Raw genomic sequence first — 70,578 nt, 5'->3', positions numbered from 1 at the left:
AGGATTCTTCGTTGCCTCTCTCCTTCCCGTCGCACCCATATATCCGAGTCCTCCGTCAGCGGAGATCAAGTCCTTCTGGCAACCACTCCCGAGAGAACCACAGATCAGCAGCTTACTGGCTTCCCCGTCCCGTAACTCTGCGCGCATGAAGTAGCGGGAGAGCAGGTGCCTCCGGAACCCTCGTCCGTCTGAGAACCCTGCACGGGTTGAGCGGCGATTAGGTTTTTGGGGAGCGATCCGCGACTGCTCGTCCACGTACATCTTCTTCCCGGTGATTGTCTGTGGAACGTCAAGGCGTCTTCTTCCTGGTGATCCGTTCGTGGGACTGCACTGCGAACATCTTCCTGCATCGACTGTGGTCCGCGACTTCGAGCAACGCACTATGTCGACTAGTACGAATGGAGCCTCCGATGCCCTCGGCATGGGACCCTCCGCTGGGTACAGTCTAATCTCTGTGATTTCTGTACTTTGTGTTTTTACTGTATTCACCAATATGTCATCTCTGCATGCTGTAGTGTTCATAAGAAATATACATATGCACATATACGTTGTCATAAACCTGCTGATGTTATTTTTCTGGATTAAACTGATAATGAAATTGCCTAAATTCCTAACAAATCTGTGATGTTAAGTGATGAATTGACCTGGGAAAGGAAACAAGAGCAGCAAAATTGCCCATGAACAACTTTAACAAACCACGTGGGAAAAAAAGGGGGAAAGATTCTGCTATTTAATCCAGTTATCTGAATACATGTATAAACGCATGAGTACAATTTGTGTTGTATATCATTGTATCTTTGCAATGTTACGTGTGATACAAAAAAGAGAAAATGTAAAAGAAAAACAATGGATATACATATCCGTTGATGCCAAATCCTCCGGCAAATCTTCTGTACCTAGTACTCTATTGATTTTTATTACAACCGGCAATGAATAGTATCAGAATTACACTCACAACAACACAGATGATCCATGAGCCCCCAACCTAGGGATCCAGTTCCTGCCATCTGATGTGTCTGAACACTAGGGTCCCGGCTTATAGATTTGAGAAGGAACTAGGCAGCTTTGGTGCTCCCTCGAAAGCCCATGCCGAGATAAGGTGATGAGCAATGGCGAAGGGTCCTGGGACGAACATTGGAGCAGGCTCACCACTTTCAACTTTAAAGTCATCAGAGAGGCTCTGCCCTTTTTCAGCACCCTTGCAAATCTGATTGACCTTGGCAGCATTTGTTCTCTGAGTTTTCTCGTATTCAGCAAATGTCAACGCTTTCTTGATGTCTTCACGGCTGTGCCATTGGGCATCTACATGCATGGTAAAAGAATGGCATTTGAGATAGATATTGAAACCTTTCTAGTCATCCATTCTCTAAAAAGGATCAGCAAATTAAGCCTCATTTCTAGAGTGTATAACCTGCACACAAGCTCTGTCAAAGGGTTGCAGTATACTCATACATCAGCATACTATGTCGTAGCAGACGAAGAAAACTATAATAGCAAGACTAACCACAACATAGGATAAAGGACAGACCAAACAATTATGTAGGAACAGGAAGAGAAGTTAAAGAAATGCAAGTTGAAATAAAGAAACAACCCTGGATTCCTGATGAAGTGTCAAAAATTACCTTCAAGCTCCTGCTTGTCCACTTTTATCTCCAACGATTTAGCATAAGCAAAGAAGCCCATCATTAGTTGGCAGGGCATAGTATTTGGTCCAACTGATACAATACAAGAAGACAGTTTAAGTGCAGAATACTTAGTTTGCAACTGATAACAAAAGCACTTAAATCACTGTGTAAATACTCCTATATTTTGGACATAAAAATAGTACAGACATGAAAGTACTGTTCCAATCTTCCAGTAGTATTTCCACTACTGTTTTTCCTCAGAAATGACAAGACCATTACCAGGCCATGGTTGAGAACTGTGATAGACGACTTGTCCAACTTCAATGCCAGTTTCCTCCCATGTTTCTCGTCTCACTGCCTCTTCCAGGCTTTCTCTTGGCTACAAACATAACAGATGCAGTATAAGCTTCTAATAATGTTTATACTTTATAAAGAAGACAATGATCTTGTTAGCTATACTACAGACAATACACTAGCTTACATTAAGCATAAGCTTCTGGTGATATTTAACAGGAAAATAAGCTCTCTTTTAGTTTCAGGAGAGGAATCATTGTACATAGGAAAATCACTAAATTCATGGTTACAGAAGGGAAGCTGTTCATTTTCAAAATGAGACCAACCTTTTGAACCCAATACTAGCTACTTAGTTAAAATCAAGTGAAACATTTTTTGTAGGAGAAAAGTTGCATATTTAAAAATCACTCATTATGTGTGGTAGGTCAGACACTCAGTTCTCATGTATGTAGAGTTCAGTTGTTTTATGCCGGAAGGGTTATTGTCCCTTGCAGTTCAAAATTAATATGGCAGTGTAAACTTGTTATGAGCTTATCTAACCAGGACATTCTAGTATGCTGCATTCATTATTTGAACTACTTATCAGTAAATAATTGAATTTTTAAGATGAAAACTGAAATTTACTCTTGATGTTTGTGTCTCCTTCCATCTAACCCCATCCAAAATCAGTTTAAGAAAAAAAAGTGACAATAATAGAGAATTCAATGAAGCACAGAATAATAGCAACGTTAATAAGAACATTAAGCAGTTATGTACACCTCTATGAAACCAGCAAGACAACTCCACATGCGAGGCACAAATCTTGACTGGCGACTTAAGAGCGCCCGATCATTTTCTTTATCAATGACCAACATGATTACAACCTGCAATACCACGTGCAGAAAGAAAAGGGTGAATACCTTATTGTCAGTTTGAGCATCTCTACTTCTCTAGATCTCTACGGAGTACAGGATAAGAAATGGTGGCTGGAAGCACAACGTGTAGCCCCAAAATCCATATACAAATACTGCACAAAAGAGAGGAACTGAGGAAGAGAGGACAAATCATACCGGATCAATTCGAGGGTATATCCTCTTCTTGCAGGACTCGTTGCTGCACTGCTTACGCCTTCCGGCTTCAGTAGGGACAGCCTTTGCTCCACAAGCTCCACAAAATTTTGCCGTGCTGTGCCATTCGAGCAGCGCTCGAGCCTGCTCGAAATTCAGAAATCAGATCGAGCATCTTCTTCGAGTCATCGTTCAAAGATACAGCGCTAAATTACAAGAATGGTTAAACAAGAACCGAAGAAGTAAGAATCCTGCATACATGTCCTGCGATGGCGAGCTCCCCCATGGCATCCTTGTCGCTCCAGTCCGTGGCGACCATGAGCGTCCTCAAGTCCACAAACGCCGACGGCCCATCCCCGTCCGCCGGCCCGCCGACCGTCGCTCCCTCGCCCTCGCTGACGTCGACCGCCCAGTACGCGGCGGCCTCCTTGCCGCCCCCCTCGACGTGTGCGCCCAGGAAGACGAAGGCCCCCGGGGCGAACCCGGGGACGCGGGACGGCGGGAGCCACGCGAGGCACCAGGCCGGCGCTGCGGAGGCGGCGGAGGCGGGAGGAGGGTCCGTGGAGCGCGCGAGCGGGCGGCCCCGGCGGAAAGGTAGGATCTTGGAGAGGTACGGCTGGGGATTGGCGGCGGCGGCGGAGCTGGGGTCGAGGAGGGAGCGGAGGGCCTCGGCGGCCGTGGAGGGCGAGACGGCGGTGGTGGCGGCGGAGACTCCACGCAGCGGGTTGGCCGCGAAGGCGTGGGCGCGGAGGTGGATTGCCATGGCGGTGGCGGGTGCGCAGGGCTTCGGGGTAGCTGCAGCTGCCGGCTCCACTGCCGTTTCCTTCCCGGCAAGGCCGCAGGGGTAGGTGCAGCCGTGAAGGCAAGCCAGTTGGATTTGGATCACTGGACGGAGACGGCGTGTGTCGATGCCATGTGGGGCCAGAACGACAGGTTGTGGGTTGTGGCAACATGCACCCATGGGCCATCATCAACTGTACATGGGCCGACGGAATTAACAGCCCATTTAGATCTGAAACTGGGACAAAAAGGCCGTTTATCGTGCACCCGCTTGTGGGCCCACGATCGACCTCCCGACAGGCCCATTTTGAAATTATTTTTTTTATCTTTTCAAAGAAATTGAACTTCAAAATCTAAATTTAAATTAAATATTTGGGCCACTACGAAATTAAATCCATGGGTTCGATCAGTAAATCACTAGCATTAGTGGTGGTTCCATAATAATATGTTTGAAAATGGTTAAAATACGACGGAAGTTGATACGATGACGATGCCAGCCAATGGCTGCTTGACGTAGAAGTGGCTCTAGCCGACATGTGTGGGATTTGTGATGATGGTTTAGGGTTAAAAAAATGGACTATGGGTTCACAAGAAAAAGTAAGATAATTGAAAAGTTTAATATATATAAGAGAGCCAAGGAACTAAATAATTGGTCAGAGACTTGGTAATAGTTTTATCAAGTAAGGGAGCTCATTAAGAGAAAATTGAAGGGTACCTTGATTTGTCCTCAAAATGTTTTTAAGTAAAAAACAAATTAATGAAAAAAGCTAGGCAACTGAGTTATTTGTGCAGGCAACCTTGCTAGTTCTCTAGGCGAAGGGTTACAATTCATCATTGTGCAGGCAACCTTGCTCGTTCGGCTTACCCCTCGGTTTGTTCGGCTTCTTTTTTCAGCCGGGACAGTGTTTTTCTCTCACAATAATTCAGCCAGAACAGTGTTTTCAGTCAGTTGCAGCCAAAATTCTGCCAACCGAACGGGGCCAAAATGGTCAAATTTGCTGCACCGGAAACGATTTACAGTTGCGCCAATGCTCCTCACTGCTTCTAAGTTTTAATTTCAAACACATGCACGAGCATGCCCCCGAGGCCCCCAACATGCCTTCTTTCCGTCCTGTTCGTTTGGCTTATAAGACGTACTTTTTCAGTCAATGAATAGTATTTTCTCTCACAACAAATCAGCCAACGGTATTTTTAGCCATGGCTTATCAGCCAAGCGAACATGACAGTTCCTTCTTAGTAAATCATGCATCGGATTTTTTTTAGAGTTTTAGGGCCGAGCCTTAAAAAATAAAAAAAAATCAAAAATATCTTTTAGTTAGAACGACCAAAAAACTAAAAATATGTTTACAGCTCAAAAGTTAACCACCAATAACTGAAAGTTACAGTAGGCAACTCAACACTCTGGAAATGAGGCTACACCCACCGAAACTTCTCTCATAACCGAAAAGCTACACCTAACCTACTACAAGTTTATCAGACCACCAAATTTCTCTAGAAATTAGAGAAACACCACCGTAGGTACATTCCTTGAGACTAGAAACTCACGACATTCTTCTAGCACCAGTTATTCCATGCACCTCGCCGTCCAAAGAGATGAAACCCACTTGGCTTGGTGAAGTAATACAATTATGAATCAAAAACCTCTTATTACACAGCCACATACTACCAATAGAACCAAAATCACCCCCTATCTGTACTCTGAGCAGTTTATTTACAAATAATGTACCAAAGTTGTTTTGCCACCACAGTCAAATAAGGTAGATATATACATTCTCGCCGAAAAAAAAAACCCATCTAGGATCTTCTACTTTTCTTTTTTACCTAGATTATATCTCTACTTTTCTTCGTTTGCCTAGATTATCTCTGTATTAGAACTTTATTTTGACAAAGCAACTATAAGAAGTGAATTCTAGGTGGCACATTCAGATTCCACACTACTGGGCCTATGAATTGGAAAGATACTAAAAAAATCACCGCTGCATGGGACAACTGTAGAGAAATCATGGGAGAAAACTCTTCTAACCCCCTAGGGCACCGTTAAGGCGTGTTATATTAAACTTTTCTTTACCTTAATACAAAAACGCGCAAACCTTTTGCGTGATCTAGAAAAAAAAAACTGATTTTCCAGAGAAAGCCGTCTGATTTCTTGATATCGATAACTGGGTTTACCGTCGGCCTCCGGTATATGCTTTACCCACAAGCAATGCAAATCAGGTCAGCACAACATCCTCTCAAAGTGTCATATCCTGACTGTAAAATGTTTACGAATACACGCTTGGCATAAACAAACTGACCGTGCCATGATCCACGCTAGTAAACCACACAGGTTTCAAGACCAGCAAAACATTGAACAATAACACCAACAGAGTATAGATAAGCAAACACTAATTAGATAATTATATATGCTGTTTAACACACAATGCAAGTACATCATCAAGCCGTACAATTCAGCAGTCACTGAATCAACACAACCTCAAAAAAGAGCAAACACACACGTAACAGTTGTTGCGCTTGGGTACTTCTCCACCCTTGCAACCACAGCAGCGGTACTACGCTTGGCAAACAACAATATACTCGTGTACGTAGCAGACTCATCCTTCCTGGATGCCTGACGGTGAGTGTGTGACAGCAGTTGGTTCCATTGCTCGGCCAGCTCGTCACATCTCACGGTCTTGGTATCACCTCGGTCGCCTCTTACTTCCCGGTGCCTACTACACAGCAGAACAATTCCGTTTTTGAGGACGCAGAGCATCAGCAGAGCAGATTAAAAGGTCTCTTCGAAGTGAAAAGATGCATCAACATTTTGAAAGAATAAAATGAAAGATCAAAAAGGCACTTCACCAGGCATCAGGATTGATTGATTAGATAGGTAGCATCTAATAGATTAATCATTGTTGTAAGATTTTAATGTGCTTTTCTAGACTGATCATTGCATGCAAACTTAACTGAAGACGCATATAAAAATGACACAAAATTTGAAATCTTAGTTGTATACTGACGAAGACATATACCTGCCTCCCTTGGTCCATTGCACCTATAGCACTCCATCCTACTAGCAAAGTTGTGCACGTTGCAACCAGGCCTGGCCAAAGTAGAGAAACACAGTATATTAACGTCTGTGTCAAGACAATTTCCAAGCAAACCCATAAGATCAACTTCTATGAACTGCTTTACTCAAAAAAAAAAAAAAAAAACTTCTATGAACTGCTGCTGTTTAATCAGCATTCAGCATAAAACACACATGCATGCCACTGTTTCTTGCCATGCATACGAAGGCATTCCTTCATCTTACTGAAAGGAAGCAGAAATAGTCTGATCACCTTGTGCAGATCCAGTCGCCAGCTTTCCACCCAGCACGAACTGCGGCACTGTCGCGTCCACGAGCAAAGTCACCCTCAGCGCCATCTGCACCTTGTCCTGCTGGGAAGTCCCTGACAATGGTGCCGCACTTGAAGCAGCTGCTGCGGCTGGCAAAGTTGTGGTAACCGCAGCTGCAGTACCAGTCACCTGGGCGGATGTCCAGGGAGGTCAGCACACCACCCGTGCTATAGCCGTCACTGAACTGCAAGTCAGGGCGTGGGTCACGGCAACGCTGACAGTAATCACGGCGGCTGAAGTTGAGGTGCTGGCAGTTCTTGCAGTTCCAGTCTCCAGGCTTCCTCTGGATGTTCATTCGCAGTCAACAGCTAGCCCTGCATACCATGCATGTGTCAACAAGTTGTGGAGTGTAGTTCAGAACATAACAAAACAAATGTATACCAAACCTAAAGGCAACTAGACGTTTCTTCATATATATCTGTATGATATATGAGCAGACATTACAGAAACAACCTTGATGTGTTGCAATATTATCATTATACACAGGAATATACCAGTCACCTATGCAATGATGGTCTAGCTAGATGGGAGCTAGAAGACCGAGAATTTGAGGCCCTATGATCTTTTTGGCCTTTGTTAGATGCTTGTACGACATGCAATCACAAACTAAAAAAGAAAGAATATTTTAAGGGAAGACAACAGACATGGAGAAAGAGATTAAGCAAAAGCTGCCTTAAAATAGGCTTAAGCTTGACCAAAACGGCACCCTAATCAATCATTTGGACATACACTTAAATCGATTATGTTTCCAAGTTAGTGTACCAACTGAAAAGGAAGTAAAAGCCCATGCAAGGGAAAACTAATTATTCCAAGGACATATCTGATGGAAATTAGTAAAGCAATCAATTAAATTGCATATATCATGCATCACAAGGAGCAAATCACACTTGCACATAACTTATTTAAATTGAAAGTAGACTTTTTTAGACAAACTAGCTGTAGATTTAATAGCCATAAAGGACATACTTTATTATGAAGGAGAATGGACAATCAATAGAGTTGTCATAGTGACAGTCTAATACATGGGCATAAGAACGAGGAACAAGAAGTGATGCATACTCTGTGAACTTGCAAAGTCTCTTGTAGTTGTTTGTTCTTGGTACTAGGGTTTCAGTTGCTGTGTTGTCCTTGTCTGCTTGCTTGCTGGCTGGTTGTGTTCATTCCTTGTGGCTGGCTGCCCTTTTATAGTGGAGGGACCTCAATAATTGTGAATCCAGGGTTTGCTGTGGAGGCATGGAGATGCTTTGATCTTAGCCTTTCTAACTGAGCTATCCAAATCGAACAAGAGTATGAGATGAAAGCAGAAACGAGAAAGGAAAATATGCAAGAGGAAAGTGATGCTAAAGAAAGCAGGATTTCACAGTGTTACATATTGTATCTACACCATGGAATATTAATATTACTTCTGAAAACATATTAACAGCTATATAAACTATCACAAAATAAATCAAATAGTACTCTGTTTCCATATACTTGGCCACTTTGACTTTTTTGTTTAAAGTCAAATTTTGACATATGCATACGCAAATTAAAGCATATACTCCCTCCAGTCATTAAAAGAAGATGTTTAAGATAGCCTACATAGACTGCATGTAGTGCAATTTAACTGTCATAAGTCTTTCTTTTGATGACCAGAGGGAGTAATATCTTTAAAGCACCTTTTATCACAATTTTTTTTCCCGATAGCGGAAGATTTATTCAGAATTTCAATAGCGATACATCAGGTTGATACATGGTATGATCACAAATCTATTATCACTATTGTTCTCTCTTTAATTAATTGAACATATACTCAGTCAAAAACTCAAAGTTGGTACAGTAAAAGTTCCCAAGTATTCTGAAACGGAGGGAGTAATTGACCTTAGCAATATGAGATATAGTAAGGAACTATTTGTGATGAGAACATTTGTAGGTGGTTAGACAAAACATAAAGCAGTTAAGTAGTTCATATAACTAGATGATGCCAAACAAATTTTGTATTGGCACGTATAGCCCATTATTATAACATAACTTAGATTTAAATCTTGAGGCAGGGCTACACCTACAACTGAGCGCAGTTGTGAATTTGTGATTGAGCAGGCAGGGCAACACACATGCAATGGCAGCGAAAAGATTTTTGCATGCAAATGGTGCCTAACACACATTGCAGAATGGTCTGCAACCAAACCAGTTAAACCAAAAGAATATTGTCAAATTTATCATCTTTCATACAAATATGTAAGTTGCTTCAACACTTGAAATAAGCACAAACAGAAGTTGACTTCCTGGATATTCCTACATATGAGAGTAACGATTTCCGTTACAAGGTTAATGGAAATGGGGTTACCTCGTGTTGAAAAAAATAAGAGTAACGATTTACATTGATGAAATGATCTGATCAAAGAGAAATGTTTTTTGTTCTCTCTCTCTCTCTATATATATTCTTGCCCTCCTTTCTTCAAATTTTGGCGGAGTAACTATCGTTTAAGCTATCCAAGGACAATATCTTTAATAATTTCCATGCGACATAGGTGCGAGGATCAAGGAACATATTTCTTTATACTTTGATTCTTCCGCCAAATATATACTGGTGGAGGTGCATATCTAGCAATGATGCACACTTCGTGTGGCTAAGAGAAATCCTGATGTTCCCAGTTGTGGCCAAAGTGCTACATCATCTGAGAAATTATAAGAACAAAAGACAAAGTAAATCAAGAAAAGAGGCTAACAAAACACAAATAAGATCGTGATGAATCTATATTCATTCATCTAAAAAATAGAAGTTTTGAACAAGACAACATGCTCCCAGGATTTTTTTTAGCAATTTTAGTTAAATTAACCTTTAGTATTTCTCTTATTATGAATTGAAGATGGTTTGCTTTATACACAACGGGGCTCACTGAAAGACAACATAAAATCATCCAGCTAAATTTCTGGATAGTAAAATTACATTGTTAAACTATCATTTTTCGAATTTTGTTAAGTCATGCAATCTGCTTTGATTATGGAATCTTTCCCAACCTTTGCCCTGTAGTGTGGAAGAACGGAATAAAATAAATTGTTCACCAATGGAGCCAAAGTAGCTAAGTATGAGTAACTTATTGAAACTATCGACAAGATTTTGTGAATTGATGATCAAATTAACAGTTTGATAGTAAGGTTATTACTTGAAGACAAAAAAGGGAAGACAGGTGAAGCTTCTTTTTTCTTCAGTAAATCTTTTGCCCTTTGACTAATATAATCGACGATTTGTGTTGCTTGTCCATTCCAGATGCTAAGCTGCCCCTAAAAGATAGTACTAAAGTTGGCTAGATGTTTAGTTATATGCTGGGGGCAGATGGACATAACAACAGATTGACGGTATTATTGGGGTTAAATATATATAGCCTTTTGAGAATCAATTCCCCACATACGTGCATGATCTTTAGTCATTCACAAAACCTATTCTGATATACATATATTCTCCCAAATCACACTTTTCACAATAATTCAAGAGGTTCCATGTTCAACCCAAGTCAGCCATCCGTACTGTCATTTGCTAGGAAAGCATCTCCTTTCATTATCCTATTCAGAATTTCGATTAGTACTTCTGTTCATCTCCTGCTGTTGTTATTCAGGACAAAAACCAAACTAGTCTTATAACATGAACAACTCTGTTTCTTAGCAACAAAATAAGAGCAGTTGGGGAATATACTATAGAAGTTGAATTACTTTGATTAAATATTGCATTCTCGAAGAGGGAATATGTATGATGGCCATCAAATGATATGGCTCCCACCAAGGCACAAAGCATTTACGGACTTCCTAAAAAGGGTCTAGTTATCAAACTTGCAAGTTCACATGGATTGTCTAATTTAGAATGAATATGCTTGAATCAGCTCTGGTATATATTTCTTTCCACTGCAATTATTCCTACATGTTACAGCTGATGGATGTCGATGTATTCCATGTCAATGCATAGCATTGCATCACAGAGGAAGATATTGACAAACAAGGAAAATTAGGTCTAATGTCTGAGTATCCACCTTCCCCTCCCACCAATCACACAGAGACACATCAATAGGGTTTTCCCACGGTAATCCCCAAAAAGAACACTCACATATCGTTATCACACCCAGTAACTTGGATTCTTCAGCAGCATCTACAAACGCTAGAGCAAGGTTATGCCGACGCTTCTGGCGGTGCTGACTTGAGGAGGCATCAATTCGACGCGGAAGTGCAGAAAGCAAAAGATCATGTTTCTTTGTTATCAGTTGCAAATACTGTTTCCACTAGATCATGTTGGTTTACGATTCATAGAATGGAGATCAGCAGGGCAAATTAGAAGCCCAACTTGATCTGGTGGAGGTGAAGTTCAGCCCGCGTCGCAACTAAATGGCACTCAACTTTCTGAAAAAAGGCAAAAAGATGCCAAGGTTCTAATTCCAGATAAATTTTATCTGCAACTATTGTTCCCCGTGTCGCGAGAATAATGTCCCCTAACTACCTGTTCCCTGAGAGGGAGCTCACATAAGCAGCGTCCAGTTGCTGTATTCATAACAATATAACAGATGGAACATAAATTCTGCATGTCGGTGGTCTTCTCTAAAGGTACATTATAGTTGCTGATTTGAAGTTTGGAACCCTTGGACGCGCGATTTCTATTGAATAGACAAATTGACACGAACTAAAAGCTTATGGTTTATGAAATGAATGAAATTATAAAAAAGAAAAAGAACGGTAGCAAATCTTCGTCGGTCTTTTTTATTCCCTTTATCCTAAAGCCCACGGAAAGCAGCAGAACCCAGAAAGTAGCAAAAGAGGAAAGAAGAATGACAGGGTCAGTTCATCCTTTTACAGCATCTCGCTCTTTTGCACTCAGAGAGTGAAGAGGAAAAGAAAACGCAGCACAACTTTTGACGGTGATGAAGAGTGGCGGTTGAATACCTGAGGCTTGTTCTGTTACCGTCGTGTCGTGGATATTCAAAGCGGAGGCTTGGGGGGCAGGGAAGCCGCGAGCGCGACTCCTCGCGCTGCCTCATCCCTGCGGGCGGCAGCCGCGGCCCAGCGCGGACAACCGCCGGCGGTCGGACTCGGATCGAGGGAGCCCGCATTCGAGGCGGGGGGCGTCGCACCCCCAATCGACTTTTCACTTCGCCTCCGGCGGCGCCGCCCGCGGGACAGCCCGATCTGCCCCCCAAGGCGTAAGCCGGCGCCGTTCGCCGCGTGGACCCCAGCGCCGCACGCTAGCTCTTCAGTGGAGTGCTCTCTGCTCTGCGTCGTCTGGGAATTTGTTTATTTTTGTATTTTTTTAATTCGTTTTTTAAAGGAATCATCCGAATGAAAAATCGCAGAAATAGTCTCATCACCAATTGAAATGAAGAAATGAAAAATTCACCAATTCAATAGCGGGATTTTCCTCTTTTCGTAGTTAGAATTGGCAGAATCCACCTTTTCTACAAGGCGTACCTTGAAATAAAAACTTTTCCATAGAAGTTAGGATGGACAAAATCGTTCCCTACAAAATCTTAGAGCTCGAATGAGTTATCACATTCTTTTTCCCGCCGAAAGCTACTTTTGTGCCAAATTATCAATTATTTTAGTACTAGGATGGCCTTAAACAAAGAATTGTGATCTATAAAGCTAGAAATCTATAAGTTTCATATGAAAATTATCTTCCAATGACGTGATATAAAGAGTAATATCTTTTAAGATATATTAAGATTCGGAATAAGCATATCTTTAAAAAATCACAACTTTTAATATGGTCTTAGATGGAGATAAGATTTATATAGCAATTGTATTGCTCGCTAAGATCTTTAGTTTGTACTCCTTCCATTAGATTAAAAGGTCACTTTATCTTTGTCATACGTAAAAAAACATCAAACTAAATTTTTATATAAAATGCACCATTATATATAAAATAAATTAGTTTCATTAAAATTATAATGAAATGTATTTTCCTAGAACCGTTATTTGAACAACGTTTTGTACTGAACATTGTATTGGCACCATGATAGTTTGAAATAAAAATGCTGTGAGCTAGTACATTGTACTGAACATTGTATTTGCATAGAAAGATTATATCTATTGGAGCTTATAAAAAAATCATGATTTTTATGATATACAATGCAGAAAAATTGTATATTCTGCCAGTTGAAACGTCGAAAAGTGATATTCCACCCATTGAATTGGTAAAATTTAAATGCCACCGTTTGGATAGGAGATTGGAGGATATTTTTATATTTTTTTTGTCGGGGCAACAATACAATTAATAAAAATAGTTTTTTTTTAAATTACACAGTACAGTACATTTTTTGTCATTATGCTAATGCGATGGGCCCACATTATTTTGGACGGAGGAGCACAGAGATGGGCCTTGGCATCATCGTCAGTAGGAAAAAAGAAGGAAACAAGCAACTGGGCCAGATTCTCTCAAGGGCTCCCTCCATGCCCCATCGCTTCAACTTGAAGCAATCAAGCCCGTTGGTTGTTTTTTCCAGCATTTCGTCTCCAGGAGATCGCCGAAGCACGGGCGATTTGCAAAAATAGGAAATATCGGTTGTTTGCAGATTTAACATTAGATCCACATTCATAGACACAGATGGATCTACTTCTCATCTACCCGAATGTCATCATAATTAAAGAGTCCATCTTTCAAATATCATTTTTGCAATTTTTTCCCCAAGCACCGACTAGCGTGCCAGGGTTTCGTCCACTAGTCGGTGGCGGGTCGTCGCCGAAGTTCAAAAGAAACTTCTTGTTATTATATGACTAGATAGAAAAGTGCGTTGTCGTTTTCTAACTAAATATTTTTTGTATAATGAAAATGACCCAGGTTTATAAAAAGCTTCTAGCTCGTCTACTGCCACTGGTCAAAGCCGCGTTTCGTCCCTGCCACGCTGGCCACGCTGCTGTCAAGTTGTTTTTCCAGTCGACTTGTTTTTCACCCTGGACAGACATCCCGGTTGCATGGTGGGAGAAAGCTAGGACCGACTCAGCAAAAAGATGCATGTCTTGTGCGCGCCCGGCCGGTACGGTGAACACGTCAAACCAGCTAACTCAATAACTCGTTCCATAAATAAAAAACATAACTCTCACGTTTTGAAAAGCCAAATAATTCCAGACTAAACTAAATACATATAAAAACAAATATTTATAATATTAAATAAGTGTCATCAGATTGATATAAACTTACTTTTTTATAATAAACATAATTAAAGACATAAATATTCATATTATTTTCTGTAAAATTAATTGAACTTTAGAAAACTTGTGCAAGCAGCGTACCAAAGCTAGTATGTACGTCATGATGCCTTTTAACTCGTCAAACTCCTACCAGGCCGCTCGCCGACAGTAATGGGCATTATTATGGGCTAATGGCTCATCATGCGCTGAAAAATAGCATCTCAATCAATCAACGTGGACCTTGTCAGCCGATCGAGCAAGCAATGTCCACGATCCATCCAGCTCCTGTTAAACTATACCCACGATTGAACAATTAACAAAGCATCAACTATGCCATTCACGTCTTTATTTTTGGCGATGGCTCTGTTTCAAAGCTATTCTATTCTTCTACCCCCGTTCGACTGATTTATTATGAGAAAAAAACATTGTTCCGGTAAAAAAAACAAGCTGAAAAAGACGGATTATAAGAGAAACGAATATGACCTTTGTCTGCATGTCGCATTATGCTCCCTGCACACTCAGCAGTGGCACCCACGGAATCTGCTGAATATTTTCTTATTACTTGTACAGCGACCACAACCACGTTTCGTCGCCGCCACGCCGCCGGCGGCAGCCCATCCGCCAGCCAGACTGCCGAGTTTGTTTGTTTTTTTTTGTCAATTCGAGTCATCGAGCTAGTGCGAGACAACTACGATGACGACGGCTGGAGTGACAGATCGTTGTAATTGTAACAGAATGCATTAAGATTAACAGTACCGTATAAAAAGGCGGGCAGGCTTCCAATTTACAACAACAGAGAGAGTTGAGTGTTTTTTTTAACCGAGCACTAAGGGTGTATTTGTTCCACGGATATCCATGGATGGAACATGGATATCTCTGGATACATGGTGTTTGGTTGAATGGACAAGCTGAACATGGATATCCACAACAGGAAATATTCTGGGTAAATGTTAGATATCCTGGCCCTCAGAAATCTCGTGGATGCGGATATTCACATGTTGATTAGCGCATGTTTTGTGTGACAATTAGAGTAGTATAGTGCTAATTAACGTATTTTATTTTTAATTAGTGATTATAATGACAAGATTAGTGTCGGTGTATATTTATTAGGGTATAATTAGTTGTTATTATTTCTAAATAATATATATAATTAGTGAAGTATTCTCATCCCATGCAATCTTATCCATCCAACTAAACAGAAAAATGACTCGTCCTATCCATCCAACCAAATAGACAACATGGATATCCATATCCCGAAATCCATGGATGGCCATATCACATCTACCCTAGTCGTCGAACCAAACACACCCTAAAAAGCGTGGCTAGAGCGAGTACTACAATTGATTCATCTTCCTCAAAAGACGAGTGAGTACAATTGAATATGTTTGTGTGAAGTGCCGGCATTCACCTCAGCCTGATGAGCTAGACAATGATCAGATTTGTACACCAAGAGCGAAACCATCAATCACTTATTAGGTAAACTGATAGAACTTAAGACCGACTAGCGGTAGATCTAGCGGGTATAAACTTACATTTAGGATATAGTAAACCCTAAAACATGAACTAAAACTAAGAGAGATAGAGAGAGAGGATGAGAGTGGGGAGGAGTTACTGACCATCAGCAGGCTTGGCAGAGGAGCTGGCCATGGTGTCGATGTAGGGCAGAAGTGGAGTCCGGCGACGGAAGCGGTGGCGCTTCCCATCGCTCACAGCGCCCCCTCTAGATCGGCTTAGGGTTTATAGGTGGGCAGTGAACCTCATACCTAGTGCCCCGGCCCCCACCTCCTTTTTATGACGCTGCGCGACGGGGGCCCACCAACCATTGATTTGGTTGGGCGCCCCCGATCAGGGCGCAGGATCAAGGCCCAACTCGGTCATTAGACCGAGTCGAAGGAGATCAACCTAACATTCTCCCCCTTGATCTCAACTTATAACTTAAACTTAACTTACTTTATCTTGTTCTCATTTCATCACAGATCAGTGCATAGAGCATGCCTCATCATCATAGTCAGTTGCCATTAGATTAACAGCTACAATGCACCTCTCTGTTTTAAAACAGATTCTCATCTAGGCCCCTATTGTCTAGGAATCATAGGCTTTCCCTTAAACCCATGCCGGCTAAGTGTTCTCTGAACACATTGCCCCATTCGTTTGTCTGAATTCTGGAGGAATCTGGATGGTTTGGAGGAATGCTGGATGAATTTGTGAGAGAAAAACACTATTCCAAATGAAAAAATAAGTGGATCAAGCCGGGTTTAAGGGCACGCGAACGGGGCCATAAGCCTTTTGTGAGCGAATCCGCGAGCATCTTTTCTGTACTTATGTGCTCAAGACTAATTATATGATCCCGGACTTTGTCTTTCACAACATAATACTTTGTCAATGTGTTTGGTAGCACCACTTGACTTATTGTTGTGAGCATAACGTACTGCTGGATTATTATCGTAGTATAACTTGAGTGGCTTATGTACGTCGTCTACCACTTTCAACTCGGGCATAAACTTCTTCAGCCAATTCACCTGCCATGTGGCCTCATAACACGCTACAAACTCGGCATACATCGTAGACAATGTAGTGACGGTTTGCTTAGAGCTTTTCCACGATATAGCTCCTCCTGCGAGAGTAAATATGTATCCTGACGTGGACTTTCTATTATCTCCCGCATAATCTAAATCTGAATACCCCTCTATGTGTAGGGAATCAGATCTTCTGTACGTTAGCATGAGACCTTTTGTGCCTTTTGTGATAATCCTAAAACCTTCTTCTATCTTGGTGAATCTCTATTCCTGGAACGAACGAAGCTTCACCGAGATCCTTCATATCAAAGTTCGAGGACAAGAACTTCTTCGTTTCTAGTAGTAGATTAACATCACTACTAGCGAGTAAGATGTCATCCACATACAAGATTAGGAAAATGTATTTCTCATTCTTAAACTTTGCATAAACACAATTGTCCTCTATATTTTCTTCAAACCCAAACTTCCTTATTGTACTATCAAACTTTAAATATCACTATCTTGATGCTTATTTTAATCCATAAATAGATTTCTTCAGGCGGCATCGCATATGTTCTTTTCCTTCCACAACAAAACCTTTTGGTTGTGCCATGTAAACATTTCCCTCTAAATCCCCATTTAGGAACGCCGTCTTTACATCAATCTGATGTAATTCTAAATCGTAATGTGCTACAAGCGCCATTATGATTCTAAAAGAATCCTTACATGAGACTGGAGAAAATGTCTCATTATAATCTATGCCTTCTCTTTGCGTAAAGCCTTTCGCCATAAGTCGTGCTTTAAATCTTTCTACATTCCCGTTGGAGTCATATTTAGTTTTGTAGACCTATTTATAGCCTACTATCTTGGCTCCTTTAGGAATTGTTTCTAAGTCCCAAACTCCGTTGATATTCATTGATCTCATTTAATCCTGCATGGCTTCAAGCCACTTTGATGAGTGAGCGCTTCTCATGGCTTCTTCAAATGAGGTGGGATCACCCTCCATTTAAAATTCTTCATATTCATAGACTTCGTAGTCATTAGGAATGGCTGGTTCCCTGACTCTTTGAGACATTCTAGGGGCCTCGTTAGTTGACGCTTGTTCTATATGAGGCTGTTGTTGCTCTTCCTTATGTGTGACAACGGGTTCTATAGGATCCTGAACGATAGGTTCCTCATGTTCATTCATTGTTGCCACTGGAGAACTAACAACAGGTGCTGTTACTACAGTGTCTTGCACTGTTGGTACAGCAACAACAGGTAGCGTGAAGAATGGCTCCTGAACCATCGGAGTGGGCATGTATACCTACTTCTCTTCAAAATTAATTTCTCGCGCTATCATGCTCCCCCTGACCAAATCATCCTCCAAGAACACATCATGTCTTATTTCTACAAACTTCGTATGTCTGTCAGTCAGGATAATAGAAGCGATGACCTTTTGACTTTTTTAGATAGTCAATGAAATGGCAACTGGTTGTCTTGGAGTCTAGCTTTCCTATGTTTGGGTTAAAGACTTTAGCCTCAGCTGGACAACCCCACACATGTAAATAGTTAAGTGAAGGTTCATTTCCTGTCCACAACTCATATGATGTTTTGGGCACCGACTTACTTGGCACTCGATTAAGAGTATGAGTTGCGGTTTTTAATGCCTCCATCCATAAACTTATCGGTAGAGTAGAGTAACTTATCATACTTCTTACCATATCCATTAAGATACATTTACGTCTTTCAACTACTCTATTTTGCTGAGGCTCACTCGATGTAGAGTACTGGACAACTATGCCATTTTCCTGTAAGAACCTTACAAAAGGTCCAGGAATTTGGCCATATGGGGTGTGTCAACCGCAGTACTCTTCCCCACAGTCGGATCTTACTATCTTAATCTTTAAGTTGTGCTGATTTTCTACTTCAGCCTTAAATATCTTAAATTTATCCAATGCTTCTGGTCTTTCCTTAATTGGATAAATATAGCTATAACGAGAATAATCATCTGTGAATGTTATAAATGAATCATAGCCATCCACACTATTCATAGGAAAAGGACTATAGATGTCTGTGTGAATTATTTCTAAAATTTCTACACTTCGTTTAGCATCTTTCTTTATTTTCTTAACATACTTTCCTTTTATGCAATCAATGCATTTTTTCTAAAACTAAAAATTTTAATGGTAGAAGAATTCATTTCTTAATCAATCGCTCTATTCCCTCCCTCGAAATATGGCCTAAACGACAGTACCATAATTTTAATGATACATCATGAACAATCTTCTGCTTATTTCTTGCATTCATAGACGAGAAGGCATTCTCATTCTCAGTACTCACAACATTCACATTCTCAGAAAGTGATAACAAATAAAGCTTGTCTTGTTGGAAGGCAAGAATATCACACTTATTATTAAACACAATCTGACATTTGCCATTACCAAAACGGCAATCATATCCATCATCGTCTAAACGTAAAACATTTATCAAATTTCTACGCAAAGAGGGTACAAAAAGGATATTTGAAAGCTAAAGTACAAAACCATCATCTAATTCTAGAGAGAGATCTCCAATGGCTTCAACTTCAGTTTCAACTATATTTGCTACTTTAATTCTTTTTTCTCCTCTTTGCAGGGTCCTCGTATGGAATCCCTGTAATAAATTTGCAACATGAATAGTTGCACATGAATCAATCCACCAAGTATATTTTGCATAACTTAAATACAAGGACTCATCTATGTATGTAATAAAGTCCTCACCTCTCTTCAAAAGGCTCTTTAGGAAATCTGGACAGTCCCTCTGGTAATATCCATATTGATCCTTGTCAACTTGGGCATTGTTGTTCTTGTGATGGTGGTCATTCTGAAGGGCTTTCCCTTGAGGTTTGATATTCTTGTTAAAATTCTTCTTTTTATTGCCCTTCACATGGTTAGCAGAGTCACCATGTGAGCTTTTAAGCCTCTCATCTTCTTGCACACACATTGCAATGAGCTTCTCAATATCCTATTTGTCGGGCTGCATGCTGTAATTAACAACAAAAGTTTCATACTCTTTAGGCAATGAAGCAAAAACCAAATGAATCAAGAACTCATCCTTGAGTCTCAAATTCATTGGCTTGAGCTTGGAAGCCATGTTGCTCATCTTCAATATGTGTTCTCTTATCCCTCCACCAGAGTATTTCTCATTGAATAACTTCTTTATCAGGGTACTGGCATAAGCCTTTGAAGAGCCAGTAAACTGACTCTCCACTTTCTTGAGATACTCAGTGGCGGTGTCACAATCTGGGATTGACCCCATTATTGCATCTGAAATAGTGGACTTAGCCACCATCAAGCACTTGCGGTTCAAAATGTCCCATTTCTTACGATCAAGATCGTATTTCATTCTCACTTTTGCATGCTCTCGCTGTCGAGCAGTGAAATCAGCATCAGTTTCATTTTCTTCCCTCACCGGGTCCACTGGCTCAGTAGGATACGGTGTCGATGTTTTACCACCGATAGCCTACCACGGGGGTACCCGGGACAATTGTTCGGGCTTCGGCGAATAGCGGAATTTGGCGGTTACGCAAAGAGACTCACGATTTATACTGGTTCAGGCCCTCAACTTGGTCGAGTAATAACCTTACATCCAGTTTTGGCGTTAGCCTGTTTGCGTTGTATTGCTTTGAGTATCGGGTATGCGTTCTCCTCTTATAATGGGTACCCTCACCAGCCCTTTATAGTCCAGGCGCTGAGAGGCGTTGTTTGTGTCCTATTCGGATACAAGGTCAGAGTCCTAAGCTACGCTTCGGGCGCCTTTTCTTGTATAGTTTGCGTTAGAGTTTTGGTTTTGCACGTTGCTTTGCTCCGCGTTCTTCTTGGCGATTGGGCTGTAGGCCTTGTTACCAAGGTCTACCTCCCTGCAGTATGGTCCATGGGGGGCCCTTAGGGTTCCCCATCGACAAGCCCCTGAGCATTTCATGATTGAGCTTCAAGGGCCGAGTTGTTGTAGTCTTGATCCGGGTCCTTCTTGAAGTGAAATCTTGAGATGGTCTTCTTTGATTCTTCTTTTGGCTGATGTGCACTTTTGCTTGATGTCCTCCGGGTTCTTTTTCCTTTGAGTGCAGCGAGTGCAAAGCCTTCTGTTTTTTGGTACAAAAAGCTGGAGGGTCAAAAAAATTTGAAAATATGTTTTTCTGTGGTAGGTACTTGCAGCCCCCGAGCCTTCTCCGGGTTCTTTTCTATTGAAAAGAAGCCGGAAGAAGGGTCTTGATTTGTACTCCTTTGTTCTTTGTCTTTTGCTGGTCACGGATGGGTTTTGTATAGCCATGAGTGAGCGTCTTCTTTTACTTTTTGTCAGGAATCTTGCTTTTGGGCACTATTCACCTTTGTTGCTTTGCTCTTTTGTTCTTTTCCTCTCTCTTTCTTGTGATCTTTAGCCTTGTTTACCTCTGGTTTGCTATAAATACCTTCTTTGTTGGTTGTGGTTCTACCTTGAGTAGGAAAATTCTTCTTCAATTCTTTCTTCATTCGTAGATATGCTGGTATGTGAGGTTGAGCAGCCCCCGGGCTTATGCTTGGTTGGTAATGATCATGCTGCTCTATCTGTTCTTCTGCGTCCGAGCTGCCGCTGCTGCCGCCGCTAGGTTCCTTGTTGCAATATTTAAGAATCTTGTCTCTATCTTATGTCTGAGTTTATCCGGTCCTGTTTGGCCGTCTGTAACCTTTGTATTTGCCTTCGATCAATGAGATTTATAATTTTTCTCCGTCTGAGTTCTTTTTCAACTGTAATCCTTTGGCACTGTAATTTTGTATGTAATCCTTCACACGTCTCCGAGTTATTTGTTCGGCTGCTTATTGCTGCTGTCATTCTGGTTGTTGGAGAATTCAATGTGTCTTCACGGGTTGTATTGCTGCTGTGGAATATTCTCTTGGATATGCTTTATCTTGTACTGTGGTTGTTTTGGATATGTACTATTCCTTCGAGTCTTTGCCGAGCAGGGATTACCGGTGCTTTTTTCCCGGTTTTATGATTTTGTGAAGGGTGGCTTTTACCGGTGCATCAACAATGTGGTTTCGTATGTCCGGGTTGTTGCCCTGATGCTCCTTTTGAGCGGATTACTGAAGCTTATGTAATGGCTGAGTTTTCAAGACACTGGGAGGAGGCCAAAGTATAGCTTAGTGGTCTATCAGACCAAATTCTTGATCAAATGAATGTACTTCCTCCTTCTCTTCCGTCTTCTTGAACAGATGTGAAAAGTCAACCTTCTTTTGATGTCCTTGTAATATACTTTGTCTCTGAATTTTTAAGATGTGAGCAGGCTTCGTCATGTCTTTCTTTTCTTCTTAGATGTCTTTGAATAATATGGACAAGTTTCGTCCTGTCTTTCCTTATGGCTTTTTTCTGCTTTGCCATAGCTTGTTTCGCTCTTTGGGTCGGCGACCGAGTTGTTTGGAGTGTTTGTGCCGCTCTTTGGTCGAAGTAGTCGATTGTACCGCTCTTGGGGTAGACGATCGAGTTGTTGGAGTGTTTGTGCCCCTCCTTGGGCAACATAGTCGATCGTGCCGCTCTTGGGGTAGGCGACCGAGTTGTTGGAGTGCTTGTGTCCCTTTCTAGGCGAAGTAGTTGATCGTACCACTCTTGGGATAGGTGACCGAGCTGTTGGAGTGCTTGTGCCACTTCTTGGGCGAAGTAGTCGATCGTACCACTCTTGGGGTAGGCGACTGAGTTGTTGGAGTGCTTGTGCCGCTTCTTGGGCGAAGTAGCCGATCGTACCACTCTTGGGGTAGGCGACCGAGCTGTTGGAGTGCTTGTGTCGCTTCTTGGGCGAAGTAGTCTATCGTACCACTCTTGGGGTAGGCGACCGAGTTGTTGGAGTGCTTGTGCCGCTTCTTGGGTGAAGTAGTCGATCGTACCACTCTTGGGGTAGGCGACCGAGCTATTGGAGTGCTTGTGCCGCTTCTTGGGCGAAGTAGTCGATCGTACCACTCTTGGGGTAGGCGACCGAGTTGTTGGAGTGTTTGTGCCGCTTCTTGGGCAAAGTATTCGATCGTACCACTCTTGGGGTAGGCAACCGGACCCGTATAGCACAACCGTTTCTGGGTTGGCTGTTTGCAGGGTAAGTAAGCAATCGTACCAGCTCTTGGGGTAAGCGATTGCGCCCGTATAGCAACAACCGTTTCCGGGTTGAGATGTTTGCAGGGCTGCCCCTTTTTCCCCAACCTAATTACGGGTTGGTTCTATCCGTTGGACAGGGCTGTCAGTCGTACCATCTCTTTATGGTAGAGTGACAAATGCTAGCTTGGGTCTCCTTACCCAAGAAGCTATTTGGCCGTTGGCCATCAGTCAGACCATCTCCATATGGTTGAGTGACAAGATTACCCATGTAGCGCAACCGTTTTCGGGTTGGTTGTTAACAGGGAAGCCCCTTTTTCCCCAACCTGATTACGGGTTGGTTCTGTCCGTTGGACAGGGCTCATATTTGAAGCTATTCTTCTTGAATAATCTCTGTTTTATTTCTCTTAAAACTTGAGTACAATCTGTTGTACTTAATTGTAGAATCTTTTGAGCTGGCTGATATGCCAAGTGTTCTTTACAGGTATTTCATCTAGAGTCATCAACTCGTATGTACCGGGTCCTGTTGCTGTCTTCACGATGAAGGGTCCTTCCCATGGACTGAGTAGTTTGTGTCGTCCATCTTTCTTCTGGATTAGTCATAGTACTGAGTCCTCTGGCTTTAGTGATCGGGGTTGAGTACTTTTGTCATAATGTCTTCGTAACCCTTGCTGATATCTTGCATTTTGTATGATTGCACTGTCTCTTATTTCTTCTATTGAATCAATTTCTAACCGCCTTGTTTCTTCTGCTTTGCCTTCTTCATATTGTTCTATTCTTGGAGATAGCCATATTAAGTCGGCTGGTAGTACCGCCTCTGATCCGTAGACCAGAAAGAATGGTGAGTATCCAGTTGCTCTGCTGATCTGGGTTCTTAGACCCCATACTAGTTTCGGTAATTCGTCGATCCATTTTCCACCATAATCTTTCAAATCTTCATATAATCTTGGTTTTAAACCTTGTAATATGAGTCCATTTGCTCTTTCGACTTGTCCATGGGCCTGCGGGTGTGCTACTGATGTAAAGTCGATTTCTATCCCATAATCTCTTGCCTAGTATTGGAATTCTCTTGCTGTAAATGGTGAACCAAGATCTGTGATTATTCTATTGGGCATGCCGAACCTATGCATGATGTCTTGTATGAATTCCACTACCTTTTCTGCACTGTATTTGACCAAACGTTTGTATTCAATCCACTTTGTAAATTTGTCGATTGCCATAAATATGTATTCGAAGCCTCCTTTTGCTTTTTTGAGTGGTCCGACTTGATCCAGCCCCCAGCATGAGAACGGCCAAGCCGGCGGTATGCATATTAAGTTGTGAGCCAGCACATGTGATTGCCTAGCAAACATTTGGCAATTCTTGCATGTTATGACGAGCTCTTCTGCATCTTTGAGTGTTGTTGGCCAATAGAAACCGGTTCTGAATGCTTTGCCGACTAGTGTCCTAGAGGCTGCATGATTTCCACAGCATCCTGAGTGGATTTCGTCCAAGATTTCCTTTCCTTTATCTATCAGAACACATTTAAGCAGTACTCCTGATGCTGCTGCTCTTTTGTATAGTTTATCCCCCACCAGAACGTAGTTTTTGCTTCTTCGTACAACCCGAGTTGCTTCTGCTTTGTCTTCGGGTAGTTTCTTCTCTTTGATAAAATCAATGTATGTTTGTCTCCAATCACTTTGTATGACCATGATTTGTCTTGACTGGTCTGGTTCTTCTGCTTGATCTATTTCCATTGGATCTATTGTCTCCTTCTCCTTTTCTGTGTTCCCAAGTTGTTTGTTGGATGGAGCTATGAGTTCTTCTACAAATATACCAGGTGGTACTTTTGCTCTATCTGATCCCAGTTTGGCTAGCACATCTGCTGCAATGTTGGAATCCCTTAGTACATGATGGATTTTGAGCCCTTGGAAAATTTTCTCCAATTTTCTGACTTCTGCACAGTATGCATCCGTATTGTCTTTTGTACAATCCCAATCCTTGTTGACTTGATTGATTACTATAGCTGAATCACCGTAGACAAGTAGCCTTTTTATCCAAAGTGAGCTTGCAACTCTTAGACCATGTATTAATGCTTCATATTCTGCTTCATTGTTAGTTGCCTACCAAAGTATTTGTAGCACATACTTTAACTGTCTCCCTTCTGGTGATATGAATAGTACTCCTGCTCCGGCTCCTCCTAACTTTAGGGAACTATCAAAATACATTTTCCAATGGTCAAGTATTGGTTCGAGTTCTTTTTGACTGATTTCTGTCCATTCAGCAATGAAGTCGGATAATGCTTGAGATTTGATTGTTGTTCTTGGTTTGAAGTCTAGGTTGAGAGCACCGAGTTCTATTGCCCATTTTAATATCCGACCTGTTGCATCTTTGTTGCGTAGAATGTCTTGAAGTGGAAAATTGGTTACCACTGTAATCTTGTATTCATGGAAATAATATCTCAGCTTTCTTGATGATATCAACACTACATAAAGTAGTTTTTGCACGTGTGGGTATCTCACTTTTGATTCTGTTAGTACTTCGCTTATGTAATAGACTGGTCTTTGCATTTTGTATGCGTGTCTGGGTTCTTCTCTCTCAATCACAATTGTTGTGCTGACAATGTTCTTGGTTGCTGTAATGTATAGCATCATGTCCTCTTTGTCTTTTGGTGGTGTCATTACTGGTGATGATGCCAAGTATTCTTTTAACTTTTGGAATGCTTCTTCTGTCTCTTCTGTCCATTCAAAATTTCCTGTCTTTTTCAATAATTTAAAGAAAGGTAGCCCTTTTTCTCCTAGCCAGGAGATGAATCTGTTGAGTGCTGCCATGCATCCTGTAAGCTTCTGTATGTCTTTAACTTTCTTTGGAGGTTTCATATCCATGATGGCTTTAACCTGCTTTGTACTTGCTTCAATTCCTTGGTTACTGACTAGAAACCCGAGTAGTTGTCCTGATGGTACCCCAAAAACACACTTTGTGGGGTTTAGCTTCCACTGCCATGCTTTTAGATTCTTGAAAGTCTCCTCGAGGTCTTCTATCAATGATTCAGGTTCTTTTGTCTTGATTACTACATCATCAATGTATGCTTCTGCATTTCTTCCGACTTGACTCTCCAAGCAAGTTTGAATTGCTCTTTGATATGTTGCCCCTGCATTTTTTAGCCCAAAAGGCATTGATTTATAGCAATATGCCCCAAAGGGTGTAATGAACGAAGTCTTGCTTTGGTCTTCTTCTCTTAAGGATATTTGATGATAGCCTGAATAGCAATCTAGAAAGGATAACAGAGCTGATCCTGCCGTCGAGTCGATGATTTGATCAATCCTTGGTGGGACATATGGATCTTTTGAGCAATGTTTGTTGAGGTCTGTGTAGTCGATGCACATGCGCCATTCTTTTGAATTCTTCTTCTTTACTAGGACCGGGTTGGCAAGCCAATCCGGGTTGATTATTTCTCTGATGAATCCTGCTGCCATGAGCTTGGTGATCTCTTTTTTGATTGCTGCTTTTCTGTCTAGAGTGAATCTTCGTAACTTCTACTTAATGGGTTTGGACCCTTTGTTCACATCAATTATGTGCTCAGCCAACTCCCTTAGGACCCCTGGCATGTCTGCTGGCTTCCAAGCAAAAATATCTTTGTTGTCCCGAAGAAAGTTGGTGAGCGCGAGTTCCTATTTGGGGTCAAGATTTGCACTGATGATTGCCGTCTTCTCCGGATCACCAGTCAGTAGGTCAATAGTCTTGGTAGCAGCTTCTTTTGGTGGTGCGAAGTTGCTTGGCTTCTTAGCCGGTATCTTAATCTCATCTGGGTTCATTTCGTTGGTCAGCATTGCAATCTCCTTTCCTTCCTTTATATCTTGTAATCTTTCGGATATTTGTACTGCTTGTACGTCGCAATCATATGCTTTCTTTAAATCTTTTTTCAATGATAATACGCCCTTTGTTGTTGGCATCTTGAGTAGTAGGTATGGATAATGTGGTACTACCATGTATTTTGTTAAAGCTGGTCTCCCAAGTATTGCGTGGTAGCATGATTCAAAGTCTGCAACTTCGAATTTGATGAATTCCATCCGGTATTTGTCTGGTGTGCCAAAGGTGACGGGTAGGGTTATCTGTCCGAGGGGCATAGCTGCTCTGCCGGGTACTATTCCGTAGAATGGTGTGCTTGTGGGTGTCATTAGACCTTCATAATCCAGATTCATCCTTTTGAGAGTATCTGTGAAAATTATGTTAAGCACGGCTCCTCTATCGATGAGTACTTTAGTTACTGCTACTCCTGCGATAGTCGGACCCAGTACCAGTGGGTAGCATCCTGCGTTTGCTGCACTGGTCCATTGGTCTTCTCTTGTGAAGTGGATGTGGTACTCTGACCAATCTAGATATCTTGGGATGGCTGGTTCAGCTGCCATGATGGCTCTGTGAGCTAGTTTCTCTTGTCTTTTGCTTCGTGTGTTAGGAACACCTGAAAATATCACCGCTAATTGGCGTTGGGGTTCTTGATAATCTCCTTCAGCTCTCTTTTCCTCCTTCTTGGATTCTTCTTGCTTTGGCTCCGAGTTGTTTTGATTCCTGTTTTCTCTCTTCATGAATTGCTGCCGAAAAGTGCTACATTCAACTAACTTGTGTCTGGCCCCTGGGTGTATGTGACACGTCATGTTTTCTATGTTTTCCGGCGCTCTTCCTCGGTAGTTGTTACTCCAATAGTTGCTATTACTGTTGTAACCGCTGTTGTTACGGTTGTTTCTATTGTTGTAGTTGCCATTGTGATTGCTACCATTGCTATCATTGCCGTTGCCATTGTATCTTCTTTTGTTGTCTGTGGTTGCCACCATATTGTCCTACCTTGGTCTTTTATCTTGCTGTCTGTAATCGGGTCTTCTATTCTCTGGGTTGTCCCTAGCAAATCTGTGCCGAGTTCTTTCTTCTGACGAAATTAGCTTCTCAACAACCCTCTTGAAGTCTTCATTTGTTCTTGGGTTCTCATTGAAATAGTCCTTATATTGCCAGTTTGCCCAGATTCCTTCTGCAAAGGCCTCTATCACCTCCCTATCAGTAATGTCGTGGACTTGAGCCCTGAATTCTCCAAATCTTCTATAGTATTCGCTTAGACTTTCTCCTCTCCTTTGCTTTACTCCTTTCAATTCGGCTGCAGTCATTGGATGGGTAATAATGCCTGCGAAGTTGTTGCAGAAAGCTTCTTACAAGTCTTCCCAATACCTGATTGATCTTGGCCTCAATTTGTCAAACCATTGTAGCGGCATTGCTTCGAGGGCCATTGGGAAGAATAGAGCCTTGATGTCGTCGTCTCCTCCAGCTAATTCAATAGATTGGGAGTAAATCCTTAGCCATTGTCTTGGTTTGACTTTGCCATCATACTTGGAATGATTTGCTGATTTAAACTTGTGCGGTAGCTTTAAAGTTTGTAGTCTTCCTGCGAAACAAGGGAATATGTCGTATGGTTCCGTTCTTCCATAATCTGGCGATCTTGCCCTTCTGTAATAAGACCTGTCTTCTTTTAACTCAGACTCTCCGTAGTCATCTTCTTTGTCAAATCTTCTTGATATTTCTTGGTAGCGTTGGCTCAATTCTGGTTTGTCTCTTTCTTGTTGCTTTGAGTAGTGTTCCTTCCTTCCATTGATATCAGCACTTTCTACTGGTCCTATCCTTTGAAAATTCAATTTTTTGGGTGGCTGCTCCCTTTGTGGCTCTTGTGGAATTTCTTCGCCGGGTTGTTTTTCTGATCCCCTGACTTCTTTCTTCTGGTCTTCCTTTGCTTTCCCGTTATTCATGAGCGTGTACAACTCCTTTGTTAATTCTTCAATTCTTTCCCTTTTTGTATTTTTTGTGGCTTCTTTTTCCTCTTGATAAGGTAGTTCTTCAACGCGCGTGCCAGTCGGGACTTTGCTTGAGGTGAAAGAACCTGGCCAATGCATCACACAATCTTGCGGGGTCACTGTCATGATCATCCCTTCTTGTGCTCCCTCTAGGAGTATTCTTCTTGCTGAGTTCATCTTGTTTTGGGTAAAGTGTTGATAGACTGATGCCGCGTTGCGCAGTCCGTAAGTTTCCAAGTTCTTCTTTGAGTTGTACGGGTCGTATCCCTTCGCGATCGTTGTTGTGTCTCCGAGTCCAATTAGGCTTGGCTCTTGTGCCGTGAAGATTGTCTTGGAATCAGGTTGTATCTCTTTTTCAGAGTCGGTTTCGTATCCGCTTTCTTCCTTATTCTGAGTTGTATCCGAAGTTGAGAGTTTCGTCATCTTCTCGGCGAGTTTGTATTGAACTTCGTCATCGAATTCTTTTTCTTCTCGGATACGGGTACGAAGCTTGTCGTCGCCGTCAGCCTTGCAGATCCAGGATCCAAAGACAAAGGTTGTTCCCGCCGAAAAGGTCATCTTGAGGTTGAGGTCCACCGAACTCTCGAGAAAAAATTAGTCGAAAGCCCCTACCTGGCACGCCAGCTGTCGATGTTTTACCACTGATAGCCTGCCACGGGGGTACCCAGGACAGTTGTTCGGGCTTTGGCAAATAGCGGAATTCGACGGTTACGCAAAGAGACTCACGATTTATACTGGTTCAGGCCCTCGACTTGGTCGAGTAATAACCTTACGTCCAGTTTTGGCGTTAGCCTGTTTGCGTTGTATTGCTTTGAGTATCGGGTATGCGTTCTCCTCTTACAATGGGTACCCTCACCAGCCCTTTATAGTCCAGGCGCTGAGAGGCGTTGTTTGTGTCCTATTCGGATACAAGGTCAGAGTCATAAGCTACGCTTCAGGCGCCTTTCCTTGTATAGTTTGCGTTGGAGTTTCGGTTTTGAACGTTGCTTTGCTCCACGTTCTTCTTGGCGATTGGGCTATAGGCCTTGTTACCAAGGTCTACCTCCCTGTAGTATGGTCCATGGGGGCCCGTAGGGTTCCCCATCGACATACGGAGAGGTAAACGCTAGGTCATTTTCGGACAGCGCAAGTGCTAATACATACTTCTCTCGCCATACACGATAGTTGCCCCTTCAAGAGGCAGAATGTGCGAGATGAATGCCATAGGGTTGAGTCCTAAAAATAGCGCCAGAGATAGTGAGAAAATATGACATAATAATTGCATGCCTTAATTTAACGTTGGTCAAAATTAAAACATACAACATTATTCTACATTAATTCTCCATCACCGTTAAGCAGAAATAGAATTAATGCTTGGAAAAACTCATGAATACAAAATTATAATATTGCTATTATCGACGTTGGTCAGAAAAATAACAATATCATAATTTACTAAATAAAATTAACTGCTCTTCAAATTAAATTCTTCCGTTGGTTCGAATTTAATTAGAAGATAATAAACATCTACTTTGCAGTGGAAACAAGAAAAAAATAATTTATCTACTTTTTAGAAGCATTTTACTGTACTCATCTACTCTCTGAAAAAAATTATCCCATTAGTTCAAATTTTGACAGAGATTTAACATCAAAACTTGACAAAATTCATCAAAATTGCTTCTGAAAAATAATAAAACTTAAACAGTGAATTTACTATGCATTCAGCCCGGACCATCAGACGCTCGCACGCGCCTCTACACTCCGCGACACAACAGCTTTGTGCGTGGCCCAGCAGCGCTTGTGCACGCGCGCGCGGTGCCTACCCCGCGCCCAGGCCGCAACCTGGGCCTAGGTCGGGATTTGCCAATCCCGCCTAGGCCGAAGCGAGCCAAAGCGATCTCAGCCGTTCATCACCATCCGACGGCCGGGCGTTGATTTCGCGAGATCAAAACCGCTCGTGTCCGCCATCTCCCAAACCCTAGGTCCATTTCGTCTCTTCCCTTTCTCTATCTTGTTGCACACCATGGCCACCGCACCCGAGGTCTCAAGAGCGGACGCGGCACAGGAGGTGGCGGCGCCACCGTAGCGCCCTTCGCCAGTGCACGCGTGCAGCCAAAACCGCGCGCGGCACCGTCGAGCAGCACCACGGTGGTGCCCTTTGCGCCCTACGCATGTGTACGCGGCGCCGCAGAGCGCCGGCGAGCCGGCGGCTCTCTTCCAGCACGACGGTCTTCCCGCACGACGGCGGTAGCGCCGGCGGTGAGGGAAACTCGGGTAGGTCCCTCCCCTCGCCGACCTTTCTTCTAGGGTTAAGGTTAGGGTTTGAGAAATTCGAAATCTTTCATCTCCTTCTTATTTTATTTCTGTTTTCTACCCCGATCTGGATCTACACACTAACCTGGCTCCAATACCATTGATAGAACTTAAGACCGACTAGCAGTAGATGTAGTGGGTATAAACTTGCATTTAGGATATAGTAAACCCTAGAACATGAACTACAACTAAGAGAGATAGAGAGAGAGGATGAGAGTGGGGAGGCGTTACTGACCATCGACAGCCTTGGCGGAGGAGCTGGCCATGGTGTCGATGTAGGGCAGCAGTGGAGTTCGGCGGTGGAACCGGTGGCACTTCCTGTCGCTCACAGCGCCCCCTCTAGATCGGCTTAGGGTTTGTAAGTGGGGATTGTGGCGGCGGCAGTGAACCTCATACCTAGTGCCCCGGCCCCACCTCCTTTTTATGGCGCTGCACGACGGGGGCCCACCAACCATTGATTCAGTTGGGCGCCCCTGATCAGGGCGCGGGATCAAGGCTCGACTCGGTCATTGGACCGAGTCGGAGGAGATCAACCTAACATAAACAAGTAGCTAAAAATATCCCTATTATATCTAATTATGCATTGTAGACTAAAGGATGGATTATTTGTCGGCCGAGTCAAGAATTTGTTGTTAGGCCACTAGTTAACAAAAAAACTGGTCTCCTTGTGGGAGAAGAGCACTCTTCAGAACTCTGAAATTGGTCCATGTTCATGAGAATTGAATGAAGCTCCGGTTTGTTCTAAAAAAAAGTGACCACAGAGATAAAAAAAAACAATATGCCTCTGCCGTAACCTTATTCCCGTCTAGTTTTAAAGGGCAAAACCGACTTGTAGTAGGAGTCCACCTACCTCTTAGCTCTGGTATTCAAACAATACATGTCTAATTTTAACTAGCTAACGAGTATCTCAGTTAGGCCCTCTGGATTTTGAGAATCTGAATAGGAAAAAAAACACCACAATCCTAGTAGGTAATAAGTTGTAGATTACAACTACCTAGGCCACTGAATTTGAATGTACGATCTGTTCTGGGAGCGTTTGGGTCGTCATAGGACTGAAAACTACAACTTGTTCGCTTGCTCGTATGCTATCGTGGATTATAAGCTGAAATAATATTTTTCTCTCACACCAAACCAGCCAGCACACTACACCATGATCCACTTTTCCCTACAATTGTGTGTTGGTAAATCAAGGGTTTTCACAACAAGTAATGTGTTGGCAATTCTTTACATTTTTAGCATCACTTAAAGTGTCGGCAATAGTAATATAAGGCTACAACTTATCTGTCGGCGTTTCTCCTTCCAATACATAAAGTGTCGGCGAAAGTTTTTAGATAAAAAAAGTGTCGTCATAGCCTACCTAAACCACTGTCCAAGTGTCGGCGAAGGGGTATGGCCTGTGTGGGCGGGAGACCGCGCGCCAAAACAGAATTGTGCGCGGGAGCTAAGTTGAGGCCACTAAATCAGGCTGCGCCAACCCTTCGTCTCTTGCTCCCTTCCCCTTTCCACTCACGCAGGCACCGCCACCACAGCTCTGACGCCGGGCGCCGCCACCACAGCTCCGTCGCCAGGCGCCGCCAGCAGGGCTCCGCTACCGGGCGCTGCCAGGAGCCGCGGCCTGAGGCTAGTACCCGGCACCCCTGACGCCAAAATCGCCGCCTCCCAATCCCACCGGCGCTGCCTCCCAATCCCGCCGCCTACCAATCCCGCCGGCGCCGAAGTCGTCCCTAGCCGGAGCCCCGCAGCCTACAGCGGTAGGCCCCCACCGCCGAATCCAACGGACGCCGCCACCCCAGCCCCCCGTCGCCCCAGCCCGCCGTCACCCTAGCCCACCGCCGGCCAGCAAGAGCGGTGCCGCCGTTGCATCCCCATTCCCCTCCGCATCCAAGTGCATCATCTCTGCATCCCCTTCCTCTCATCCCCATTCCCCTGCGTGCTAGGGTTTCGGCAAAAAGATCAGATCTGAGTATTTGTTTCTTTCTTGTGCATGTTGCAAAATATCCAATAAGAAAGCACTAAAGGATTCAACTCTTCGATTTTTCTTTCTACACAAGTCGTCACCAACTCATCACCAACTGTAGCTTGGAAGTAAGTTTGCTTGTGCTTAGGTTTTCGACTTATTTGTATTGCCTTGTGTGATTAATTAGCGTTGGTAATATTATCTACAGGGAGCACGAGCAAGTTGGCCTTCTAGTCTTCATCTGTTCTTGTACTGTCATTGCTTGATTGGTATGCTTTCCTTTTCTTATGAACTTTATCTCTGCATTTGGCTTAGAATTGCAGGTTGTGTGTGATCTATGATGTGATGATTTGGTTTCTTAAAACTAGACTAAATTTCCCCTATAGTTCTTATTGATGGCTTGTGGTGAGATAATTTTTTAGCATCAAGTGTGGTGAAATTGATTTAATTTGGACAATTGTTTGGCATGATCTTTATTTTTTTGTTGAACAACCCAATCTGAACTGAATAATTTTTTATTTTGGGAGTAATATTTCACTATTTTGACACTACATTTTGTAAAAGGTGCGTCATGGATAAAACATGGATGGATCAGCCTAGGTACATAATAAACCTATGACCATATACTAGAATCTGCATGCATAGGGTGTTTGGTCTGATATCTTGATCATCAATTGTAGGCAAACCCTTGTGTATAGAGAAGGAGTTGATATGTTTTTAGAGTTTGCCTTTAGTAATTCAGCAAAAGGAAATCAGATTTTGTGTCCCTGCAAGGCATGCAAGAACTCTTGTTGGAGGGTCCGTAGTATTGTACTTGAGCACTTGATATGTGAGGGATTTACAGATGGGTATATAACATGGGTGAATCATGGTGAACCTAGTTCCAGTTTTTTCACAAATAGCAGCCAACATGAAAGGGTTGAAGTAGGGGACCCAAATGAAGAGGATGACATTTCTGGTTTACTTCAAGACATAGCTGGGGGTTTAGATGTCCAGGGGGACTTAGAAGTAGACAACACGAAGCAGCACGATGAGGATATGGAAGCTTTTTACAAAATGGTAGAAGATGCTGGCAAGGAGGATTACTGCATATCAAATTCGTTGGGTGATGGAGTAACAAAAGCTTCGACATGATATTAGAGTTACTTAAGGATGTCTTACCTGAAGAGTCATCACTTCCTAAAAACTTTAATGCTGCTAAAAAATGGCAAAAGGTGTAGGACTTGGTTATGTGAAAATTCATGCATGTGAGAATGATTGCATACTGTTTTGGAAGGAGCATGCGAAGAAAGATGTATGTCCAAAATGTGATACTCCAAGATGGAAATAAGAAAACAGTAGTCCTAGTGGAAAACATGTGCATAGGGTTCCTAGGAAAGTTCTGCGTTACTTCCCTATAAAGAAAAGGCTGCAATGGTATTTTATGTGCTAAAAAACAGCAAGTGACACAAGGTGGCATGATGAAGGACGCACACAAGATGGTTTGTTGAGGCATCCTGCTGATGCTCCTTTACTGATTAGTAATATATTTGCAGATGAAGGATGACAAGAAGTCATTGCAGCAGTCAAAAGGTGGTGGCACAGCTTGAAGGTATTTTACTTGAACATTTTGATGTATATATTTAGCTAGCAGAGGAAGCCATAACTATTTGTTAATTGCAACTGTTCTTGGAAGTTAAACATGGTTCTAGTAATCTGTTTTGTGTTGTATGAACATGGAACACCTTGAGAAATGGCAACTCATAGTCTCACTGTAGTATGTTTCACAGTGTCTGCCTTCACTCCAGCGATCCCTACCTGTACGTTTTCAGAGAGCACGTCGATTGCGAACCACTAGTTACAACTTCATCCTAGCATATGATTTTCATGTCATAACTGTTATAAACACAGAAGTCCCAAATGAACATCTTTGTTGTCTTACCCTGGTATAGAAATCTAGAGGCGAAAACGCATCAACATGAGTCTTGCTGAAATCCATGCGCCACCCATCTCCCATATATACTTTTACCTTCTAGGACATCACAACAGATTTGATTTAGGTATATGCTAGACTAGCTCGATTGGAACATTTTTTAGAAAACTCAGTTGTCAAAGTCTGGGAAACATACACCTACCTTAAGAGTTTTCTTCACTAGAAAACTACCTTTGGGGTCGAATACTTCCCCGTTTGGACCTGTCATTAGCAAGAAGTCAGGTTTTTTAACATACCCACAGCCCCCATTGGCTCTGAAAAATCCTTGCATCAACCGGAGCGCTTTATCATGCCCCTGAAAAATGAAAGCCCAACGTATTATGCTTTACTGCTCTCAGCAGTCACACATATTAATACTATGCGAGTATAAAAACATGAAGAAAGTGGAAATTACTGGCTCACATGGCAGTTAAGAACTGAAATCTCACCTACATGTTGAATGCAACCATCTGAGCACCATGTGTCTAGGCATTCATTGGATCATAGTTTGAAGAATTAACCCTCGTGCCCTTTGGATACACACGGAGTATATTATTCTGGGTGAACTTGAACATAATTTAAATTTTCCTCAGCAAGTGTGTGACTATGGTAACCACCTTGAAGAGATGCAATCTTATGATTGGTTAATGTTGATAGTGTTAGGGATAAATGGTTTTGTATTTTCAACTAACAGATAGCATGTGTTGCCTATCTTTTGTACGGAGCTACGGAATTCAGCCTTTTATTGAATTATCATGTGTGTCCTGTAACCTTGGCAACACTGGTAGTTCCTTCCCCCCCCCCCCCCCCCATTTTTTCACATTAGATACTGTAAGACTACAATATAAACTTGCTGGATCACTATGGACTAAAAGAGAGGAATAAGATTCAATGGCATAAGCAAGACTTTGAGATTATAAAACCCACAAAAGCGATCTTATAACAACTCAATACCAAATCTTCTAGTATTCTTGTGCACTGGAATGAATCATACAAACTACCTTATGACTTCAGCACCATGAGAAGTTGTCACTTTAGCTAACTGTGTCTCGCTTAAAGAAAGCCGCCTGACTTTTTCTGGATCCACCTTTAGCGCATCCTGCAAAGGGCCTTTTGGTTTGCCAGCTTGGATGGTGATCAGTTTCCTATACTCACGGGTGATCAGTTTCCTATACTCACAGGCAGTGTCCTGCTGAAATTTGGGATCATCCTCATCGGAATCTTCCTCATCTTGCTCATCCAGTTCATCCTGTTTATGGAAATAAGTTTATCTCATTTGTGTTAAATCATGGGTGCGTGTCTATACAAGACAATGATATTGCAGACCTTTCCATCATATTCATCAGCATTTGAATCTATTCTTCTTAGGCTTCCTATGTCTGCAGCTAGATTTCCACTGCCATTTTGGTTACGAGCATTTGAATCTATTCTTCTTAGGCTTCCTGTGTCTGGCAAATCAGCTATATTTCCACTGCCATTTTGTTTATCCTTAACTTTGAGGAACTCCTTGTACTCTTGTGGGGGTTTAGTCGAGATGATTATCCTTAACCTTTGAGGAACAAAAGTTGATATTGTATTTTTGTAACTCCTTGTCATTTTTCTTAGATTATATACCATATTGCTTTGATGCTTCTGTTTGTGAGTACATGTTTTAACTAAATCTGCTGTCAACTAGCTTTTTTTCCCAATGGCTTGTTTGATCATGCAATCAATAGCTGATAATACAATGCATATATCATGCCTTGCATGTGGTTATATGGCTCAATGCCAATTCAGCTTCCTTCATATTGGCATCATTAATCTGGAGTGTTTGCACGGTTATTTTATTTTTAAATCATAATGCCATTATTTGGGAATTGGGACAAGGAAACTATATGATAGACTCCAAAAAAATTAAGTTTTTCTGTGCACACATAATTTTGGAATTTTACATACTGTGCATTTCATATTAGGAGTTAATGTACAGAGCACATTGCACTGATATTTCACTTTTTTCATGTTAGGTACTATGTGGTGTTGCAAGTATTTTGGATTGGCAAGCTTTTGAGGTTCGATCAAAGAGCTGTTACATGTTCTGTAAAGTGGCAGCAACCATATGTGCACGAAACTGGTGTTCAAGTATTTTGGAGTGGCAGCAACCATATGTGCACGAAGCTGGTGTTCAAGTATTTTGGAGTGGCAACAAGTGTCTGAGAATTGCTACAGGACGACATGAATTGCAGTCCTGATCTATTGATCACCTAGCTTTAGTCATAACCAATTAATACAAGACTTGTACTATGTCTATACTGTCTGTAACTGATCACTAATCTATATCTTGGACCTATATGGCTCTATGCACTATGATCATCACTTGACCTGCTATATATATATATATATATATATATATATATATATATATATATATATATATATATATATATATATATATATATATATATATATATATATATATATATATATATATATCAAGTTGGTGTATGTACGGAAGATCCAATATATTATTTATACAAAAATCAAGTGAATTTGTTAAATGTGATGCCTTCTATATATGAGCAAAAGTGGATTTGTCAAATTATTTTAATTGTAATTATATCTATGCAGTTTTGCCGATAGTTTTTTTTGGGCAGGGTATGGTTTGGAAAATACCTTGGAAATGGTTTGGCCAACATATAAACTGTCGGCAAAGGTCTTAACTATCGGCGTAGGTCTTAACTGTCGGCAAAGGTTTCAACTGTCGGCGTAGGTAGACCATTTGTCTACACATAAAGTGTCGGGGATTCTGTTAACTATCGGCAAAAGTTTCGCCGACGGCTTCTAGCACGACTGTTTGTAAACTGTCGGCAAAACTTTTCGCGGGAGGTTATCTGTCGGCAAAGGTGCCCTTTGCCTACAATAGAGAGTGTCGGCAAAAGTATGTTGTGTTATAGTGGCAGTAAATAATCCACGATCGTTTACGACGAAACGACCAGCCTGTCCACCGTGTGATGCAATGAACTAAATGTCAACTAATATTTTTAATAGGCTCTAACCATCAGTTGCGTATCATCCACGGATGGTAGAGGCTAGAACTTTGTTCCATTATTAAAAAAAATAGGCTCTCACCATTGATTAGGCTTTGTGTATATAATGAGTCTATGTTTAGCCCTTTAATTTCATTTGACGTTCTAAACTTAGAAGTGTTTAGTCGTGAGACGCAAGCAGTCGTCCAAATTATTTGGGTTGTACGCCTAGACAGAACGTTAGTTGGAGACGGTTGGAGGAAGAAGTGCAGGTTTTCGTCACCACCGACCGCAGCTCACGTCCGCCGTCTTGACTTGTTTCTCAGTGATGATGAATCGATGATGACCACCACGCCAACGCAAGTAGTACACGTACAGAGATGGTGGTGGATGCATGGATGGATCGGACGCCGTGAGATGAGAATATATATGGAGATCACTCGGACTTGGAGAAGACCAAGTGCTCTTCTCATCTCTTGTCTTCAGCAGTTGAGCGAACAGGTCGTCGGCAGATTAGTTATCTGTTCTTACATATGGTTTGCTTCCCGAGACGAACACGTCAACCCAATTAGTCAATACTGTATAGGAGTATTCGTCTTGCTCGAAAAGCTACTCGAGTTCGTCGTCACCGTGCCTTTAATCGATCTCGTCAAAACTCTCTCTCTGTTTGACCAGGCCACCAGATCGATCGAGTCTCCTTCCTGTCCTGGTTAGCTAATAACGCTAATCAGTCATGGTACATTGTTTTTCTTTCGATCCTGTTGGCTTGAATTTATTAGCCCGACTTATTAGTCATGCTATAGTATTTTTCTCTCACAACAAAACAGCATCAAACGTCTTATCAGTGCTGTCATGCACGCGGTGAACAATAGTAGCAACAGGAAAACAACACAGCACGGACCTCGTCAGCCAGCCGATGGAGTAGTTTGATATCCACGATCGAGCTTCTGTTAACAAAACTGTATATACGACGCTAACCAATTGACAGAATCTCGCATTGTGCTTTGTTCTTGCAGAAAGCTCCCACGGAATCCGCTCATTCTTATTATTATCACCAGATTCCACTACATTTTGTGCTAGTTGTCGCTCCAACCAACACCACCAGCATACCAAGAGGCCGAACAAAATAGAGCGGCCAAAACAAGGGTCTCTTTGGATCTCGGCCCTCAACGCAATCCATCCTTTACTCTAGACGTCCAAAATCAAATGTATGTTTGGTCCAAACAGACCAAGCGGCTTTCCAACACCTCCAACCAAACAGGACCTGAATGCGCCTCTTTCAATGTGCTTCCACCATCTATACAAAAAGTCGCAACCAACTCAACCTTGCATTGTGTCGTGTTTACAGGGCAAGGGCAAAAGGAGCAGAAGAAACTGACAGAAAAAAAAAAACAGATTAATTACCATTTGATGATGATCTACCATCAGCATCATTAAAAACGAACCTATCCGTCTAATCTACCTACCTAGAGTATAATTAAACCCATCCATTTCGAGCTGAAGGTAGTTAAATTTCAGGTAAACAACATGAACGATGGAGGCCTGGCCACGGCCACGGCCAACTACGTACTCAGTCGTCGGTGGTCTGCCGTCCATGGGGCAGCAGCTTGAGCGCCTGGACGAAGGTGTTCTTGAGCCTGCCGAGGTGTGGCATGACGTTCTGCTTGTCCAGGTACACGGCCTTGAGCGCGTCCCACCCCTGCTTATGGATGGCGGCGGGGTCCTTGATCACCGGATCATCCTCGCCGTACTCCTCGGTGAGCGTCGTCTCGTCCTTCTGCACCACGTACTCGAGGTAGTGCACCTCCATCCCTTCCGCGGGCTCCCGGAACGTGCCGCGCGCCAGCCACTCCAGCCCGCCGTACGGCACCACCTGCACCAGCACGGCCCCCGCGGGGAGGAACACCATGTTGGTGAGACCGTCGCCGTGCACGCCCACCATCACGTCCGCCGAGTTCACCAGCCGCGCGAAGCGACCCACGTCCGTGCTCACCTCCGGGTCCCCCGTCCTCACGTCGAACCCCAGGCTCGTCGCCATGTCCACCATGGCGCGCTCGTTCAGCAGCCGCCGCGAGGTCCTCCGCGAGATGATGAGGAGGCGCGGGCGCCGGCGGATGTCCCACCGGTCCCCGCTCGGCGCCGCCGCCGCGCGCTCCAGCCCGAACGCGTCCCGCAGCATCGCGCGGAACTCCGGCATGGACACTCCGCCGGACGATGGCGACGAGGACGCGTCCACGCCTAGCTCACGGTGGAACGTCGGCCCCACCACCACGCGCGGGTAGCACCGGACCTCGGTGTCCGCGTCCGCGTCCACCACCTCGTGCCGGCTCAGCTGTTGCAGCACCTGCAGGTACTTGGTGGTCCACCACGGCTTGTAGCTGCTAACCAGCAGCTGCACGTCGCCGGCGTACCGCCGCGCCGTGATGAACGCCGGGATCAGCACGTCCGTGTAGTCGTGGAACAGGTTGCCCGTGAACCCGCCCGTCGACAGCACGAACGCCGTCGCCGAGCTGTTCACCGTGCACCGCGGCGCGTCTTCGCTTCCCACCGGCCGGAGCGTCCACTCCTTGACGTGGGACAGCGCGAACGCGTCGTGCTTCCGGCAGTAGGGCTTCACCTTCCACTCCCGGTCCAGCGGGCTCACCAGGACGGTCTGGGCGCGCCCCACCACGCGCACGTCGCCGGCGGCCGCGCAGGTGTCCGACCGCCGGCTCGACTCGTAGCACACCGGCTTGCTCGCCCTCTCGGCGTGGCCGTCGCTGGCCACAATGGCCGTGCTGCCTAGGCCGCCGATGCCTGAACTGGAGTCGGTGGGTTTGGACCGGGTCTCCTCTTCCTCCTCCTCTGCGACAGACAAAACAAAAATCAGCTCAAATTCACCGGATCTGCTTGCTACCGCGTAATTCGCTGGACGTGTATGCGTTCTTCTGTCCCAGATTTCAAGAAACTGCGCAGTAATCTTGACCCCGAACTGCACAGCACGAATGGGAAAAGGTTTTGCAGCAATCTTGGACTGAATCACGCGGTTGCTTAAATTCAGGTACAAACGCAAACGCAAACGCGACAGGAACTAGTCGGAACTCGGAATTACCAGCTCCTGCAGCAGCGTCATGGGCGGTGGCCATCTCGATGCTCTCTTTCGCCATTACCTGCTGCTCCTCTGCTTTGATGGCGTCCCCTGTTTTACCTGCGCATCCCAACCCACACAGCCCAGCTCCCTCAGATAAGCGAATCAATCAAGAACACAAGAAGAAGCTGGCGACAAACAAACGCCATGGCAATAAGCGTACCAATCGGGTAAAACTTGGCCCTGATGAGGGAGAGCAGAAGGAGGGATCCGAGCATGAAGGCTATGAGTGCCACATTCCCCAGCCTCCTCCCCTCCGCCCTCGACAGGTTTCGGTTGGACTTCATGGCCTCCCTCTCCCTCCCCCACCTCGGTCGTCGGTCGAGCTTCCTTCCTGTCTCCACCCGGATGCTTCTCGCTCGAGGTGAGATCGTGAGAAAGAAATATATACGGCGAGCGATACTAGAGTATAGGCAAATGGAGGAGGTGTGCGGCAGCACGCGCTAGTTGGTTGTTGCTGTCGTGGCGTGGTTGAACAGGCCAACAAGGCAACAGGGGTGGGGTTGAAATGGTAGTGCGGTTGACCCGGCGACAGGCATAGCTCAACGCACACGATGCGGAGAGCCACCGGGAGAGGTGACTGGAGGGAGAAGAAGCAAAGCGTGAGAAAAGGGCAGATGACTTGTCGGAGTAGGCTTGTACTAGCTCAGGACTAAAATTTAAGACGTGTTTTATCGGATATTACGTGGGTGTCGCATACAGTGTTTGATACTAATAAAAAAATAAATTACAGAATCCGTTAGTAATCCATGAGACAAATTTACTAAGCTTAATTAATCCATCATTACAACATGATTACTGTAGCACACCATTATCAAATCATAAATTAATTAGGTTTAAAAAATTCGTCTAGTAAATTAATCTTAATTTATGTATTTAGTTTCATAATTAATCTATATTTAATACTCTATGCATATATCAAATATTCGATAAGATAACGACTTAAAAAAAAAAAGGGGGGGGGGGGGGGGGGGGGGGGAAGACCAAACACCCCGGCCGGAGGTGAGCTGTGAGCCTGTGAGCAGAGCAGCTGCGGTCCCGGTCGTCCGTCGTCCTTCACCGCGTGCTGCCCAGTCGTCCTTCCCTCGACGGTTACTGCTCCGCTCGCACCGGCGTGCACTTCGGCGATTTTTTTTTGTTTTCATGATTTGCATTGCCGGATTAGGACTAGTTTTATTGCTTCAAGACAAAGGACAAAGTCAAAAGGATCAAAACCCCAGCTGTGATTAGGATTCACTTGAGCTAATAGTTTGCTAACTAATAATATCTAAAAACTACCAACTATTAGCTATCAGGGTTGTTTGGATCCACCAGCTAATAGGTGGTTAGATAGTTGGTTAAAATTGTATACTTTATAAAAATTAGCATTTAATAGCACCCATGTATCAACTAATGAGCCAATTGTCAGCACTTTGACTTGATAATAGTTAGCAAGTCTATTAGCAGACCTATTGATCTCTACCTGTTTATTTTAGTGGCTACCTATCAACACTAATGGATTCAAACGTGCCCAATCGTTGCATCCCTGTACATTTACAAAAGTTGTGTAGTCTCCTTTGTTTCTCAGAAAAATACTCACTCCATAAAAAATGCACGTTTTGTTATCAATTCCAAGCTTAACTAGATTTTTTTTTTTAAAATAGTGTCAACATTTCTATCTACAACTAGATATACTCCGTCTGTCAAAAAAAAGAATGCAACTATGAATTACGTGCCGGTTAAAGTGGTTCATCTTTGATCAAATTTTCAGCGAATGATATTTACATTTATGGCTCCAAATCAATTTAGTATGAAAATACATTTCGTAGTTAATCTAATGATATTTATTTGATATCATAAATATTAATATTTTATTTTGTTTGGTCAAAGTTAAGATACTAAAACATGATATTATGCTAGAATTGTATTCTTTCCTTGATGGAGTATATTACTTATACAAAATATATTGCATGAGATGTACGCTTTTTTATATGTAACTTTTTTATGTATTTAGTTAAGTTTGAGAATGGTAGAGTCGTTGTGAAGTTAAATCATTTTAAAACTTGACCTAAGTTTATGAAAAATATCAATATTAATTGTAAATAGAATTAAAATTCAGCATGGAATATATTTTCATACGCCACCGTGTTATTGCTGGTTCAAGGGTCACGGAGTCACGGGCTCACGGCCAGCCGGCCAGGACGCGGTGCGCCTCGGCGAGCACCGGGCCAGCTCTTGGCGATCACGGACGGGTTGGTTGGGCTTGCGTGGCTGCGGCGGGAGGTGTTGGGCCTTTGAGTGGCCACGTAGAGGGAAGCCATCTCTTAATAGGCTGGGCTCAACAGCATTATATGACGGAAACATAGGCTTCGCGACTTTTTTCCGTCTCGGAAAAAAAAACTGGGCCTTAGCTGCATCTCAGTCAGGCCTGATGTTGCCGTGGCCGCGATGTTAGCTTGAACGGTTGAACGAGTGTTTTCCATTATGCTCGTATTTTGTATTGAGAAATTGTTCGGTTGTTGTTCACTCTCAAGAACGAAACCCGTCCTCCACTCATGATGTCCCAGACTCTCAGCACCGTCGCGGCGTGCCGCGACTGCTCCGCCACGGTGGCCGCCCACCTGCCACCATCTTTCCTCTCCATCAGTGGTGCTCGTGCACCGGGCGCTAATGCTGGTGGTGCTCGCTCTGCTCGTCGCGTGCGCTGCCTGCTCCCTCCTGTCGCGTGCGTTGCCTGTCTGGCCAAGCCAAGCCTAATGGTGGTGGCGCTGGTGGTGGTGGTGCTCGCGCCGTCGCTGGTGCTGGTGGTGCTCGCGCGCTGTCGCTCGTCGCCGGCTCTAACCCCAACGACTGGATTCGATCGGACCTAGCCTCCTCATGTGTGAAAACACATGTTTCAAGTGTTTCAGATATTTCATAGGTATGTTGTAAGTGTTTCATAAAGATGTTGCATATGTTGCAATGGTTGTATACGTATGTTGCAAGCTTTTATTCCTAATATTTCATCTTTTTTTTAGACATATGTTGCAAGTGTGCTTATCTAGATGTTGCATATGTTTCACACATATGTTGTAAGTATTTTATCTGAATATTCCGTATGTTTATAATGGTTTCAAGTGTTTTTTGGTGTTTTTGCAAGTGTTTCAGACACATGTTTTAAGTGTTTCATCAGTCTTAAGACATATGTTGCAAGTGTTGCATCTGGATGTTTCAAAAGTAGATCGGGTGATGCATCTTCCTCCCGCATTCTTTTGCCTCGCCTCGGTGTCTCCTTCTCCTCTAGCGCCGCCAGCGAGGTCCAACACGGTTGTCTAGTAGCCTGTTCGCTTGCTCGTATACGATCGTGGATTATAAGCTGGAACAATATTTTTCTCTCACACTAAACCAGCCAGTAGTAAATAATTCACGATCATTTACGACAAAACAAACAGGTTGTAGGTCCTTTCCCTTCCAGGTGTTCAAGTCGGGCTTTAGGGCAGCGGTGGAGGAGCGGAGGCCAATGTTGGCCTGTGGAAGTGGATGGGCCACATCAGCTAGCGGGGCACCAGGTTCTTTTTTTATCTGAGGGAAAGAGGCACGAGGCTGCAGACGAGCGCGACGCTGGAGCAGCGTCCGTCCAGATGTCCGGGCGATGGCCCTTTCGTTTTGCCGCCGCTAGTCGCCCATCGTGTTTCCTTGGTATTCCACACCGATCCGCGGCTCGAATTCTCCTAAAACCACCGGCGGGCTGTATCCCCGACTCCCGGCAACAGAAAGGAGATCAAAGTAAAGTGCAGTCGTGCATATAGAACCGACAGAAACGCATGTGCATTCAGCGTTCAGCCTGAACCCTGAGACTAGGCTAGTAGGCTGAGATGGTGATAACCACGCGTGCTAGACAGAAAAAGGGTAAGCAGGATGGAGATGGACGTCGAAGCATCGACCAGAGTGTGACCACATGCGCGCGCGTAGTTTACACAACACCAATGGGCGATGGCGTAGCATGATATCGTAGTGCAGGCTTCTTGCAGAAGATATATACGCCCAGTTCGCTTAGGCTTGTTTGGCTTATAAGCTGTACTTTTTCAGTCAATGAATAATATTTTTTCTCTCACACCAAATCAATCAATAGTACTTTCAGCCATAGCTTATCAGTCAAACAAGCTCAAACGAACAGAGATAATCTATCTAACAGTGACGCCGGCGGATCTGACATTGTTGCTTTGGCTTTAATTAATTTTTGTTGTCGTCGGTTTGCTTTGTTTTCTTTTTCAGTCGTCAGTCTCGTTAGTGATACCCTCTTGCTTTTGTTTTGAGCCTTTTGCCCCAGGCGTAGACAGCAGACCTATGGCTACGATTGGAGCAACATACACAAACACTGTTGCTGTGACTTGCCAGCAGGAGTGTACGTGCACCACTGCATTGCGGCATCGCCTAGCTTATAATCTTTCTTGCATGATAAAATCATGTTTCAGTGTCAAACTGTCAAGCATGGCTGCATGGGGCAGATCCATCCAAACCTGAAGCCTCCCGCACTGTAACTGATACAGATAAATTCAGTTTTTTTTTATATACAACCATGCTTGACACTGACAGGATGTACTCGCGTACGGCTACTGTTTGCTGCAATTCGACGACTCGTAGTATATGGGTGGTGCAGTAGTCAGTAAACACTGTCAGAGTGTAAGCTTGTGCCATACGGGCATGCATGTTCGATGGAATGATGATAAAAAAAAAGAACAATAAAGCTATAGCTCACTCGAGTGATTTGCATCAATCCAATTTTCTTCTCCCTAGATTTGGCCTCTCCCCTCTTCTTCCCCAACTCCGGCGGGCTTAGAAGGGGCCGGCCGAGGGAGGCAGGTCACCCAGACGGTGGGACGGTGTCCGGGGGCGGTTCAGGGCCCTGGCGGCGGTAGAGGCGGCCGGGCCAGGTCGGGGCGAAGGCGCCATGGCCAGAGCTCGCCGCGAAAACCGAAGATCGGGGAGGGGAAGAAGGAAGCCGCTGTGGCCGCGGAGCTCCTACGAAACTCTAGCGCGGTCATGGCGGAGCGATGGGTGACGGCGGGGGCGAGAAGGAAAATGAACAGTGCTATTTAGAGGAAAAAAATTCGAGTGAAGCGTCACTCGGGTGACATATAGACAAATCAAAAAGAAACCAAACGATCCACCGCTACTGGACTGTTCAAAACCGTCAGCGACACGGGGCAAACCACGGCCTTTTTACATATGCATCCAGCTTTGCGACTTGAAGGGAGTGGTGGTGGTAAATAATGACCGGGAGACTACACCCTGCCGGCAAGATATCGATTGCGGATTTTTTTCCTTTTAGGTACGAGGTGCGTGTCTAGCTAGAGCACATCCACGTCCACGATAACTGAATCCCGGTGATAGAGAATTTTTCAGAGCAGGCATCTAAGCTGAATAATTCAGGAGGACCTTTGCTCTACCAAACATGTCCTCATTTTGAGTCGGTACGTCCATGTCTTGTTCACTCTCTCTGTAGCTTTGGGGACCTTCATAGTCGTTTCCAGTAGGAAAACCTTTATTTTTCAACTGCTTTGATTTTATTCGAGTGGACAATCTTATATGATTTAGTATTATGAAGCATGCACAAAGTACACCATTACAAGAAGGAAAGGGGTAGTAGTATTTCATTGATGCGATAGATGTTACAGACAATGTAGCTCGATCGATTACGCAGCAGTAGAACAAATCCTGCATGGTTTGCGCGCTTGTTTATCAAGGCATGAAGAAGGCCGGGTGGGGACGGCCAGTGCCCTGGAAGGTGTTCTTGAGGTGCTCGGGGGCGTTCTCGAACGAGTGCCGCCTCGCCAGCGACAGGATCTTCTTGTCCGCCGCGATGAAGTAGGCCATCCCGGCAACTGTTGAGATGATGAGTGCCTGGCCGGTGGGGTTGATGTTGGCCTTCGCCCATGGCAGCATCCTCACGCTCGCCAGCTGAACAAGATCAGAGAACGGGTCTCGGAATAGTTAGATACGTACAATCTTTTGCTATCACGATTAATAAACATACATCTTCGGATAGATCGATGAACACTCACGGTGGGAACTGTCAGCCGGAACTCTCTCGGGTGGCCAGAATTCTTCCGGTGAACTCACTCATGGACTCAAAAGATGCAAATGAGACTCAAGAGATTTTTAGTGCTGTGCAAACCGCTACAGCTTTTCTAAATGTATAGGCAACTATATATACTAGTATAATGCACGTGCTAACGCAACGGTTTTATCTATGATCATAAAAATATCCAATTTGTTATTTTGTAGTTTAATCTTTACCCAATTATTATATTTGTAGCCTAAGTTACATTTGGCGTAAGTCCTTTATCATTTGTTGCACATCTTTAGGGATGTTGAAACATTCATTTGCAGGACTCGTCAAAATGTCAGTCAAGAATTCCTTCCTCAGTGTAGATGATAGCTGCGCATGGTATAGAACATAATATGTTAGTATTGTATGTAGTGTACGGAATATAGTTGGAGACTATATATGCTTACAGTGGTGATCCGTGGCAATCTTACGCCGTCCCACGACTTCATGAAATTATAGACAAGAAAGCTTCCCAATTTCCTGACGGAGAAGATCAGTTGTTTATTTGATGTACATAAATCAAATTACTGTTTTTATAGAAAAGTTACATTCTGTAGCACACTCATAAGAAGGCACAATAAGGTCATATATGGCATATTACAAAACTGACATGATATTATTTTTACATTATAAATTAACGACGATATAAGGTCGTATGTCCCATGGAGTAAGCAAAGGTTGAGAAGGCATCAATCCTGGAAAGAGTGCGACGTCACAAATTATTTGTGGTTTAAAAAAAATCAATACTAAATAAAAATAGAAAATGTTTGAGTACACCCACCATTAGTCAACGTCTTTATAAACAATATTTTTGGTGAAGTTGCAATCTAATTCCTGATTTGGTTTCACCAAAACTCTTGTCGTTGATCTTGACACACCCCTCGACAATGCAACATAAAGTTGTCCATGTGAGAACACAGGTTCTGGAAGATATATTCCAACATTTGGAATGGTTTGCCCTTGCGCTTTATTGATGGTCATTGCAAAACTCAACCGAATTGGGAATTGTTTCCTCTTCAACTTAAATGGGAGTGAAATATCATCGGATGGAGACATAGGGATCCTAGTTATGAACACTCTTTTTCCTAGTTAAAAATACAGTTGCATGTGGCGTGGCCCTTTGGAACCTGGCACCAAGTGGTCAAGTCGGTGGTACAAGGAACCTTGCACCTGGAATGTATAGATACCAGTGCCTGCTGCAGTGGCAACACGACGATCCACACTAACCCCAAGGGTCATGAAAGAGAAATGAGAGTTGAAGTAACGTATGTGTTTTCTGAAATACTTTGCATCATCATCTACCTGGCAAGTAAATAACCTTTTTAAATCAGCTGGCACTTTAAGAATATGCACTTTAACCTTTCCACTTCTGCAGCAAAACCCTGGCGGTTCATATTCAAACCGTATGTCCCCACAGTGTCTGCAATTAGGCACCTTTTTCAAAACATGGTGCTGGTCTGGTATATCATGGTAGACGTAGTCGTACGGATCATCAACGTCAGTACCAGCAACACCATTGGCATATATACGGTATGACTCATATCGGTCATCTGCATGAGAGTTATGAAGTGGTTACGAACGCACGTGGTAAAATTATTATTATTATTATTATTATTATTATTATTATTATTATTATTATTATATATATATATATATATATATATATATTTATTTAAAAACACAATGATTTATGGTCGACGTGAGGCGATACCTTCCCTGTGGAATTGCCTAGCTTCGTCGTCATCGCTCTGATGTTCCATGTCTTCCCGGGGATCTGTTGCATGGGCAGCACGTGGTATGTTAAAAACTAACTCTTATGCAGTCATGTTTGTGTCATTAAAAAGCAACCCACCTCCTTCGTCATCAGATTCTTGTATCTCGTTGTTTGCCGGCTGGAACAAGGTAGTGTCATATTCATCTACCCGATCGATGTTTGCATGTAACGTGCGAAGAGCTGGTGTCCCATCTGTATAGTAGTTATTATAGGTTAAAGTTATATAATTAACATCAGAAATTTACATATATGAAACTATGGATTGGAAGAAAAATGAATCAAGCAACCTGTGGGCTGGGCATTGCTGCTTGGAGTATGCTGAATGGACTGATGTGCAATATTTCTCCTGTCCCTTGTATAGCCTCGCATTTTATCCAATAATTCTTGTTTTATCGATTCTTCAAGATTGTTGTACCTTTCTCTATTTCTCCGCAATTGATTGGCACTTGAACTGGATTCTGTTTAATCATTTGGTTGATATGGTGACATATAAATAAATCGTAAAAATGGAAAAAAGCATCATTAGTAGGTACTATAAAATTCCAGTTATTGTTTCACCTGGATCCTGAACCATCTGAGCAGACGTCTCCATTGCGATATCCCCACATACTTGTTGCCTTGGTCTGATGTAGTTATCATTTCGACGCAACCATTCCGAAGCATCGCATGGGGTTTGATTTTCTTTGTCCTGAACCGAGGTTGGGCCAGTTAAAATTCAGGAATTCCCCGTCTGAAATGGTGATTCCTGCACTCCTTGAATTGACGTACATGGGGTCATATTAACGTCAATAGAATTCATGTTTGGGGCGGAAAAATATCCTTCATTAATTGGTTGCAGAACGGCTGATGTCGTTGTCCCATAAGTTGGATATTGCGCTGCTGTTGAAGTAATAAGACAAGGTCAGTAAGTAATATTAATAATAAAAATATAGCAATCAGATGACCTGCAAAGAGCATTCTTTAGCACCTGGCTGATCTGGTGCATTAGGAGGTGCCGTTGTTTGTGCATTTCGCCGAGCACGGTAGTCCCGCTGCCTCTTATTTCTCTCCTCCCTTTGCTCGCTTGTTTCTTGAGCCCTAATCCTAGCGCGGTACTCACGTTGTTTTCTATTCCTTTCCTCTCTCCTACGTTGTTCTTCGCTGCAAGCTGTTGACATGGCCTTGTTTATTTATATACTTTTATAGATGATGGCTTATATAAAAAATATGAGTGTATGAAAATACCTAGAGTAGGTATGTTCGTTACATCGCTGAGCGCAGTACGGCCTTCTCCTGGCGTCCCCATTTTGCCGTCAAGGGCTAGTAATAATAATATAATAGACATGTCCATTAGAACCATGATATATCTTGCCGCCAGTGGTTATTTGAATACTGACATCTGAACTGCCTAAATGCTAATCTGAACCTCTAAATGCTAATCTGAACCTCTGAATGTGAAGATGAAAATTTTTTCTACCGTACTTGCTACATCTCTGAACATCTGAACCGCCTCGGCAAGTGACCGATAGTACTTCGGGAAAAAAAATCTGCATTTTGTAGTTTCATATATACTATGATCAAAAGTAAAGATAAAAAAATTCATGTACCCTATACGCATCTATACGTATATACGCAGTTAGGTGTACTATGATCAAAATATGTACTATTAAGTCCCAATTGTTGAGGTCTCACCTTGAGGCATGATTTGTGCATTGTTTGTTTTCTTTGGTTTATTGTACTCCGGTAACACTATCACATCAGCATCAGCACGCATCAGATGTAAGTCCTTTTCTTGCCATGGAGTCTGTACATCATCATATTTGACCTGTTCCTTTGTTGCATCTACCATAATGATCTTCATATGCAATATGTAATATTAGTTTGAGATGCAATCTCTAGACATTTTGTATGCAATGACCCACACGGGCAATTTATGAAAGGAATATTTGAGAAGTATAAGATATAGTTATGTACGTCATCTTCCTCATGAGCATGTTTTCGCTTCTTGGCTACGTCTATTTCTTCATGCCCTTTTATTTCGGCATCATCATTGTGTTGAACATCTACATCAATATTGCCCCGCACTGGTATGTGTACGTCTGCAAATATTTGTGAGATAAGTACCATAGCTTACATGTAAATGCCTTTCTTTAAAAAAATTGCATGAGGTGGTTGTGCTAACTTGACTCACCCGAAGTGTGCAGTGGATCAGTAAGCACCGTACGTGGGCCTCTACGCTCTGGAACATACTTATCATTTCTACAAAGCTAGTCCATAGGTTCTATGGGCTCATCAGTTTCCAGTTTAGACGATAATCCATGTTCCAAATTAGCTTTTTGACATATAAAAATGTTTCGAGGTTCATGAGATATTAGGCGATGGGTGAAAAGTTTTAAGTCTTGGTTCTTTCTCACCTATGGCCGAGGATGCCAGAACTATTATTTCGTTATTGTCTTCATTCCGTATTTCTTGGCCAGAGCCTTCCATTTGTGCCTCACTCTCTATATTCGTCTTACTTTCTTCTGTATCCAGATGAACAAATCATTATTAAATATAAAATTTTAACAAGTAGAGTGCAGTTACGTACCGGGATTTGGATCAGATCCTTCTGGTTCATGGGAATCCGGTTCTTTTGACATCATCGCCTGACTGTTGCCACTTGCGATTTGCTATAGGAAAGGTCGCACAGATACACAAATAGATTAGATTAAATCAGGGCACCATTTTGCACAGGCGGAAGGCGAGAGAAGGGCGACCATACCTTTCGTGGAGGACGTCTGTCGGGCTGACAACTCTTTGACCGCGGCGAGTGGCAAGGACTTGAAGTTCTCGGCGCGATGTACGACCTAGCGATGACTCGAGGTGGGGGTGGTCGCGGCTAGGGTGGGCGAGGGCTCAGCGTCCCCAGTGGCGGCGGCTAGGGCCGACGAGGACTATGGGCGGGGCTCCCTTGATTCGAAGTCGCACGTTGATCGTGAGTGTCGGTGGTCGTGCTGATCGTTGCACACATCTTATATATCTACGTCAGGCCTGGAACAAATGCCAATGGCCCAATAGAGAAGAGCCTATCAGGCATTGAGCCTCCTCATCGCAACATCCCTCGTCCTTCGCTCTGGCGCTGCTCCACGCTGCGTGACGCAGAGCCACCAGACGAAGTGCCGCGCGATGCTAGCGAGCAGCGACCCCATCTGCTCCTCGCTGGCAACGTGAAGGCTGGAGCCACTCGCCTCCTCGGTCAAAGCATGTAGGCATGCAGCGGCCAGCAGACACTGGGTGCCATCACTGCCTACTCGCCTCCTCCGCTGACCGCGGCAGGAGTAGCAGCGCCTCCTCCACCTGCATGACATGGGTGTGGGGGAGAATGAGGAGATTTGATACACTCAATCCAGGCCCTCGATTGTGTAATGAGTAAGGAGAGAGAAGGCTTAGAGTGCATCTGGACTGTTCGTTTGAAATGTGTTGTTTTCCTGGGTACACTTTTTGGGGTGGACTTAGAGGGGACATCTCAGCGGGGGGTCGTTTTCTTGTGTGGACGTAGGAAAGAAAAGATGGTGCATTAGTAGGGTAGATACATCATTGACGCTAAAACAGGAAAGTAAAAGAAAGGAAATCCAAAGATGCATACTTGAGGAACAAGCAAGCTAATCTTGCCGTCCACCATACCATACGTGCATGTACACATACGTATACCGTACAAGGACGCACGTGGGAGGAGAATTTCCATGCCAAGCTCAACGCCATCTGTAAAAAGGAAATAAACAGGAACTCAGGATTACATGCTCTGCTTACATTTCACCCCCTAAGCCTGAAGTTCCTCGCCGATCTTGACAACGCCCAGCTTTATACACAGTTCGCAGAAATGATCTTGTGGGAGCGACTTCGTCAGAATGTCGGCGATCTGCTCCTCAGTGCGGACGTGCTCAATGTCCATCTTCCCATCTCCAACACATCCCCGAATGAAATGGAATCTCACATCTATGTGTTTACTTCGGTCATGGAAAATGAGATTCTTACTGAGGGCTATAGCCGATTGGCTATCCATCTTCAACAGGAAAGCTGTGCGTTGCTCGCTCTTCAGCTCTGCAAGCAACTATGCCAGCCATATACCTTGACAGGCCACCGTCGTCCCTGCAATGTACTCCGCTTCGCAGGACGATAACGCGACGACCTTTTGCTTCTAGGACTGCCAAGTCATGGGGCAGGAGCCAAGAAAGAACAGCACGCAAGTAGTGGTCTTCCTTGTATCAATGTCGCCGCCCATGTCGGTGTCGCTGTACCCCATGCAGCTTTAGCTCCTTGCCGCCACGCTTGTAGTAGCAACCGTAGTCGATCGTGCCCGCGATGTAGCGTAGAATCCGCTTCACCGCATTGAGGTGCTCGATGGTGGGATTCTCCATGAAACTGCTGACATAGCCAACGGCAAAAGCGATGTCCGGCCTAGTATGCACCAAGTACCAGAGGCAGCCGACAAGGCTCCGATACTCAGTGGCGTCCACTAGCGTAGCTGTACTTGCCTTCGACAGCTTTAGGCGAGGCTCCATAGGAGTATGGCACGGATTGCAGCTCGCTATGGCCGCGCGCTCTAGAATCTTGCGGCCGTACGCCGCCTGAGACAGCTTAGCGCTGTGGCTGAAGCCAAGTGCCACCAGCGTCTCATCGAGCTTGATATTCCACGCACGTGGTGCCTAACAAAGTCCGTAGAGCGCCTTGTCCAGGCGTAGCACCTTGTCCTCATGGCCGTCGATGATGAAGTCGGGAGGCTACCTGACGTAGACCTCCTCGACTAGCTCGCCGTTGAGGAACGTGGACTTGACATCCATGTGGTGCACCGGCCACCCCTCCTGCGCGGTGAGTGCCAGCAGCAGCCGCACTGACTCGATGTGAGCTACGGGCGCAAAGACCTCATCGAAGTCCACGCCTGGCTGCTGGACGTACCCCTTCGCAACAAGCCGCGCCTTGTGCTTGATCACCTCACCAGCGGCGTTCTTCTTCACCTTGTACACCCACTTCAACCCGATCGGCCGGTGACCGGGTGGAAGAGGCACCAGACAGCCATGTCTGGTTGCTCTCGATGGAGTCCATCTCCTCGATCATGGTGCGACGCCAGGGCTCATGCTTCTCAGCCTCGGCATAGGTGGCTGGCTCCTCCACTACAAGGTTTTACCCCTGATGCAACGGCCTAAAAGTGTTGCAATATACTAAAAATGATTGCAATAGACAAAATTGCAACATTTTTTTTCGTTGGTAGACGTTGCCATAGTAACCGTGGGCTAAAGTTTGCCCAACGACTCATTTTGGTGTTGCAATAGATTTTCCCCTATTGCAACACCAAGGAGTGTTGTTGCAACGCCATGTAATGTTGCAACCCATAGTATAGGCAACCATCGTGGGTCGGTGTTGCCAGAAATACCTATTGTCACGTACCCAAAGCGTGGCAATAGGTGCATTAGCAACGACAATGGGTGTTGCAATAGACCTTATTGCAACACATCAATAGCATTGCAATAGATGGACCCTCTATTGCCACGCTATCTCGATGGTTGCTATAGGTGAAACTCTCTATTGCCACGATAAATATTTGGTTGCTAGAGGTAGCCTCTCTATTGCCACACTAAACATTGTGGTTGCTATAGGTGCAACCATCTATTGCCACGATAAATATTTGGTTGCTAGAGGTTGCCTCTCTATTGCCATGATCAATAGTGGTTGCTATACTTGGACACTCTATTGCCACGCTTGCTATTGTGTTGCTACTGTTTGGAGATTCTATTGCCACGCCCACTATTCCGTTGGTATGATGTTTTTTGCAACATCGTTTGTTTGTTGCTATATCATATATTGCAACACCAAATTATTATGTCAATAGTCCATATTGCAACGCTTTATTTGCTTCAAACAATAATTGCATGCCGAACAATATATGATGAAAGAAGCATTTAGACATCCATTAATCCAAAATATGCTTTGTTCATACAATTCATTAATGAAACCATCCAATGTCAAACTTAGTTGATAACACATGCACAGCTGAAACACATAAGGTATCCGACACACACTAGCTAGTTTGAACACGTCAAAATGTAATGAACTATGTCTAGCATTGTAGCAAAGGCTGACTTGACATTGACCATCCCATCACTTGTGCGCTCCACTCAAACTCTATCTTGCTCCGACCAGTACTTGTACCTTCCGCTGTGGTAGCTACGAGTTGTGTTTGTGGCGGGCTGCTATCTTGGTTTTCCTGCAAATCAATAGATGGAGGGAAAATTAGGCCCCATACTAAGGACTATCACATGACAACATTAAACACTCTTCAGTTCTCAAACTACAAACATTGACTTTGAGGATAAAAGAAATACAATGATCTCTACATTGTATGAGCAATATTGTGAACAAAATTTTAAGCATCTTGTACATGTTACACTGCTACCTAGAAAACGATATACCACACTATTGAAGCGCATCTTGTACAAGTAACCTTATAACATGGCAGGTAACTATCCTTGGCACTTTTACCATGAGCTTTCAAAATATTGATGCTCTGAAGATCAGATAAAACCCATAGTTACAAGCTAAATTTATGAAAGAACTCAACAATAAGAACAATTAACACCAAACCTGGGAGATTAAAGAGAACAATAATACATGTTTAAAAGTTATTGTCCATGCACTACTAAGCAACCAATCATCAAGGTCTTTGACCCAGCATGGGCAGAAGGACCACCTAGGTGGTCCAAAGCAGTTCATGCTATAGTTAACATCAAACATCCTAATTGAATGTTTTGGTAGAGCACATTGTCCAGACAATAATATGGCAACAAGTAGCACTACAGAGTACGTAAGCAGTGGAAAGGTAAATTGATCAAAAGGATATCCTAGAGATGTCTTATTCACAACATAACAAATCCATATGATAGAATATATTTAGTGGAGTAGTGTTGTAACCAAACATCATTGACTGACCTTGATTGGATACTTCACTTCTCCCTTGGCATTTATAATCTTCACACCTTGAACTGCCTCAACAACCTAAGAAATAAAAGTCAGGATGACTTACATCAAATAGTTCAAAGCAATGCCAATAGAAAGGCAGTGAAACCATAACAGTTAGCTACTGGGATAAATTCTGTGAGGCAGAAACCATAACAGCACATTATTACTGATCTCAAGAGAATTATAAGAGCACAAATGCAGATAACCACTAAAGGCATGACAAAAAATCGTCTTGAGTCCATAACAGTCACTCCACTATAGTTTTGTACAACACACTTTTGAGTCCATAACTTTGTCTAATACAAAAAAAATCTAAGATACCAACCTAGTAGCAGCTCCATGCATGTAGCGTGGATGCAAAAAGAGTTGTGCAGTTCCCCACAATGGCTTGATATTGGTCTCATCCTACATTTAGTTCAGATGAAACAGAAAATTGAGCAAACAGAGAAATGCACTACACTTTCATACAGCCCAAGTGCTAGCAACTTAGATTACACTAACCTGGAGCTGCTTTGCCAGCTCAACTATCTCGTCCAAGTTAGCATTTGTTTCCTGCAATGTCAAATAACGGTATTAGGAAATTTCTGACAGTCAAGTTACACCCAACCCCACAGAAATTCCATTAGTAAACCAAAGTCGTCAAATGATATGGCCTAGTTGAAATTTTGAATACTGACATGCTGAGCAGGACAACAAGTCAACAAGTGAGAAATGAGAAAGTGATCTATTGGGCTAATAACTTGGACTTCAAGATTGATACAAACTAGTAAGGAACTCATTCTTAAAAAGTTATTTCAGTGTTGCTGCCTTTTTCTTTCAAAGGATAATTCCTTTTGCTAATATGCAGCCAAATGCATAATAGAAATTACCTTGTCTAAGGGGTGGTGGAAGTGGAAAGCAAGTTAGAAAACAAGGTTTTATCTGCAAATAAATGAAAACATTTTAGATTATGACAACAACAGCAAACTAGGATCAGTGACAAAGTGACTTGAAAAAGAAAACTAGTTAGTTTCACTTAATTGCAAACTGTTATAAAAAAGTAATATGACATTAGTCTTGAGACCTAGGTTCGAGCCCTGCATCTCCTTAATTTAAAGCGGGGGTGCGGTCTGCTCCTTCCCGTGAAGTTTTTTTTTAAAAAAGTAATATGGCATTAAAATTCAGGAATGCCCCATTTCATTTTAGAAGACAAACCCTAAATCTGAAGTATGTGCATGTTCTGTTACTTCAAGCTTATCAAATGCATGTATTACTAAGAAAAGTTGTAGTGTAAGAAAATACTAAGTTACTAGTAATTAAATATATCAAAATAAAATTCAGATTCCACACTAGAAGTCACAGTAATAAACACACCCACCCACCATAATTTTCTTTGACAACACATTCCATTACTAGGCATACTCCTCGTGAGTTTCATAGTTGCTAAGAGTACTTCATATCCTGCTATCCAAAGGAGATAAGCAATACATGACTTAAAGGAATATTGCTTGAACAGACTTTACACATAGACACAGATTCAATAGCAAAATGCACACATGGACTTAAAGACTAAGATAGTGTCACCTCTATAGAATGTGTTGACATTTTGTAGAGACTACAATATTCTAATTTAGTATACAAGCTGACACGAATTCTTTGTATAGTACACTGCCGTGGCACTATATTTAAGATTAGAACAAACTTCAAAAAGCAAATACAGAAAAAACAAATGCAAAATTAAGTACTCACACCTCTTGTAGGGACTATGCACGGGTAGTCATCTAACTCAGGGAGATGAAAACACTTGGGGTTGCTGGTCCAACAGAACATACCACTACCAGGCTTAAAGGGGTTCTCCCCAATCCAAACCTCATCAGGGTACTCAGTTACCGGCACACTCTGTCAGTACTACCATTCCAGTTAAGACCACCTTCCCTATAGAGCAGCATGCAGAGGAAAAAGAATTAATGGCATCACTCAGATATAGCAGGAATTCAATTAGGCAAAATAATACAAACAACATACTAGATAGAATGCATAAATGTGATGGACATAGGATCGATGATATGGTAGAGAAAACTTGATAGGAACAGCTAGCAAGCAGACCTTGTAGTCTCTGAATTAAAGCTTTCAGAAACTTACCACTGCAAACTTAGTTAATCACTGGCACAATGGAACCCCTACTACGCACAGAATCAGACGATACCATTTTTCACATGGATCTGAAATAGCTCGGAGGGGATGGAAGAATCTCTCGGATCCGATGATGCGCCAGGCAGGACCATAAGATGACGACGGGTCCGGAGTGGCGGCGAATCTCCGGAGAGGAAGGCGCGCGCGGGGGCGAGGGTGGCCGATGAAGGGGCTGGCGGCGCCACGACGATGGGCGGCCGGCGGCGCGCGCGGGGGAAGGGTGGCTGGCGGGGGGGGCTGGCGGCGCCGCGACGATGGGCGGCCGGCGGCTCGCGCGAGCGCGCCCACGAGTGAGGGAGCACGGGCGGTGGGCAGGGGGCACTGGTGGCGCCGTGAGGGGTGCGGCCAGGGGATGGATAGGTAGGGTTGAAACGTGGAGGAGGTGGGCCTTAGAACGGTTTTATAGATCTATTTTATGCTAGTTGAGATCTTGATCGTCGATTTATAGATGAACGGTTATGAGGAGCTGGGCCTTAGAAGAAACGTCTCAGGATAGGATATTTCAGCCCGTTTAACAAAATCAATCAACATGTTTATTGTTTAAACAGAAATACATTTAAATTAAAAAAATTCTTATGAGGAGCAAAATTTCCAAGCAGGAGCAAAATTTTAATTTTGTTGAGAATTTGAATTTAATGAAATGTATTATATCCATGAACTTTCCACATTGTATGAAATGTAATTAAATATCATGGTTTGTATACATGGTTTAACTTTACCATGTACTCTTAATTTTGAATTTTCTTTTGCCAGACCTATGATGGGAGAAATTTTCATTTGGATGGAATCGCTTTATATTTCAACATTGACAGTGCAAGTTACATGCTATGTTTTGAGCTTGATGTTGACAATGGCTATCTAGGGGACACTAATTCGGAATAAGTGACATAGATGTGCTCATCCGGAAAACTACAATGCAAGTATCACAAATGAACGCGATTTATACCATGAGGGTGCGATCAGAACCACTGGATCGGCGATAGATGGCCAGAAATAGTTGGACCATTTGGGCTAAAATGGGCTTGGTTCATTCTTTCTCTGCTTAATGTTTTTCTTTTTCTTTTTTCATTTTATTGCACCATTGTGAAGTAACACACAAAATTAATTATCTATTATACACCAGTACATTTTTTATATACAATAGACTACATATAAGTTGCCTTGTAGAAGTTTCAATAAATTTCTAACTCATATAAGTTTAAATGATTTTTTTGTAGGTTTATTGAAAGTAATTACAATTTGAACTACATGTATCTCAAATAATATTTAAAAAATTCTTAAAAATATATTTTAAGTATCTATGTTCTATTATAGCTCATATATTGAAAATAGATGATATGTTTAAATTTTTGCTAGGGATAATTCAAACTTCTAGTTGCAACCTTATTATAAAATAATGGTAATAATATCTAAAACTTCTTCAAAAAATCTGAAAATTGCCATACAATCAATTTATTGACGTATAAGCTTGACATAAAAGTTTCGTAAGATTTTACAAAAATTAGAGTGTACGTTGTTCACAAAATGGATAGACCTCTCACATTGCTTCATACAAGTCAAGTCAAACTTTGAGATTTGAATACCTCGTAATATGTTCGAACTCGTACGCACCTCAAAATTGGACACAACCTTACCTTTACCATGCTGTTGATATTTGTGGATTTACATTGCCACTTGTTGTGCAAAAAAAATATTTTTCTATTTTTAACTAACTAATTAATACACCCTTGTGAAGTAACTTGCAAAATAATTATTTTATATACCCCTAATTACATTTTTACATGTAATAGACAACATTTAAGTTGTCATGTAGGAGTTTCAAGAATTTTTAACAGATTTAGTATTTTCTATCATTTAAATGAATTTCTACACGCTTATCGAAAGTAATTCCAAGTTGAACTATGTGTACCTCCAATAAGATTCAAAAAATGCAGGCGGTAGCGTGCTCGAGCGGCGATGCACGTGGACGGTGTGGTTAGGCGCTGGCGGCGAGCTGTTGGTGCGGCATGGCGGCGTCGAGGCGCGTCGGGCGTGGTGACGACGGCCAGATGGTAATATAACGGCTGCTTAATGTCGAACACACCTCAGTACCCCAGTGGTAGATGAGGGTTTGCTTGTACTTTAGTTCCAAGGTTCAAATCCTCATTGGAGCATTTTTTTAATAGAATATATTTTTTTGTCTATTGCAACCATTTTTGATATATTGCAACACTTTTAGGCCGTTGCATCAGGGGTAGTCTACTGCGTGGAGTATTTTATCTATTGCAACCATTTTTTGGTACATTGCAACACTTTTAGGCTGTTGCATCAGAGCAGGTCCCACTGGCTGGATTCCCGCGCAGCCAGTATTTGCTTCCGTGCAGGTGTGAATGAAATGGTGCGATGAGCGGCGCAGGCCGTGGGGCTGGTGACGTGGTCTGGCCAGTCCTATGCCTCCACGTCGGTACGGTGGGCCCCGTGGTCAGCGACGAAGACCGAATCGCTTGCCACGCATGTCATCACGTGTTCGTTCTTTTTCTTTTTTTCCTTCTAGAATTTTTATGAACTTCTACACTATTGAAATAGTAGATAATTTCTAATGGAAAAGTCATCAAAAACAAAGTTGTAGAACCCACTGAGATCTACAATTTCGGTTTTGGTCCTTTCTCCATCCGACTTTGTTTCAATAATTCAAAATTTTGATTTTTAAAATATAAGAATTCAAATAGAATTTTGGGATAGTAAATGATTTCAAATGAAAACGTTATCAACAACAAAGTTGTAGAAATCATAAAGATCTACAACTTTTATTTTAGTCATTTCTTTATCCGACTTTGTTTGAATAATTCAAAATTTGAATTTCAAAATATGAGAGCTTCAAACATATTTTTGGGACAGTTAATGATTTCAAATAAAAAAGTCGTCAACAACAAAGTTGTACAACCCAACGTGATCTACAACTCTTGTATTGGTAATTTCTCCATCCGACAAAAATGGCAGTATACATTGTTCACAATTGCGTACATCTTTCATATTAATCATTTATAACTATGTGAGAGATGTATCAATTTGTGAATAATGTCTATTGCCACCTTGTTAAAATCATTTAAGTTTTTTATATGATGATTAGATAACAAAAACATGTTACCATGCAAAATTGTAGAATTTTCTGACAAAATTTAGAATTATTACAATTATGTGATCTTAATTTAGGAATAGAAGGATGAATTATCCCTAGCAAACAAATGTTTTCCCTAACAACTCTGGGATATGGGATAGAGTGGAATGTATGACTAAATATATTCTTTGTAATTTTTTTTGACTTCTATTGAAGGTACGCACAGTTCAATTTGGAATTACTTTCGGTAAGCATACATAAATTTATTTAAAAGATAGAAAATATCAAATGAGTTCTAATTTTTTTGAAACTCCTACACAACAACATATACGTAGGCTATTGCTTGTTAAAAAAGTTTTAGAAATACCAACTATTAAGAATAGAAATACCAACTATTCATGTGTTCTTCATTCCAAATCAGTTCATCTAACTAGACGGAATTAGTACTTGGAAGAAAATTCCCCCAACTTGGCACAAAGACTTGTTGTAGCCTGGTGGTTAGACTTGGTTCCTTATCGAGGTCTTGGGTTTGAGTCTCAACTAAGGAATATTTTTTTCTGATTTAATTTCTCTATTCTCTCACTAACATGTTAATAACAATGTATGCCGAAGCAAGTCACAAACAATGAAGTGGTGTGGTGGTACGATGCGCTTGGATTTAGTTCGAGGTCTTGGGTTCAATTCCCTTGGCCGGCATCTTTTTTTTTTGCCCTTTTCATGTCAATTCCCTTGGCAGATGGGCTCCAGCTTGCAGTTGGCGCCAGCAGGCCTGCTCAGACCAAGCGCAAGCGTGCAGCCTAGCCCATATTTTTTGGTTTTGAATTTCAAATGATTGGACCAAACATGTATAAGGAAACATGCCAGAAAAAATCACAAACACAACCATGATGTGGTGGTAAGACATGCTCATCTTTAGTGGCAGGTCGAGGGTTTGAATCCTCCTCACCCCCACTTTTTTGGTATATTATTCAGAAATGCGTGGAACATTTTATCTATTACAACCATTTTTGGTATATTGCAACACTTTTAGGCCGTTGCATCAGGGGTAGTCTAATGCATGGAGCATTTTGTCTATTGCAACCATTTTTGATATATTGCAACACTTTTAGACCGTTGCATGAGGGGTAGTCTTTAGCAACACAAAAAATGATGGCAATATTAACATGATATTGCGTCCATTTAGGATTGTAGTTACAATAAGTAGTTAACAAATGCAACGCCATAAAAGATTATTACAACCCCAGAAAACTGTGGCAATAGGAACATGCTATTGCATCCATTCAGAATTCTTGTTGCAATAATCACCCTAGCAATTACAACACCATGGAACATTATTGCAACCCATAACAACCATGGCAATAGTTACAAGCAAAAGCAACCAAATCCAATATAGTTGCAATAACACCAAGTAATTGCAACAAAAATTAATACTATTGCAACTCAAAAGTGCCATGGCAATAATGCCAACTGATTGCAACACAATTTTTAAATGGTTGCAGTAGCACATGCCTGTTGCAACGACAAACCACACATATTGCAACATATTTAGTCTGTTGCATTATAGGCACATATTGCAACCTTTTTATGGAAAGGTTACAATACGATCCACATATGACAACCAAATTAGTGGTGTTGTAATCATGTGGCGTGGCATTAGAGGTAGAACCTTGTGCTCCTTGATCTACAAATAGAGCTCAGCAGCTACCTGACGTGCAATGAGGCCAGGCGGTGATGCCGCTCTGAGGTTGTTGTCGATGGTGCGGTACCTCAACTCGACGTCATCATCATTACTAGCGTCCAAGTACTCCTCCATGTTCGGAGGTGGTGAGACGAACTCGAGCTGGGACAGCCAAGTTGTTGCCGATGCTAGAGTAACAGGAGGAGGAGTCGGTGCAGCGGGTGACATCACCTGTGTGCCCGCCACGGGTGTGCCGGGGCTCACAGCAGGGGCTGGTGTCGCTAGGGGCTCTAGTACGCCTATAGTGGTGTCAACGTCAGCGCGCCCAGTGCCCAGCTCCATCACGTGGTACTCCACAACGAGGTCCACAGTGACATCCAAGTCCTTGCCTTCGTCCTTCTAGCTCTAGGACGTCGGCTCGTCGAAGACCGCGTCCTTGGACACAATGGCGTGATGAGTCACTAGGTCGTAGAAGCGCCATGCCTTGGCACCTGACTCGTAGCCGATGAAGACAACTGGAGTGCCACGGTCGTCAAGCTTCTTCATGTGTGGCTTCGTCACCTTGACGTACGCCATGCACCCGAATGTGCGCAAGAAGCTGACATCTGACCTATGACCATGCCAAGCCTCATACGCGTCATGTCGTCGACGCCCTTGGTGGGTGCCCGGTTCAGCAGGAAGATGGCGGTGGCTACCCCCTCGCCCTAGAACATCGCTGACATGTTCCGGCTCTTCAGCAGACTACGTGCCATGGTGATGACAGTTTGTTTCGTTCGCTCAACGATGCCATTCTGCTACAGCGTGTACGGTGCTGTGTGCTGCCGCTCGACGCCATGCTCGGCACAGTACTCCTCGAACGCAATAGAGGTGAACTCACCCCCATTGTCAGTGCGCAGAACACACATACGCTGGCCTATCTCCACCTCCACCTTTGCCTAGAATTTCTTGACTATGGCGAGGGTGTCGCTCTTGGCAGCGAGCAGCGCCATCCACATGTACCTGCTCTTGTCATCAACCAGTAGAAGAAAATATTGCTTACCACCGGATGTGGCCCGCATGATTAGGCCGCTGTGGGGGTACGACCCTGGATACCCACGACAGACTACATGGGCTATGCCCCCAGGGGTGGTCTAGCCCACAAGACGAAGCCTTGCGGAGCACGACGCTGCTCAGCGAACCCCGCAAGACACCGAAAAGATATCCTAAAGATACTACGAGATCTATTAGGATACGTTCGATCCCATGATTCCTGTAATCTGTTATTACTTTCAGGTTATCTCCTAAATTTAATCGACTTGTAACCCTGCCTCCTAAACTATATAAGGTGGGCAGGGACCCCTCAAAACACACGCAACATCATATCATAGCCAATACAATCTAACAGACCACAAGAGTAGGGTATTACGTAGTGCTGATGGCCTGAACCTGTCTAACTCTTGTGTCTCTGTTGCCTTCTTGTTCTTAATTACGTGCATTTCTGTCGATCAATCTACCTTCGTGGGATACCCCTCGGAGGACTGTGGATGATATTCTATCGACAGTTGGTATGCCAGGTAGGAGTGTGCGTGCTATTTCCATGTCGAACAAGATGGTATGTTTTGTAGGCTCTTCGTCCCTCCCACAGCCCGGTCAGATCTTTATGGTTGGATCGATCTACTAGGTCATCAACGCTGATGGAGACGGAGAGCTCATCAAGCCAGTGCAGATTGATTCTACGCCGACCACCCCAACACCTGTGACTGCAGATCCGATCTTGGAACCACCTCCGAGGTCGTCTTCATCAACAATCCACCGCTCGCTCCCCCGCTACTCGAGGAGGCAGATCAACAATGATGATTTGATCGCATCCATCAATCAGGTTGGCTAGAAACTCACCGACTGCCTCTCCATTGTAGAATCGGCTCTGACCACTCTGATTCAGATCTATCGGATGCTGATCAGGAAACTCCAGGGGTTATGGCCCTACCCTTTGGGCTCACCAGTGTCGTCGCCACCTATCAAGATGCCCTGAGGGGCAAATTTGCCGACCAGGCAGGAGACATCTATCCTCTCGCCGACCAGATCGCTGACCAGCTCCCGCCCACTGTCACCATGCTGCACATCGGCCGATGCCCCAAAGCATCCCTCCAAACCATCCTGGAGGAAAATCTAGACTCTGAGTCCCAGGGCTCTACGGAGACTGTCGCCGAAACCACTGACATACAACCTCCTTTCCCACCCTTCCGAGGAGGCAGAATTTTCAACGTCAGCATCGACAGCCCCCCACGGGATGGGGAAACCGATGAGGACCACGCCGCTCATGTCAACAGGAACACCAACCGTGCATAGCGCTGAGCAAATGAGGCCGCCATTGTGCTAGCCGAGGCTGCTCGCAACGAACAACTCGACTCGCAAGGGAGGCCACGCCCACTCCAACGCAACCTCAATGACAAATTTGTCCATGTTGACAGCCACGATGTCTAGAAGACCCCAAGCGCCAACTTGGCCATGGCAGCTAATGAGCTCACCCGGCTCGAGCAAACACCAGAGGTCGCCAAGGTCACCATAATGCTCAAAGTTGCACTCTGCTAGGTCAACGAGATCCGCCAGGATCAGAGACCTTCCTACTCGACGAGCTCGATTCGTCGATCCACCGCGCCAAGATCCAATCGCCACCCCAGCCGAAGTCGTTTCGCTGACCAGCACCGCAATGATGGACAACCCCTCCAGGGGGAGCTAGGGGGAACCGCATCGACTACCCTCACCAACACGACCAAGAAGTCGACCAAGATGTCCGTGCGCACATAAACAATCTCTGAGACGTGTGACGTCATATCAACGGGCGTCATTTCTCTCGCCATGAAGAAGAAGTACGCCGATGTCAAGAGTACGAGCAAGAATTCGGTAACCCGGACTCAGCCCTCCAGCCACTCAACGCCGGCAATGCCGCAGATCATGATGGTGACAATCCTGAAGGGCCCCGTGCATTCACAAGGGCACTCCGAATACTCTAGTGGCCCCATGGTTTCAAAATCACAGGGGTTGAGCCCAACGAGGGACAGATGAACCCCACACAGTGGCTACAAGCTTATGCCACTACTGTGCGCGCCACCGGGGGAGATACCAGTGTCATGGCGAACTATCTTCCCATGATGCTCACGCCAACTACGATGAACTGGTTCACAAGCCTCGCCTCAGACTCCATCGAATCCTAGGAAGAGCTAAAGAAGGTCTTCACCGACAACTACATGGCTACGTGTACTCGGCCGGGCACCAAGCATGATCTGAATCGCATCTACCAGAAATCGTCCGAGCTCCTCCGTAGCTACATTAGACGCTTCTCCGAGATGAGGAATTCTATTCCCAACATCACGGAAGCAGAGGTCATCACCGCCTTCATTCGAGGACTCCATCACCACGACCTCTGCTTCAAGTTCAATCGCAAGCCGCCAAAGGGGATTGGCGAGATGATTACGACTGCCGATCAGTATGCTGACGCCAAGGAGGCCAAAGTGCGCTTCAACGAGGATGCGGGCACTCACCGCCCAGCTTGCCGCAGCGATGAGCATCCTGACGACCGACGCCCCGACGACCGCCACAACGATGACCGCAATCACCATTGGGACAATGGCCATGATTGGCCAGAAGGGTCTAAATCTAGTCAATATCCCCGTCGCCGACCAGACCACATCGTCGCCGCCATAGACGAACCTTACGCCAAGCGCAACTATGATGAGCAGTACAAAAAGATCCTCGAAGGCCCGTGCCCTCTCCATATGAATAGGAAGCACAAGATGAAGGACTGCCTCGGCTTGGCTAAGGAGTTCCAGGTCAAAAAGCCAGACGATGACAATAATGACAGAGCCAGAGGCCACCGACCACCCGGGGACAACAACAATGCCTTCTAGGACCATGACAAAGTGGTCGCCACTATCTTTGGGAGCCTCGCTGTTGGGAGGAGGTACCGGCCTGTCGGTGCTACCTCTATGGCTTGTACTTTGGCAGATCTAGGCTTCTCCATGTCTGCATCTGAGATACCTCTGGTAATTGATTTCTGTTTAAAGTAAGTTTTGTGCTCTTTTGTTAACGGGTTCATAGTTCTTTTGAGTGCTCTAGTCCTTGCTAGATATCTAGATTAGAGTAGTAATCGTTAGCATAAGTGTGGTGCTTAGTCTATCGGCTACCTGTGTTTGTTCCCTGCTTCTTGGTTGTGTGGTAGTAGCGGGAGGTGATAGCCCTGTCTATCCTTTGTAGTCCACGCCAAATTGAGCAGGTTCTTAAATTAGTAGGACCGTAGTCGCGTCGGTAGAGTTATCTATTAGCGGTGCTTTATCGTTTATGCGGCATCCCAAAGTGAACACTAGAATCATAAGCCTTGCTTTGCATAGGGTTATAACCATAGAAATCCTCTCTACTCATACCTTAAACCTTGATTGCTATCCCTGGATAAACTAGTTGTTAGACAACACACACACGTTTCCCCATGGATATGATACTCGATAATACTCTGGGTGAAAACTACTTCGATACCCTATGCTTGCGGATTTTGTCTCTGTGTGCCACCACATGTGTCAACAATGGTCTTATTCTAAAAATGTGATTGGTAAATGGGACCATCTTATTTTCTTGTATGGGCCTTCCATTGAAATTGAATTTACTCTTTGAAAGTAGTTTCTTCTTTGACTATTATTTTCATGTTCCATGGTATTTCCTCCCGTGATTGTCAATATTCTTCCTCTGCTTGGGATGATTGCATCGTTGTTTACTACTGAAGCTGATGGAGAATTGTTGTCTTGCTTGGCTTGACTGTTTTGAGGGTTGTTATTTGCAACTGAAGCTTCTGGTTGTGTTGATTGGACATTGGATTGTTGAGGTTGATTTTGCCTCCATTGATTTTGCATGGGATGGTATATTGCTAGAGGTCATAGCTGTATGCGGGAGGTGGCCCTGGAAGTAGTGCTTGGGCATGTCTATAATGCATCGGGTAATAAGTTTGATGGGAACTTTGCTGTTCTTGCCTCACATGATTCACAACTTTGGATTGGCTTGGTGCCCTGTTCTCTTCTTGGGCTTCTTTAATGCTTTTCTTTACTTTGGGGCACATCTTGGATGTATGTCCAGCGCCTTTGCCATGGATAATGCAGTACATATCTTCATGTTTTGAAGACGCTCTTCCTCTTCCTCCTCTTCCTCTTGTTCCGAAGCCTACTCTTTCAAATGTTCTCTCATTGAATTGACTTCGCTGGTTGTATTGGCTTTGTTGAGCATAATCACTTTTAGCTGTTGAATTGTTGTCATTCTCGATTTGATTGACTTGGTTGTGCGGTGTAAATGGTCTTCGCTCATAGTTGTTTGGTCTTGGAGGGTGGAAGTTATTGTTGCCTTGTTTGATTTGAACCCTGAATTTGTTTTCTTCCTCAATTCTTTTTTTTTCTGTAATCATCATATGATTTGCAATATTTTTGAATGACTTGGTAAAGCTTAGCGACTGTACTTGGTTTTTCTCAAGCAAGATGAGAAGCACATTGGCCTACACGAAGCCCTTTGATTGTGGCTATTATTACCACTTTGTCTGGTATATTTGGGATTTGTGCCTCGATTTGGATGAATCTCTTGAAATATTGGCTCAGGGGTTCTTTGATTTGCTGTTTGCAATTGAAAAGATCTATGTCTGTGAGGCCAGCTAGCTGGAATCCTTGGAAGTCAACGAGCAAATTTACTTTAAGTTGATCCCATGAATGTATTGATTTTGCTTTTAGCGAAGAGTACCATTGTTGTGCTAGTCCTTTAACTGCCATGACAAGAGATTTTGCTAATGTAGTTTCATCGCCGCCTCCAGAAATTTCTGTGGCTTCAAAACTCATCAGAAATTGCCTTGGGTCAGATTGTCCATCAAATGTTGGTATCATGTTAAATTTGTATCCTACGGGGCATTGTGCTAGCTGCAAATTTATTGACAAGGGAGAGCTTATGTCAATTGATATGAATGACTTTTGGGAATTCTTCTCTTGAGAGGCTTTGGTTGCTGAATTTGGTTCTTCCAAATGTATCACTTCGTGACTTGCGCTTTGAAGCTGTTCATTTAGTTCGCGAAGGGTGGCTTCGACTTCTTCTATTCTTTGTTTGAGAGACTTTTCTCTTGACCTTGTGTGACATTCTTTGAGTTCTTTTTGCTTGCTCAACACTTGTTCTTCTAGCTCTTTTAGTCTTTCCTCTTCAGCTTTGCTAAAATTGCGATTCCCAGTAAAAAAAAAGAAATATAATAGAAAAATATGGGACAAAAAATAAATCCACTTGTCTTTGAGGAGTTTTGATCATGAGGTGGATCATTTTCAAGACTTGTATTATCGCCAACTGGTGGGTCATCTTCGATTACCCCATTGATAACTTTCTTGTTCGGTCTGCCCATTATCTTCGTGTGGTTGTGGGAGTCTTCGAGCATACACAAACGGTGGACGCCAGATGTTGGGTAAAGAAATCACACAAGCATCAAAATCTGAACACAAAGCAAAGTTGTATTCATTTCTTGATCGTACTGTACATGTCAGAGGTGGTATTTATAGGTGCTCTAGTCTTCGTACTTTACATAAAATGACTATTTTGCCCCTAACTCAAATGGTTACAACCCTTTTCAACTACAAGGGCAAAGTGGTCTTTTTCTCCTTTTGAGTCTTCATTCTTCAACTTTTGCACATCAATTTACTGATGTCTTCGTCTTCAAGACTTAGTCGATTTCATCCTTGGCTTTCTTCTTCTTCCGGAATGTTTAGGCGAAGTCAAATTCTTGGCTTCGTCTAATCTTGCCTTCTTCTTCCTTCCAGCGAAGACGAGATCTCCTTAGCGAAGACGGAATCTTTCTGACGAAGTCAAATTTCCATCTTTGCTTTATTTCTTTTTCTAGCAAGTAAATTTTGTTATAGAAACCACAGTTCTAACTCCGAAGTTTTAGGGGCTGAGTTTTTGTAGCGAAGTTAAATCCCTAACCGGGAGCAATGTTCATGTTGGAGTATGTGTGTATGTACCTCGGGAGCAGCGCTTGGCGAGGGCAAGTTTTTGGTCGAGGGACGCATGGCTCACGGTCGACGACATGGTGTATCTTATCCTGTTCGTGGCGATCGGAAGGAAACAGGCGATCGCCGGGCGGGAAGTGTGATGAGCAGCGATGACTCAGGGAGAGAGAATTGCTAGAGCACGAGGGGTTGCACGAAGAGGCAAGGGAGGCCGTGGATTTATACTAGGCCGGAGCGCCGCTGCCGCATCGGGACGACAAACGATTGGCGGAGGGGCTGGGGAACCGGCGGGCCGCACGTGGTTTTGCCCGTTTTGGGGGGAAAAAAGCCGAAGCCCATGCATGCCGACTGCCGACTGCCGACTGTGGAGCCGAAGCCTATGTACCCAAACCAGTGATGTGGCGGGTTGGGGATGGACACGGGCACGAGGCGTCGGCCGTCGGGCTCCGCGCCTCCTCTGCCCACCATTTTGTCGGTGCCTCCTGCCGTTTCAGTTTTCACCACCAGCTCGGAGAAAAAAACAACGCAACAGAGCTAGTAGTACAGTTTTGGTCGCTTGGGTTGGCACTGCTGCGCACGCCACCATGTGAGCATCTGTGTGCTACCGAACGTGTAAAAAATACTGCCTGCGCACGGTAGGCACTGTGTCTCAGATTCAAAGCTAGAATTACGTTTTTTCTGGACGGAGAGAGCAGTTCTTTTTACAGATGGTGAAGTCAGCAAGGAGAACGAGGGGCACTTTGTTAGAGCAGGTCCAACGCAACGCAGGCATATAATTTCATATGCTTCACCATAAGGGCACCAGCAGTGTATAGGAGCACCCTTGGTTCTATATAGAAGCATGCTTA

The 70,578-nt window shown here is 43.5% G+C and overlaps 4 protein-coding genes, 2 long non-coding RNA genes and 1 pseudogene across 12 annotated transcripts; 1 reads left to right on the top strand and 6 right to left on the bottom strand.

The window, feature by feature from the left end:
* Positions 1-756: 756 nt before the first annotated feature.
* LOC136520810 (nudix hydrolase 19, chloroplastic-like) lies at positions 757-3,827 on the bottom strand. Its single transcript, XM_066514463.1, has 6 exons — positions 3,225-3,827; positions 2,969-3,109; positions 2,678-2,782; positions 1,905-2,004; positions 1,623-1,715; positions 757-1,302 (listed from the first exon to the last, which is right to left on the bottom strand). Exons 1-6 carry the CDS (start codon positions 3,726-3,728, stop codon positions 1,037-1,039), a joined length of 1,209 nt encoding a protein of 402 aa, XP_066370560.1. The 5' UTR covers positions 3,729-3,827; the 3' UTR covers positions 757-1,036.
* A 2,290-nt stretch (positions 3,828-6,117) lies between these two features.
* Positions 6,118-12,338, bottom strand: LOC136520671 (RNA-binding protein involved in heterochromatin assembly dri1-like). Of its 5 annotated transcripts, XM_066514280.1 has the most exons (6): positions 12,029-12,338; positions 9,450-9,780; positions 8,183-8,386; positions 7,066-7,437; positions 6,757-6,827; positions 6,118-6,456 (listed from the first exon to the last, which is right to left on the bottom strand). In XM_066514280.1, the coding sequence occupies exons 4-6, from the start codon at positions 7,416-7,418 to the stop codon at positions 6,440-6,442; spliced, it is 441 nt and encodes a 146-aa protein (XP_066370377.1). In that variant the 5' UTR covers positions 7,419-7,437; positions 8,183-8,386; positions 9,450-9,780; positions 12,029-12,338; the 3' UTR covers positions 6,118-6,439. The 5 variants fall into 5 exon arrangements, with proteins under 5 accessions (XP_066370377.1, XP_066370376.1, XP_066370375.1 ...); XM_066514279.1 differs by lacking the exon at positions 9,450-9,780 and having other exon boundaries at positions 8,183-8,391; XM_066514278.1 differs by lacking the exon at positions 9,450-9,780.
* A 20,764-nt stretch (positions 12,339-33,102) lies between these two features.
* On the top strand, positions 33,103-36,988 carry LOC136522367 (uncharacterized). The gene is made up of 3 exons (XR_010775865.1): positions 33,103-33,167; positions 34,434-34,489; positions 36,853-36,988. It is a non-coding gene; the product is annotated as an uncharacterized lncRNA (long non-coding RNA).
* On the bottom strand, positions 34,639-36,445 carry LOC136521093 (phosphoinositide phospholipase C 2-like; annotated as a pseudogene).
* Positions 36,989-38,747: 1,759 nt separating the features above from the next.
* LOC136520604 (alpha-1,3-arabinosyltransferase XAT3-like) lies at positions 38,748-41,377 on the bottom strand. 3 transcript variants are annotated; one of them, XR_010775307.1, is made up of 4 exons: positions 41,142-41,377; positions 40,943-41,038; positions 39,318-40,695; positions 38,748-39,225 (listed from the first exon to the last, which is right to left on the bottom strand). XR_010775307.1 is itself a non-coding variant. In XM_066514167.1 (4 exons), the coding sequence occupies exons 1-3, from the start codon at positions 41,263-41,265 to the stop codon at positions 39,422-39,424; spliced, it is 1,494 nt and encodes a 497-aa protein (XP_066370264.1). In that variant the 5' UTR covers positions 41,266-41,377; the 3' UTR covers positions 38,757-39,148. The 3 variants fall into 3 exon arrangements, 2 of the variants coding, with proteins under 2 accessions (XP_066370264.1, XP_066370263.1); XM_066514167.1 differs by having other exon boundaries at positions 38,757-39,148; positions 39,422-40,695; XM_066514166.1 differs by having other exon boundaries at positions 38,758-39,225; positions 39,422-40,695.
* A 5,301-nt stretch (positions 41,378-46,678) lies between these two features.
* Positions 46,679-49,691, bottom strand: LOC136523417 (uncharacterized). The gene is made up of 6 exons (XM_066517105.1): positions 49,381-49,691; positions 49,110-49,280; positions 48,901-49,014; positions 48,760-48,822; positions 48,483-48,598; positions 46,679-46,897 (listed from the first exon to the last, which is right to left on the bottom strand). Exons 1-6 carry the CDS (start codon positions 49,412-49,414, stop codon positions 46,679-46,681), a joined length of 717 nt encoding a protein of 238 aa, XP_066373202.1. The 5' UTR covers positions 49,415-49,691.
* Positions 49,692-54,906: 5,215 nt separating this feature from the next.
* LOC136522292 (uncharacterized) lies at positions 54,907-56,201 on the bottom strand. Its single transcript, XR_010775846.1, has 3 exons — positions 56,120-56,201; positions 55,765-55,830; positions 54,907-55,042 (listed from the first exon to the last, which is right to left on the bottom strand). It is a non-coding gene; the product is annotated as an uncharacterized lncRNA (long non-coding RNA).
* Between the last annotated feature and the right edge of the window lie 14,377 nt (positions 56,202-70,578).

The sequence above is a fragment of the Miscanthus floridulus genome, chromosome 18 (assembly GCF_019320115.1).
Source record: "Miscanthus floridulus cultivar M001 chromosome 18, ASM1932011v1, whole genome shotgun sequence".
NCBI lineage: Eukaryota > Viridiplantae > Streptophyta > Magnoliopsida > Poales > Poaceae > Miscanthus > Miscanthus floridulus.
Note: the sequence above shows the minus strand (reverse complement) of the source record. Positions and strands in the feature narration are given on the sequence as shown.

Coding starts and splice junctions, on each gene's coding strand:
- LOC136520604 (XM_066514167.1), bottom strand. CDS start 41,265: ATGAAGTCCAACCGAAACCTGTCGAGGGCGGAGGGGAGGAGGCTGGGG. Junction 41,039..41,141: donor GGCCAAGTTTTACCCGATTG/GTACGCTTATTG, acceptor TGGGATGCGCAG/GTAAAACAGGGGACGCCATC. Junction 40,696..40,942: donor TGACGCTGCTGCAGGAGCTG/GTAATTCCGAGT, acceptor TGTCTGTCGCAG/AGGAGGAGGAAGAGGAGACC.
- LOC136523417 (XM_066517105.1), bottom strand. CDS start 49,414: ATGGAGACGTCTGCTCAGATGGTTCAGGATCCAG. Junction 49,015..49,109: donor CAGCAATGCCCAGCCCACAG/GTTGCTTGATTC, acceptor ACTACTATACAG/ATGGGACACCAGCTCTTCGC. Junction 48,823..48,900: donor AGAATCTGATGACGAAGGAG/GTGGGTTGCTTT, acceptor CCCATGCAACAG/ATCCCCGGGAAGACATGGAA.
- LOC136520671 (XM_066514280.1), bottom strand. CDS start 7,418: ATGAACATCCAGAGGAAGCCTGGAGACTGGAACTGCAAGAACTGCCAG. Junction 6,828..7,065: donor GGCGACTGGATCTGCACAAG/GTGATCAGACTA, acceptor TACTTTGGCCAG/GCCTGGTTGCAACGTGCACA.
- LOC136520810 (XM_066514463.1), bottom strand. CDS start 3,728: ATGGCAATCCACCTCCGCGCCCACGCCTTCGCGGCCAACCCGCTGCGT. Junction 2,783..2,968: donor TATACCCTCGAATTGATCCG/GTATGATTTGTC, acceptor GTGGTATTGCAG/GTTGTAATCATGTTGGTCAT. Junction 1,303..1,622: donor GGACAAGCAGGAGCTTGAAG/GTAATTTTTGAC, acceptor CCATGCATGTAG/ATGCCCAATGGCACAGCCGT.